Source organism: Ochotona princeps, chromosome 25 (genome assembly GCF_030435755.1).
Source record: "Ochotona princeps isolate mOchPri1 chromosome 25, mOchPri1.hap1, whole genome shotgun sequence".
NCBI lineage: Eukaryota > Metazoa > Chordata > Mammalia > Lagomorpha > Ochotonidae > Ochotona > Ochotona princeps.
In genome coordinates, this window is record NC_080856.1 from 16429020 (window position 1) to 16486739 (window position 57720).

At 45.6% G+C, this 57720-nt stretch overlaps 1 protein-coding gene across 1 annotated transcript; it reads right to left on the reverse strand.

Moving 5' to 3' along the window:
* Positions 1 to 13185: 13185 nt before the first annotated feature.
* On the reverse strand, positions 13186 to 54836 carry SLC26A4 (solute carrier family 26 member 4). The gene is made up of 20 exons (XM_004598590.3): positions 54673 to 54836; positions 52965 to 53104; positions 45270 to 45380; positions 43575 to 43756; positions 42616 to 42780; positions 37612 to 37764; positions 37403 to 37485; positions 36068 to 36215; positions 34158 to 34271; positions 30487 to 30564; positions 30258 to 30353; positions 28223 to 28329; positions 25777 to 25846; positions 24428 to 24520; positions 23443 to 23538; positions 22614 to 22841; positions 20861 to 20915; positions 19343 to 19488; positions 16267 to 16350; positions 13186 to 13338 (listed from the first exon to the last, which is right to left on the reverse strand). The coding sequence occupies exons 1-20, from the start codon at positions 54834 to 54836 to the stop codon at positions 13315 to 13317; spliced, it is 2337 nt and encodes a 778-aa protein (XP_004598647.2). The 3' UTR covers positions 13186 to 13314.
* Between the last annotated feature and the right edge of the window lie 2884 nt (positions 54837 to 57720).

The following is a 57720-nucleotide window of genomic DNA, read 5'->3' on the forward strand; positions in this document are numbered from 1 at the left end:
ATCGCTTTTCCCAGATTAAAAAAAAAAAAAAAAAGGAAAAAAGTCTTAGCCACTAGGTGGCACCAGCCACAGGGAAATAAAATCTCCCACAGAAGTCAGATTTTACAAAAGTCAGGAAGTCACAAAGCAACAGAAACAAAACCTCAAGAGTTTTATTTGATCGATCGTGGCCCTAAAACAAAGGATTTGGTCCCTAAGCATTGCCTATAGCACGCATTCCAAGTCAGAGATGTGATACCAAGACACATTCCCACTCTGTGTCCAGATGGGGTGGTGTGACGTTGAACCCAAGATCTCCAGGAGCAGAACCGAGGTGGTCAGGCTTGGCCAACAAGTGAGGCTTTGCTTTTGCACGGCTCTGCTCCTGCCGCTGGGGGGCAGTGCTGTGCGGTGTGCGGCAGGGCCTTGCTGACGCCTAGCATACTTGGGAGGAAACATGGGACAGCTGAGAAGGGTGGAGACAGTGACATTGGAACATCCCCTGGGTTCAATAAACAGAATACCTCAAGGCATTTGGAAAGCTTTCCCTTTTTTAAAGATTTGTTTATTTTTATTGGAAAGGCAAATTTACAGAGAGGAGAGAAAGATCCTCCATCCGCTGGTTCACTCCTCACATAGCCTCAGCAGCCTGAGCTGAGCCAATCCAAAGCCAGGAGCCACGATCTTCTTCCCGGTGCCCCACGTGGGTGCAGGGGCATAAGAACTTGGGCATCTTCCCCTGCCTTCTCAGACACGTTAACAGGGAGATGGGTCCAAGTGGAACAGCCAGGATATGAGCCAGTGCCCATATGGGATGCTGGCATCACAGGCAATGGGTTTACTCACTATGCCACAACTGCAGCCCCTGGCAAGTTTTTCTGTGTGATAAATATCAGCAATACTTTTGCAGTGAAGTATTTTCTGATATCTGAGACACGCAGAACAACAACAAAATGGGTTGGACCTTCAAGTGAGATCTTGCTAGATGTAACTTAGTTATGGTTCAGCAAGTTAAGCAAGAGGTCGGTACCCATCTTTGAGATGACTTATTGTACCAGTTGGAAATGAAATACGGAATTCAGGTGACAAAGTGTTTGTGAGGGCTGAGCACTGTAGCACAGCTGTCAAACTGCCACCTGTAACACTGGCATACCATAGGAGTGCCAGGTCAAGGCAGGCTGCTCTGCTTCCCAACCAGCTCCCTGCTGATGTGCCTGGGAAAGCAGTAGAAGGTGGCCCAAGTGCTTGGGCCCCTGCACCTGCCTGGGAGACCTGGATGGAGTTCTGACTCCTAGTTTCCTCCTGGACCAGCTGTGGCTGTTGAGGAGTGAACACAGAGTGGATAAAAGGCACCTCTCTCTCCTTCCCTTCCTCCCTCCCACTCCCTGTGTCTCTGTAACTCTGCCACTCAAATAAACCTTTTTTTTTCCTCTGGAATTTTTAAAGATTTATTTCTTTTTATTGGAAAGTCATTAGATTTACAGGGAGAAGGCGAGACAGAAAAATCTTCTATCCACTTGTTTGCTCCCCAAATAGCTGCAACAGCCGGTACTGAGCTAATCTGAAGCCAGGAGCCAGGAGCTTCTTCTAGGTCTCCCACGCAGGTGCAGGGTCCCAAGGCTTTGGGCTGTCCTCGACTGCTTTCCCAGGCCACAAGCAGGGAGCTGGATGGGAAGTGGAGATAAAATCTTCTTTCACGTTGCGCTGTGTGATTCTGCCTGTGCTGTTCTCTCTTTATGGCGAAGCTTCTAGAAAGAGCCATCTCTGTGATTCTACTTCCTTTCTTCTGTTTTTATTTCCTCCTCAACTCCTCCTGTGCAACCCGACCCATTGTCAGTACCCAACTGGGGAAGTTACCAGTAAACTCTTTCATGTCAGAATCAAGGGGCAGAGGTAACACATTTGGCATCTTGGTGAAGTTGGTGTGTCCCCATCTTGGAAGGGGGTTCCTGGGTTTGAGCCTTGGCCCCACCCACTGCAGATTCCTATTCCTGGTAACAGGTCCTAGGAGGCAGCAGGTAGTGACTCAGAGTTTAGGTCCCTGCCACTTGTGCCACCTGGGAAGAGTTCCTGGCTCCTGGTTTTGGCCTGGCCTAGCACAGCAGACATTTGGAGAGTAAACCAGCATATGGAAGAGCTCTAACACCACCCATCCCTTTCAAATTAATAGAAATGAGATTTTAAAAAATCTTTCTTAGCTGCTGCAGTGACGTAAAACAGCCTAATCCTCTGCCTAGAGTGCTGGCATCCCATATGGGCACCAGTTTGAGGTCCAACCACTCTACTTCTGATCTGGCTCCCTGCTTATGGCCTGAGAAAGAAGTAGAGGCTGGCTCAAGGCCTTGGGTGCCTGCATCTATGTGGGAGACCTGGAAAAAGCTCCTGGATCCTGGCTTCAAAGTGTTCCAGCTCTGACCATTTACACCATCTGGGAGTGATCCAGTAGATGGACGATCTAGTCGTGTTTTCTCTGTCATTCTCTCTCTGTCTCTCTTTCAAGTAAAATAAATAAATCTTAAAAAAACAGAAAATCAACATTTGTTTTTTTGGAAAGTCAGATTTTCAGAGAGAAGGAGATACAGAGAGAAAGACCTTCCATCCACTGGTTCACTCTCCTAGTGGCCGCAACAGCCAGAGCTGAGCTGATCTGGAGCAATGAGCTTCTTCCAGGTCTCCCACGCAGGTGCAGGGTCCCAAGGCTTTGGTCCGACCTCAACTGCTTCCTCAGGCCACAGGCAGGGAGCTGGAAGGGAAGTGAAACAGCCAGGATTCGAACTAGTGGCCATTTGGGATCCCGGCACATGCAAGGTGAGGACTTTTACTAATAGGCTACTGCGCTGGGCCCACCCACATCTTTTTAATCACTGGATAATCTTCATTCCAAATCTAAGCTGCCTGCAGCACTTATATCCATTCAGCCATTCACTTCATAGATTTTTATTCAATTATTCAGTAACCGAGAAGCACCCGCGTCCTTGTAGCTGCAGATAGCTGCAGTATTGTCCCAAGGCTGTAGCCAGGTCATAAGGGCAGAGTCCCCTGGCCTGAGGCCAGGGTGAGGGACATTGCTTGGTGCCACCCTTTGACTACTGAGTCACAGTCTGCATTTCAGACTGCCTATTCACGCTTCCTCGTGCCCTCAGCTCTGCCAGTCTACACAGAAAAGGTGAAACGTGGTGAGCAAATGACCAACCCTTTGGCTCCCCACCTGAGCTTTCCTTAGATTCTCTTAGAAGTTTGATTTCTAGTGTGGTGAAACCAACAGCACACCTGTAAAGTAACAGACCTCCTCCAGAGAACTGCCAAGGCTGTGAAGGAGACAGGGCAGGACAACGCGACCTGAGGCGCCCACGGTGGGATGGTCACCTGGCCCAGTGGTTCAGATGTCCATTGGGAAGTTCTGGGGCCCGACTCCAGCTTCCTGGTGATGATAGCTCAGGGAGTTGGGGTCCCTGTTACCCACATGGGAGAACCAGACCCAAGCTCCTGGCTTCTTGGCTCCACCATCCCTCCGTCCACACACACTTGCTGGGCATTTGAGGAGTGAGCCCACACATGTGAGCTCTATCTGTTCGCGCTCTCTCTCTCTCTCTCTCTCTCTCTCTCTCTTTCTCTTTCTCTTTCTCTCTTTCTCTCTCTCCTCCTCTCTCCTCCTCTCTCCTCTCTCCTCCTCTCTCCTCCTCTCTCCTCTCTCCTCCTCTCTCCTCTCTCCTCCTCTCTCCTCCTCTCTCCTCCTCTCTCCTCTCTCCTCCTCTCTCCTCTCTCCTCCTCTCTCCTCTCTCCTCCTCTCTCCTCTCTCCTCCTCTCTCCTCTCTCCTTTTCTCTCCTCCTCTCTCCTCTCTCCTCTCTCCTCCTCTCTCCTCTCTCCTCCTCTCTCCTCTCTCCTCCTCTCTCCTCTCTCCTCCTCTCTCCTCTCTCCTCCTCTCTCCTCTCTCCTCCTCTCTCCTCTCTCCTCCTCTCTCCTCTCTCCTCCTCTCTCCTCTCTCCTCCTCTCTCCTCTCTCCTCCTCTCTCCTCTCTCCTCCTCTCTCCTCTCTCCTCCTCTCTCCTCTCTCCTCCTCTCTCCTCTCTCCTCCTCTCTCCTCTCTCCTTTTCTCTCCTCCTCTCTCCTCTCTCCTCCTCTCTCCTCTCTCCTCTCTCCTCCTCTCTCCTCCTCTCTCCTCTCTCCTCCTCTCTCCTCCTCTCTCCTCTCTCCTCTCTCCTCCTCTCTCCTCTCTCCTCCTCTCTCCTCTCTCCTCCTCTCTCCTCTCTCCTCCTCTCTCCTCCTCTCTCCTCTCTCCTCTCTCCTCCTCTCTCCTCTCTCCTCCTCTCTCCTCTCTCCTCCTCTCTCCTCCTCTCTCCTCTCTCCTCCTCTCTCCTCTCTCCTCCTCTCTCCTCTCTCCTCCTCTCTCCTCTCTCCTCCTCTCTCCTCTCTCCTCCTCTCTCCTCTCTCCTCCTCTCTCCTCCTCTCTCCTCCTCTCTCCTCTCTCCTCCTCTCTCCTCCTCTCTCCTCTCTTTCTTTCTCTCTAAAATACACAAATCAACAACTGAATTTTAAAAATAATTAGAAAAGCACGCAGTGCTCAGGGGTGAGAATGGAGAACTGATTGATACGCTATGTTCAAAGTCTACCTCTTTGGGAAGATGCTTAACCTGAGGCCCGCAGGATGAGAAAATCTTTAGTCAGACCTGCAGGGCAGTGGGGTGGCAGGCGGCGGAAAGCAGTGACGAACAGACTGTTGGTAGAACTGAAAAGACAGCCAGATGTAGGTCTCTGTGATGGGAGGTGCATTGGCAGGAAAAGGGAGAAAGTAGATGGGTAGCCCCAGGGCACAATTTAGGAGGTGGGATTCTGTGGAGAAGGGCCTGGAGCTGCTGGAGGGGGAGGGGGTAGGAGGAGAAGGAGGGGGAGGGGCTGTCTCTGGCCGGGGCACAGCAGGTGTTCCTGTCCGGCCTCCTTCCCCTCTACTTAAGGGATGACATTTTTTGCCCTCCCCCTTTCACTTCTGTTTGTTTCTCCTCAGTTTCCTTCCCAGGCTGCCCTTGAACTTATGTGCAGGGCTGCATCTACAATCCATTTCTAGCCTTGGGCGGTCCTATCCCTGTCCACACCAGCTAAACCACTCCTAGATTGAACTGCGGGCATTGCTCAAGGGGACAGGGATGGGGACAGGAGATAACAACAGAGATAACAACCTTTGCTGTTGATGGTTTCTTCTCCTCTGCACCATGGGAAGGCATTATCTATGTGCTCAGACTGAGAACTCGAAAACCCCTCTGCCCGTGATAATCCCCACCAAGTAATCATGATCTCCCCATGGAGGACACCTAGGATTCTTGCCCTGTCACTGGCAAAATCTCTGCCAACCCTCACTGTGTATGCTCTGGAAATTGATTGATTGACGTGAGAGTCAGAGCTACAGAGAGAGGAAGAGAGGAAGAGGGGAGCAGAGGGAGAGGGAGGATAGAGAGATCTTGTATCCTCTGGCTCATTCCCCAGGTGGCTGTAAAAACCAAGCTGAAGCCAGGAGCCAAGAGCTTCATCTGGGTCACCAACGTGGGTGCAGGGGCCCAAGCACTTGGCCACCTTCTGCTGCTTTTCCCAGGCCATTTGCGGAGAGCTGGATCACAAGTGGAGCAGCTGGGGAATGAACCAGCACCCATATAGGATGCCAGTGTTGCTGGTGGCAGCTTCACCCATCATGCCATGGTGCCAGCCCCATCTCGTTATGTATTTATTGGTCTGTTCCCTTCTGCTCCAATTCTCCTCCCAAATGAAGCTCCAAGTCCCACGAGAACCAAGATGGTGTTTGTTTTGTCTACTGCACAACAGGTCCCCAGCTGCTGATTCCATGCCTGGTACAAAGCAGGTACACTAACGTGGACTTTGTCAGCCAACAGACCCTTGGACAGATTTTCTCAACCCTGAAGCAGAGAAGCTGACCATGTCTCAAAACTATCAAAACCACTCAAGTATTACACCCTTGAAACGTTCCCCACATCAGGGTCTCCAGAGCGTCGTCAAATGACCATCCGCCATCCCCTCGTGCTGACGTGGTTTGACAGCAAGGACACTGCTCCCGGTTCCCTCTCTGGACACAAGGGAAGAAAAGAAGAGAGAAAAAGAACTGAAGTATTTGTCCTACCCACCTTCTTCCATACCTGACCTTCCCCACATTAGTCAGAGGCCCACACAGCATGCTTTCTCTCAACTATGTAAATAGCATTAAAAATAAAATCTAAAAATTAAAAAAAAAGCAGGTGCACAGTAAACATTTGACAGATGAGAGAATGAGCAAGGACCTGATGGAAAGGTTAGTGCAGAAGCCGAGGAAGCCAAAGGAGCAAAGCAGCCTTCACTCAGAGCAGGCCAGTGTCATGGCCAGGCTGTGTGTGCTGGTGGGGGTGGGCTTGCACCCCAAGCCTCCTCTCCCTGGGTGACTGCCTGTCACTCTCTCTGGCTTGGCCAACTACCTAACATGAGAAAGAGGGACCAAGGAGAACAAAAGGAAAAGCACCCCTTGCCAAGGCCCTTGCCTGCTTCCGGAGGAGGCAGCAGCAAGCACGGAGCTCCAGAGGCTGGATTTTGTCACAGATCCTTAAAACCTGGGTTACTGGAAAATGTGAAGCAAGTAAAACCAGAAGAGGACAGCAGTTCCCACATGGAAGCAGATGTTTGAGAGGAGACACCAACTTTGCAGTCTCAGTTCAGCATCTTTCAGAGCCCTAGGTCTCTTCCTGCTTGTGAAAGTCATGATCATACCATCAACAATCATAGACTACTAAAACCACATCAAAACGGCCAACTGTGAGAGTAAAAATTGCATCCGTGAAGCAAGGCTTTTATTTTCAAAATCACAAAAGTGAATACGTCTGCTTTCATCTCTTCCTCTCCTTGGAAACGGAAAAACAAAAGCCTCATTCACGTGTACTTTAATTTCACCTGAGTGTATTTCTAGGCATCCAGATCAGCTGATTGGATTAGCCAGGTAATGTAACCCGGCCATTTTGCCTTTATCTCCTACCAGACCAGAGGATAAAATCCAAGCTCCTTAGAAGAGCAGACAAGGTTCCCTTTATCTGGCCCCTGTCCACCTTCCAGTCTCACTTCTCATCACTTCCTTTCTGGGCCACTGTGGTGGAGAGCTTACTGGGAAAAGTTCACAGGTTCACAAGTAGATTGTAATGGTCTCAAACTCACTCCAGATTTTTCTTGACCACAGTGTAGAAGGATGTCCAGTTCCCCTCCTCTGGTACTTGTTAAGGGAAGGCAGAATGAAGGATTCTGTTATGCTGTCACCACAAACTGAAGAGTTAATTCAGCTTAAGAGGGTGGACTTAGGGGCCCAGCGCAGTAGCTTAGTGGCTAAAGTCCTTGCCCTGCATATGCTGGGATCCCATATGGGCGCTGGTTCACATTCTGGATGCTCCACTTCCCATCCAGCTCCCTGCTTGAGACCTGGGAAAGCAGCCGAGGACAGCCCAAAGCCTTTGGACTCCGCACCTGCATGGGAGACCTGGCTTCGGATCAGTTCAGCTCCAGCTGTTGTGGCCACTTGGGGAAGGAACCAGCAGATGGAAGATTTTCCTCTCTGTTTCTCCTCTCTGTAAATCTGACTTTCCAAATTAAAAAAAAAAAAAAAGGTGGACTGGACCACTCTGATCATTTACTGGGATAAGGGGAAGGGGGAGAACATTTGGCACAGCAGTTAAGTCAGTGCTCGGGCTGCTCACATCCTGTGTAGGAGAGCTGCTTCAAGTCCCTGGTACTGTTTCCTGTCTAGCTGCGTGCTCATGTACCCTTTGGAAGTCAGAAGATGATGACTCCTGGCCTCAGCTTGGCCTGGCCATGTCTGTTACAGGTATTTGGGGAGTCAACCAGTAAATGGGAAATCTCTCTCTCTCTCTCTCTCTAATAGAATGAAAATAAATAAAAGTTTAAAAAAACAGTGCAGAGACGAGAGTCATCGTCAAGTGTGTCAAGCCATGTCATCTAGTTCACAGGGGTCGTTGGAAAATTGCAATCAGTCTCCAACTTGCAATACCCACTGTTCAGCCAGAGACTTGTAACATACTTTCCCATCTCAAGAGAGACTTTTAGAGGCGTCTCCTGTTTGGCTCACAGCTTCTGCTTATCTGGTACAGTGATAGGAAATTGTGACATTACCAAGGACGAGTGTGTTTTCGTTGGAAACAAATGCCATGGAAGAGTACTTAGTGACTCCCTTACCCTGGCCATCGGAAGTGTGGCATCGCAGGTGTCCTCCAGGTCAGAATGCTCTTTCTCATCCCTAAGTCTGGGGCTGGCGTGATAGGTACAAGTGGATCCACATATGGAGATCTGTAATTTTTTTTTATAAGTGTTATTTATTTATTTGAAAGGCACGGTTACATAGGCAGAGGGAGAGATTTTCCAACTGCTGACTCACTACCCCAGATAGTTGGAACAGCCAGGGCTGGGACAGACCAAATCTAGGAGCCAGATTTCCTTTGTGGGTGCCTGGGTACTTGGGACATCTTCCACTGCTTTCTCCGATGCATCAGCAGGGGGCCAGATGGGAAGTGAAGCAGTTGGAACTTGAACCAGTGCTCGTATAGGATGCCTAAATTACAGGAGGTATTTAACCAGCTGCGTCACTAAGCCAGCCCCCAGGAGTGCTTTTGTTTTGTTTTATTTTTAAGGGCCCGCTGAAAGAATGTTGTGTTGGTGGCATAGTTAAGCTTCCGGATTGTAATGTGTATATACAATTATTTGTGAGTTAAATTGCATAGAGCTACATGCACTCTGTGTGTGTGTGTGTGACTGCTGAAATATAAATGAGCCTTACAGTTTGTAACCATGCCGACCTTCTGGCTGTAATGTTGTGCTGTGGCTCTGCAAAATGTTAACACTGGGGAAATCTGAGTGACGGGCACATAGACTTGCCACACATTGCTCTGGAAGTCCCTGAACATCGGTAATTGTTTCAAAACAAAACGTTTTAAACAAGCGAGGAGGTGGCTTAGAGCCCTGGAGCACTTGCTCTAAAAGAGTGCACCGGGAATGGGGCTTAAAGCTAGGAGGTCTTCCCCCAAAATTAGTCCCTCTATGTCCAGGCCCAAAGATGTTCCTAAAGGAAAGATGAAGCGGGTGTGCAGATTCCAACTGGGTTTAGAGGCTTTGAGAGCCTTCCATGGCCTAGCGGTCTGAGCATCCAGGAGAACCCTGGCTTCCTTTGTGGAGACTTCTCGCTCTGCCCCATGCTTGGGATGTGTCCAGGAAGACAAACAAAGAACCCTGGCCAGGGGAAACTGATTCTACAGCATAGGAGACGAGGCAGGAGGAGAAAATTCATAGCGTAAGTGAATTATAGAGGACACTGGATGATGGCTGTTACGGGCAGGAAGCAGAGCCAGTTAAGGAGGACCAAGAATTCAGGAGAGTATGGTGTCTGGGAAAGGGGTGTCGCTCACCTTTCTGAGCCCTGAAAAGAGCCAACAGTGTTGAAATCAGTGCTCTATTTGAACTCCTGTTTTTTCCTGTTTATCCTTCTGGTGTCTCCCTGATCTCTCTTTTCCCCTCCACCCTGTATTTTAGTCTTTCCTTATCTCACTTGTCATTGTTTCTCTCCCTTTTGTAAGGCTGATGTCTGCCTTCCTTCTCCACTCATCACTGTAGTTCTTTGCAATTCTTTCTAGCTGCTTGCCATTATCTAGCTTTCTTACAAAACTCAAGTTCCTGGGGTTACCATCAAGTTCACATAGCTTGTGCTACACTATCACATGTGTTTGTATGGCAGATGCTTCCTATTCTAACTGAATATAAATTTTCATCAGGTGGCCAGCCTGGTGGCAAATAGAGAATGATAGTCATAATTTCATTGACTCTTAAAAGACTAAAGCCCCAAGCCTCAGGATTTCTAGAACACAGAAGGAGCGCCTCATACACACGCTCTCAAGAAGCGTGACTCGTAAAGGTCCAAGGCTGGAAAGAACACAGACATCCACAGGTTAGGATGAGTAGATGAACGCTGGTAAATTCAGGGAGGATCGGTGAATTCGTTGTATGTGTAGTAATATGACTGAATCTCCTGGCAATAAACTTGAATGAAAATAGACACAAGACAGGAAAACAGCAATCTTCTGATTCCATGTAAATGTACCTGCAAAAAGTAGGTTTTACAAGTCAGGACTTCTTGGGGACAGTTACTAAAGAGGCTGCTGAGGTGCTGGGTGGAGTTTTGTGTTGGTCTGGGATGAGGATACATTGATGTTTTTGTCTTGTGAAAGGTCTTCAAGCAGTACATTATGACTTGTATTCTTTTTATAGGTAGGCTGCACCCAAATGAAAAGTTTGCTTAAAATCATAACTCTTGCACAAAAATAAACTGGAAATATTCTATTACAATATTACATTTATTTGAGAGGCATTGATGAGTAATGTTTATTGCATGGATAAGCCTACAAAAATAAATTACAAATGAAAGTGGAACTGAAAACAATGTATCATGACTGAGTAACTGCAAACTTGGAATATAGCATTTTTGTTAAATTTAATAGTTTTGTTCAGAAAGGATACACTTGAGTAGTTTAAAGAGCATCACATTTATCTTTAAAATGTGCAAATATTTCTAGATGTACATGATTTGATCTTTTTGTTGAAACGCTTACACTAACCAGAATCATGTTACATACATATACGTTAAACATAGAACAAAAGATAGCTTTAATGTCAAGTAAAACTTCAATGGAAAATGCAGACTTAGAAGCATGCTTAGTAGTCACAAAATGCTTAGAAAAGACTCCTGGACTGTCCTGGAGAGACAAGTCAGACAGTGGTCTTAGACGATAGGAAATGGACTCAAAGTATGAACAAAACTCTAGCCTTACTGTAAAATGTAACTTTGGTATTTCCTTTTAAAAAGTGAGCAGTGCTATTTCCTCTATTGAACAAAGGCGTTCGTCCACTTTTTCCAACACTATTACAGTCACTCCTTAAAGAAAGGACTCATTGCCATGATGAATAGTCACAACTATGAAAATGAGACAGCATTATAATGCAGGTGAAGCTGTGGCCAGATGTAGAATCTCAATTCAGGCTCCGCCTGTTTGATATGCTCATGTTCCTGCAGAAGTAGACACAGCACATCTGACTGTATGTTAAGAAGGAAAACAGAAGAGATATGCTGCCCTGGCCTTGCGAAACGCGCTGCACACCTGTGCCAGGAGGTCTTCAAACAGTGCATGGAAAAAATGCACGTCATCTTTTCATTTCATTCCAAGTGTGTTGGTTTAATTCTCGATCAAAGACCTTGTTTCCATTGAAGACTTAAGGGTTTTTAAAATTTTTTTCTCTAGAAATAAAGTACAACTTTATTATTTTTTCTCTAAAACAGAAGTACAACTTCATTCACAGCAGCATGAAATATATAGTTACGGTGCCCGAGACCAAACATATATACTCTCTTCTGAGTGCCAACAATTTTGGTGTTACATAATACAAATATAAAATCTTCTGTTACAATAAGGGTTTATTTATTTATAAAGATTTATTTTATTTTTATTTGAAATCTGTACATCTCAGATATACAGAGAGAAGGAGAGACAGAGGAAGATCTTCCATCTGTTCTTTCATTCCCCAAGTGTCCCCAATGGCCGGAGCTGAGCCGATCCAAAGCCAAGAGCCAAGAGCCTCCTCTAGGTCTCTTGTGCAGGTGCAGGGTCCCAAGGCTTTGGGCCGTCCTCAACTGCTTTCCCAGGCCACAAGCAGGGAGCTGGATGGGAAGCGTGGCCACCAGGATTAGAACTGGTGCCCATATGGGATCCTAGTGCATATAAGGCAAGGTCTTTAGCCACTAGGCTACTGCACTGAGTCCAGAATATAGGCTTAAAAAATACATTTCCCAATGTATATTTTTCAAGCCATTCTGCTTCCTCTTTATTTTTTAAGATTTTTTTTTTAATTACAAAGTCAGATATACAGAGAAGAGGAGAGACAGAGGAAGGAAGATCTTTTGTCCGATGATTCACTCCCCAAGTGAGTGCAACAGCCAGTGCTGTGCCGATCCAAAGCCAGGAACCAGGAAACTCTTCTGTGTCTCCCACGCGGGTTCAGGGTCCCAAAGCTTTGGGCTGTCCTCAACTGCTTTCCCAGGCCACAAGCAGGGAGCTGGATGGGAAGTGGAGCTGCAGGGATTAGAACCGGCGCCCACATGGAATCCCGGGGCTTTCAAGGCGAGGACTTTAGCCACTAGGCCACGCTGCCAGGCCCCTGCTTCCTCTTTAAAAACTCATTTTAAATAAAGCTTATTATAGGCACTTTACTTTTTAGATTGATTTCGAAACCATCAGATTTCAGTTAAGGAGCACTTTCTTTATATATTGCTAAAATGTTACATAAAATATGAACTCATGTTAAATACCATGGTCTTATAAACATAATTTTTGTCTTGCTAAAAGTACCATAGTTCCCATGTTGGTTTTTTACATTGACTAAATCTTTATATACCTCAGTACATGGGTCATTTCTGTAGATGAGGATAAATAAAACTGCATTTTTGAGCTAGAACAATCTGCTACAAATTGTCTTGGATCTTCATTGTGATCCATGATTATCATACTCATAAGTGATTTACATGAAAATATCTTTCTCACTTTCTTTCTCTGCCTCCATGTTCTTAACATGTATCAGCTTGGTTCCTTAACTCAGGTGAACCATTTCTAGGCTCAACAAGACCCTGAATCCTAGATATTTATCTGGTTATATAGAGTAGCACCTCATTACTAAACACTGGATAAATGAACATTGAAGAAACTTCAACCTAACTCCCAAAGGTGATTTTTGAAGACTTTTATCAATAAATAAATGCATTAATAATTGTATTTCACAATTTCCGGAGTGTGATATTGCTCTGGGATCAACGCAACTCATGGACGTCAAGGTCAGTAGCTACTTCATGGGTCATCACTCCTGACTCACCTGGCCACAGAGGCCGTTGGCTCAGCCCTTACTCCAACTCCACAGAAAATCACCAGTACCCATGTGAACATTGTTAGTAAATCTGTCCGGGGCCATCAGCAACCTTATTATGACTATCAATGGGTCCTGGACATCATTTCGTGGCTGGATAATTTGTCCTCAATCATTTTACGTAATTTAGAGATACATTGTTCGTTTTATAATGAAGCCTAGAAATAAGCATAGATGCCTCTTTTTCAATAGCGGAGCTCCAAAAAAAAAACATTAATAAAAAAAATGTAATAGAAAAAGGATGAGTGTTTCTGGTCCAAAGAAATAGTCAAGGCAGAAATGCTGGCATAGCCTGGCATTGGCAGGTGAGCCCCGTCTTGCATGCTGGTGGTCCTCCTGGTCCTGCCCTCAGGAAGCAAGTCTACGAATAGCCTGTAGAAGTCAAAGAGAAACCAAATAGTGATGAAACTGAATTTTCCCAAGTCCACATTCCCTGTTTTACAAAGAAATTTTTCTAGTATCCCTGGCTTGCTTTTACCCATCTTAGGTGGACCTCATCACAAAAGAGGCAGGGTAAAAACCTAATTGTATACCTCTTCATGCTTCACTTTGGTTTATTTTAAAAGCAATGGACTACTAATTATTGAACACTTATCATGTAAGGGCATTGTGTTCCCACTCTACTTGCATCCCTTCATTGCACCAACACTGTGGTATCACTATGCCTATTTGACATGAGGAGACTTAAGCAGAAACAGAGAAATTTTCCCTGGGCTCCAGGGCAGGTGGACAGCGCCACCAGGATCAGCACACCCAGGCCATCCCGGTTCCAAAGCACACACATGCCCTTGAGGCTAGCAAGCCATGCTGCTTCAGCATCCATACAGAACCTTCCTGGATGATCCTTCCAGTGTCAATCACGATCCTGTAACATTTCAGCTCCTGAAGTGCCAATTTGGATAGCTAAGTTTTTTAATTCAAGTGTGGCTGTCCTACACACAGAGAATCAGGAACCACTCAAGCTGCGCAGACTTCTCAGCTCAGTGATGCCTTTCCTGGGCTCACTAGGCTGGTAGGCGAACTTGTAGGGCTGTGACTTTCAGCGCCCGCTGTATCATTCCCTCACCATCCGCTGCACTCCCGCCTCAGACCTCTGCTGTCATTCTCTCTACCTGACGTCAGCACAGGGCATTGAATGTTACTGTTCTCAACATTTTTATCAAGACCAAGAGAAAAAAAAGCAGAGATTTGCTTATGATACCACTGTGGGAGGGGGAGATTAATATGCTGAATGATAAATTCAGGATCCAAACTTATGTCAATAATCAGGAACCAGTAAGACACAATCTAGTAGAAATATGGGAAGTCTTGCATTGGGCTCAAAATGTAAAAGGCGTAAATATAAATGGGGAGTCCATCTAAAACCTCAGTTTGTGGAAAATGCTCAAGCCTTAGTTGACCCCCTGTTTATTTGGAAGTCACATTGTGATGTAGCTACAATGAAAACAAATGCAGGGCTATGCTTGGAACATGGTTTGAACAAGTGTTGTTCCCTGTGAAATTCATGTTGATGCTTGTTTACCAGTGTGACTTATGAAGAAGGTCAAACCTGACTTTGTAAACACAACTGAAGTCTAAAGACATCCATGCGACAGACTCCCTCAGGCAGTCACTAGTTAGTGCCTAGTGTCATGGTACAGTGGACTAAACCATCACCGTCATCATTGGTATCCCATATTGGCATCGGTTCAAGTCCTGGCTACTCCACCTCTGATCTGTGGGAAAGCAAGGCAAGATGGGTCAAAGCCTTGAGCGTCTGCACCCATGCAGGAGACCTGGTTGGAACTGCAGACTGCTGGCTCAGCCCTATCTGTTTGCAGCCATTTGGGGAGTGCACCAGCAAGTAGAGAAACTGTTTGCCACTCCCCCTCTAATTCTGCCTTTCAAATAAGTAAGTCTTTAAAAAAGAGCAGGAGACAAGGAGAAGTCACTAGTTAACCAGTGTCCAGAACTGTTAACATAAAAGCGAGCAGGGGGATAGCACAGGTGGGATTCCTGCCCGGGCTGGGGTGCTGGACTCCTTGACTTCCAAGGAATCTTTCAACTTTGAAAGTTCTGTGATCTTCCTTTACTATTTCCAGTGTACTCAGCAGTGGAACCACAAAATCCACTCAGATAATACAAATTGAGTCAAGTTTTCTAAGACTCACCCTGTGCCTATGAAACTGTATCAGGAAAAAAAAAAATTTTTAAAAGAGCATGTGTCATGCATTAAATTGTTCTCAATGCAGGCAGCATATTTTTAAAACCACCATCCATCAGGTGGAGAAAGATTATAGGGTCTTGATCTTCATATACCATTTCCTTTTTTTTTTTTTTTTAAGATTTATTTTTTTATTTTTATTACAAAGTCAGATATACTGAGAGGAGGAGAGATAGAGAGGAGGTGGAGCTGCCGGGATTAGAACCAGCAGCCATATGGGATCAAGGCGAGGACCTTAGCCACTAGGCCACGCTGCCGAGCCCCTTCATATACCATTTCTAACACTTACATAATTCCTGTGCCATAATTCCCTCTATCCACCCTTGACCTATCCCATGGCCTCAGGTTTCTGGATAAAAAAGATACAGAAACCTAGGCACAGAACCAGGCCCAGGATGTTAGCTGCTGCTCTCACTGGTCATCCCATTATCTGAGATAATATGTCCCCCAAGTACATAATGTTTCTGAGGGAGAATTCTCAGTTTTCCCTCCTATGAAATCTTTATTTTATTTTTACTGGAAAGTCAGATATACAGAGAGGAGGAGAGACGGAGAGGAAGCAGCCACAATGGCCAGAGCTGAGCTGATCCAAAGCTAGGATCCAGGAGTCTCCTCTGGGTCTCCCACGCAGGTGTAGGGTCCAAAGGCTTTGGGCCATTCTTGACTACTTTCCCAGGCCACAAGCAGGGAGCTGGATGGGAAGTGGAGCAGCCAGGATGCGATCTAGAACCCAAATGGGATCCCAGTGCATGCAAGGCAAGAACTTTAACTGCTAAGCTACTGCTCCGGGCCCAAGATTTATTTAAAAGACAGAGGAGGGAGAAGATATCTTCCATCTGCTGGTTCGCTGCCCACATGGCATGACAGCTCAAGCTCTTGGGCCATCGTCCATTGCTCCCGCAGGCACAGTAACAGGGAACTGGATCGAAAGCAGAGCAGCTGGGTCTCAAACTGGGGCCCACATGGGATGTCAATGTCAGTGGGAAAGGCTCACCGCTCTATGCCACCATACTAGCCTCCTGAAAGGTTCGTAATCACTGCTACTTGTCCAAGATTCAATTCAGAGTATTCTCTAGAGAGGAAAATAATGACCCTACCTCATCTTGGACGTCAAGTTCTTCTTCAACCAGCTCTGCTTCCATTAGTTCGAGAGGGTCTTTACAATCCTGAATGAGGGTGATCTAGAAAAAGAGAACACAAAGTACTGATTGGAAACTGCCCTGCGACCCATGACTTCCCTTGAAGCGACTGTTGCTGTCTCTCATTACAATCTGCATCCTTCAGAGAATCATCTCCAAACCTTGCCCTCTTTTCTATCACCCACCTTGGAATTTCCCCTCTGCCATTTGCCACACTGAACTGGGAACCACCAGAGTCCTCCATGGTGCAAACTCCTTTCCTGCTCTTTTCCCCAGCCTTTTACCGAGTCACCTCCCCGAGCCTAAGCGACTCTGCTCTCAGACACAGCGCCTGTCTTTCAGCAAGGAAGCTAAGAGCCCTTAGTCTTCTAGCCCTGAGCATTGACTGAATGCCCAGCCGAGGGGTTGTGACGGATGACAATAACAAGTCATCAGTCGAGTTGGGTGAAAGGAAATTAATTGCATTGGAAACAGAAGCCAACATCTAAGGATCAAATTGTCTGTTCAGGAAACTTGTGCTTTTCAGGACTCATGGGTAATTGAATCTCCCACACAGAGGAAACTGGTCACAGTCTGAGCTTTGGCTTATGCCAGAAGAAGCACATTTCCAAATTAATCCATGTATTAGGTTCTGAAGTACTGTAAGTTGGGGCTGTTGTGATGTCCTAGCGATGATGGGAACATAGAGATAGGAACAAGGTCAAATTACTGCTTCCACCATATCCGTCATGCACCAGGGGTTCTTCCCTGACTGCAAACAAGGCTGGGTTAACACAGTGAATGCACCCTTGGTTTTCCGGGGTAGGGACGGATGCCCTGTGATCTTAGCCCAGTTTGGGTGCATGCAGACAGACCCAGCGCGGGTCCTCAGCTCCTGGCTGCAGCCCAGCTCTGCTCCAGCCATTGCAGGCATTTGGAGAAAGAACCATTTGCAGGGAACACTGCGTTTCTCTGCCTGTCTGTCCTTCTGCCTCGCAAACACACTGAGTCTGTTTTAACACACAGTCTTTTTTTTTTTTTTTTAAGATAATCTATGTTTTATCTATGGTTCATAGAGTTTTAAGTTGGATAGAAAACATGAGTTTTCAAACATGAACAGCCTGTGTATCACCAATTTAAATCTTTGTGGTTATGCTACTTTACTCCTTTTTCTGGATATGTGATCTATACCTTGTTATTTAGGATAAGTATTTGCCCCTTGCCTCCCCCAGCCCCCAGGAATGCTAAGCAGAACAACCTCTCCAACAATAATGTATGGTTTTCGAATTTAGTTTTACTCTACATACCAACTCCAAAGTATAAGAAGGATATACTTATTCTGTTTTTTTTCATAAATGAAAGCAATGTAAAATATAGTAAGACAACACAAAATGTGTTATATAACTAGAATAATTGCCATTATTACATTTTATAGGTATTTCCTTCAGCTTCCCAAATTCATGGTGAGAAAGTCCATGAGTTAAGGCTTCTTATCTCCATCCCTACCCCAGTGCTCATGTCTCCTGAGTATTTTACAGGAGAAATGGCAAAATAAGAAGTATGGGAAGGGCTTGGCACGGTAGCCTAGCAGCTAGAGTCTTTGCCTTGCACGCACCGGGATCCCTTACGGGTGCCAGTTCTAATCCTGGCGGCCACACTTCCCATCCAGCTCCCTGCCTGTGGCCTGGGAAAGCAGTTGAGGATGGCCCAAGGCCTTGGGACCCTGCTAGCCATGTGGGAGACCCGGAAGAGGCTCTGGGCTCCTGGCTTTGGATGGGCACAGCTCCATCCATTGAGGCCACTTGGGGGCAAATCAACAGACGGATGATTTTCCTCTCTGTCTTTTCTCCTCTGTATATCTGACTTTCCAAATAAAAATAATAAAAATAAATCCTTTTTAAAAAAAGAAGTATAGGAAAACAGGGTCAAATATATTCTGAAGGGCAGAAAATCACCCTGGCATTGCTTGTGGCTATTAATTTTGTTTTTCAAAAAATCACAAACAGCCTGGTGAGTCTTATTTATTGTTTATTAACTATTCATTTTATTTCTTTGAAACACAGAGTTACAGAGAGAGAACGGGAGAGAGAATGGCAGGGGAGGTTTTCCATCTGCTGGTTTACTCCCCACATGACTGCCATACCTGGGGCTGGGCCAGGCAGAAGCCAGGAACCGGGTCTCCCGTGTGGGGACAGGGTTCCAAGTACTTGAGGCATCCTCCACTATTTTCCCAGGCACATTAAACAGGGAGCTAGATTGGGAGTGGAGCAGTTGATGCTGTATCTTGATGAATCCTATTTAAACACTCTTATAGGTGTTAATGTTGTTTTATAGCTAGCTAAGCTGCTAAAAGGCCAGCATGTCATATTGGAGCATGGTTCAAATCCCAACTGCTCTATTTCCAATTCTTCTATCTTTTCCTGGAAAAAGAGTGGAAGCTGGCCCAAGTGCTAGGGCCCCTGCCACTTCCATGGGAGACCCTGATACAGTTCCAGGCTCCTAGCCTTTGGTCGTCGTAGTTGCTGGGGAATGAACCAGTAGATGAATGTTCTCTGTCTCTCTGCCCCCCTCCACTCCCATCTGTCACTCAGCCTTTCAAATAAATGAACAAATAAATCTTTTTTAGAAAAGGATGATCTAGACAATTGTATTACTAGGAAATTTGATTAGCCAGATGGAAAAATAATAATAATAAAAAAGAAGACACTTTAATTCAAAAGTTTCCATAGTCCTGAAAAATCAAGTACTATTTATGTACACAAGCAGATACAAGATTCAGTGCTATATCCTGAAAAGACATCGTCTAGCTAATGCCTATTTTGTCAGTAAACCTTGACATTGCAGAACTACTATGCAGTGGCTACAATCAAGTGCTTCTTATCAACTTTCTTATTTAGTCCTTACATCACCCAGCAAGGTAAATAGTGAAGGCTTCAAGATTCTGTGCCCAAAAGCCACGAGCTAACCTGAAATTGAAAACCAAGGTTTGTACAACTTTTACAATGTACAGAAATGGTAGCTGCTGCAGAAAGATACCTAAGGGACACATACTTACCTTTTCTAAAATGGAATCTTGACCCTCCTGGGATTTCCCCTGGTTCTGTAGATAGAGTATAGCATCGTGGACAGTCAAGAAGAAGGTGTCCTTTCTCATGTGGTCATCAAAGAAGCCACATTGTTCCAGCTTTTCTAGCACATGATCTTCAAAAGAAAGAGAATGTTTAGTTCTTCCTCTATAAGATACTTTCAACACAGCAACCCATGATACTGTTTATGTTGTTCCTCCTTTAAATGTCTTCCCTTACGCATTTCCAAAGGGTGATCCCGCTCTAAACTTCCTGCCGTGCACCTCCAGTAGCACGCAGGGCAGTTGAACCTTGGCTGGTCATAGCAGGCGCCCTTTTATCTAGTCCACCGGTGATACCCACCCTCCAGCTGCTGTGACACTGGATGCCAGTGGCTCCCCGCTGTGGCTCTTTGCAGAATTCCCTCACTTAATGGGAACTATCTCATTTAGAGGCCCGGGAGGCTATACGCCGCATAAGGGCAGCCTGAATCATTGCCCAAGTGGTGTGGGGATAAGAAGCCAGCCTCCATGGGGGGCATCATGGATGTTTCTGCTGTGATGTGCCCTGTGAAATGTTCAAAACGCTCTCTTTGACCAGCCTCATCCCCTCGCACTGTGGCCTTCACAGATGTCGCTGGATGTTTTCTTGTAGTAAATCACTTCCATGACAGTTCCATCTGAGACTCTGCTTCTACTGAACTAGCACTTTCTTACACTCAGTGGAGTCAGTGCATGGACAGACTCAGAGGTTCACACCCCTGAGCGTCCCCTTCATCTCTCCCTGCCTTGAGCCTGCTCCCCTGTCGGGGCATATGTTTCTGTAAATGACAAACTCAGTGGCACACCTTGGAAGTACTCCATTTGTGGGCTCAAAAATGTCCTCAGAGTTACGCTTAATTGGTATAGAATTTGTATGGTAACATAAAATTTTGGAAATACACAGTGGCTGATGATTGCACAGCACTGTGAATCAGAGTAAATCTGCCAGACACTTAAAAGTGATTAACATGGCACATGGCAATTTGTATGCTATATATTTTCACCGTAATTTTTTTTTTTAAAGATTTATTCATTTTATTACAGCCAGATATACACAGAGGAGGAGAGACAGAGAAGAAGATCTTCCGTCCGATGATTCACTCCCCAAGTGAGCCGCAACGGGCCGATGCTGCGCCGATCCGATGCCGGGAACCTGGAACCTCTTCCGGGTCTCCCACGCGGGTGCAGTGTCCCAAAGCATTGGGCCATCCTCAACTGCTTCCCCAGGCCACAAGCAGGGAGCTGGATGGGAAGTGGAGCTGCCGGGATTAGAACCAGCGCCCATATGGGATCCCGGGGCTTTCAAGGCGAGGACTCTAGCCGCTAGACCACGCCGCCGGGCCCTTCACCGTAATTTTTTTAATTGCTTTAAAAAAAGATCAGACAATATATGCCTACAAGACAGGAGAAAGAGGTAAGGGGAAAATCTCACAGGTAGAGGTGAATTTTCTTCATATACACATTTACCTTGAAGTGATGCAAAGTATACGTTCACATCGATTCTTTGGAATTCTTTGACAATCTAAAAATGAAAAGGGTGAAATGCATTACAATGAATAATTTCATCTGCACACAATGTGGTAGCATTTGATTACCTAAGTGGTTTATCAACACTTTCATGGTTAATTGTTGGAAAACCATTGACATTGTCAACCTACAGGAATGAAAGGATTGCCTCTCCAAAGATCCAACCAACGCTCAACAGTTCAGCACTCTAGCATAGCAGTGCCCAAGAAACACTGTGGGCAGCAGTGTTGTAAGCTGGCATTGTGGCATAGCAGGTTGAAGGTACCATCTGTGATACCAACATTTCCTATTGGAGTGGGGATTCCCAGCTCTTCCGCTTCATATCCAGCTCTCTGCTCTTGGCCATGGAGAAGCAATACCCCATGCCTGGGTGCCCCTGCCACCCACATGAGAGAGGCAAAACAAAGAGTGAGTTTGCAGATGAGCTAATAACTAGATTTGCTAAGAGAACTGGAGCAGCTTCTGTCAACACACTCGTACACTTTGGACAAAACAAATCATTTCCCTACTTCACCTACCTGGTACTCACAACCTGGCATCATTTCCTGCTCCCTTTTAAAAAAGATTTATTTTATTTTTATTGAAAAGTCAGATATATGGAGAGGAAGATCTTCTGTCTATTGACTACTCCCTAAGTGGCCTCAACGGCCAATGTTCAGCTTATCCAAAGTCAGGAGCCCACAGCCTCTTCCGAGTCTCCCATGTGGGTAGCAGGGTCCCAAGGCTTTGGGCCATCCTTGACTGCTTTCCCAGGCCACAAACAGGGAGCTGGATGGGAAGTGGAGCCGCTGGGATTAGGACCTGTGCCCCTATGGGATGCAGGTGCATGCAAGGCAAGGGCTTTAGCTGCTAGGCCACTACACCAGGCCCTCATTTCCTGCTATTGCAGAGGTAGCCAAGTAGCCCCCAGCTAAGCTAAACCTCAGTGAGGAGTCAGTCATTGTGACTATCACATCTTCTCATTGTCAGTACCTTGAGCCTGCTGACTTTTCTGCCTTGCCCTCTTGATACCCACTGGAAACTTCACCTTGAACTTGACACTTCAGGTGACACCTATTTAAAGTCTACTTGGCAAAATGTAATACAGTTGGTATTTAGAATGTTAATGTCCACCTTCTGTAGGCCGCTTTCTAGTCCCATAGAGGTAGGGACTGTGACTTCATCACTGGTCTCTTGTGCCCTGGCACAGTACTTGGGACACATTAAACCTTTCACATCTACTTGGTAAAGGAATTAATAAACTGGAGCTTGTGCTGCTGGTTTCTGAGATCAAGAATGTTTCTGTCTGTGATGTTCTTCCTCTCCTACCTGCTCTGCTTCCCACTCCAGCGTAATAATGCCTCTTCTGCCACGTCCGTGGTATCCCTGATCCTGCTGCCATCCATGCAACCAACAAGCAGAGTACTGATTTTTATCATCATAACAACTCTACAGAGTAGTTATCATTACCAGTCTGTATTACAGATCAAGCAGCTGAGGCACAGACATGCTCTAGGTCATACTGCTAGTGAATATCAAGGCCAGGATTTGCCCCACAAAGCCTGACTCCATATAGCACCTGTGCTTTAAACTGTTACCCTCGAGTACCAAAACATTCCCACCACAATGCCCATGCGTTGGCTGCTTTGTAAGGCTGGACAACCCTGTCATTTTACTAATGCCAGAGCTCCACATGGAAAAACCAGAACCTTACCATTTTCAGTGACCTGACTCCAACAACATCCAGGAAGGAGATCGCTCCACAATCCAGCACGAGGCTGTGGATTGGCACTTTGGGGACATTCACTTTAATAGGAAGCTCAGAGTTCCAGTCCACTTGAACCTCAATTTCCTTGGTTGGGACATCAAGCTCTTCGAAATCTTCAGTATCTTCGTCAGGCTCAAAAGCATTGTTTGGCACACCATCACTTATGATGCCATTCTAAATCAAGACAACACGGACAGCTTAGTTCCTAATGACTCAGACTACCTTTTAGTCGCTCGTCTCAAATGATTTCAATCTCTACACACACCATTCCTTGGTAAGCAAAATACTAAGGCCATTAACTCTTCAGTACAAACTTTGATGTTTTCTAGTGAGAAAAAAAAAAAATGGAAGACCGAAGGAAGCCAGGAAAATTTTTATTTCTGGAAAATTGTGGAACTTTGCCAAGAGACACATTGGAAAGAGTCTGAGTAAAAGTTACTTGCTCTAAAAGCCTGTGAACTTACTGCCTTCCATTGTGAGTAATTTTCTGGCTGTGAATTAGCACTTATTTTGTTCCTTTCAGTAAAAATAAAAGAGAATACAGATGCCATTCAGGATGGAAAAACATCACATCCCATGTTTCCAGGGAGCTCTGTGGATTGCATTTCATTGCCTCCCATTCCCTCTTGCCTACAAAAATAGCTGAGCTCTGACATACGTATGTCATCTGTTTGTGCACATCTGGACACCAAAGGGGATAGATTTAATTTTAGACCCACTAACTGCTTTCACCAGAGAAAAGAAAGCATTAGGGAGGAGGGCGTTATTTCCTCACCTTTGTTGCCCTTAATTGTCCTTTTTTGATGAGTTTTTGTATTATTCTCAATGCCTTCAGCCTCTTATTATATACTCGAATGGCGTCAAACCCAACCTTTGGAAATAAAATATCAAGTTATTTAGCATGTCTGGTGCCTAATGCTCATTAGTGGCAGTTGTTATCCAGAAAGGTTATTTCTCCAAGGATGATATCTCTTTTGGACAGTCTGCCAAACACAAGCCTGGGACACCTGAAGGAGTAGATCTTGTCTATCTGACTATGCCTCTCCCCACCCAGGAACCCATGGAACACAGGAACATATGGAGGGCGCCAAGAGAGTAAGGACAAAATTGCAAGTAATAATCTCTTGAACTTTTGCTCTCATGTTTCTCAACTTTTATGTCACAGAGCCCATTTATTATAGAAAAATCCTTCAGCACTCCTCTGAATCAGTCTGCCTGAGAACTCATTTAGGAAACCACCAATCCAGATCCAGGAGCCAGCTCCAGGTCTGCAGCAGAGTGTAGCATTCAGGAGGAGAACATCCCACTTCTGCATTCTTCTGGTTCTTCATACTCTGTGCCAACTGAAAAGCCCCCCACCTATACATCTTTCCCACCTTTACTTCCAGCTCACACAGTCCCCAAATACCTGATATAATAAGCTCCTTCCCACCAGCTTGCACACACAGCCTGATGAATCAAACTAACACAGATCTTTTTCTTCTATAAAACAGTGACACTTACCGCCTGTAATACTCATCTGATCCTTAATTTACTTATTTACTCAAACTCTGACATAGCTATTGCTACCTGGATTAAAACATGTTATTTCTGTACCCAGAGTATCAAGTTTTTGAAGGCAAGGATGCTACACTCATAAATTTTAATGCCCTACAGAAAGAGAATCTAACTCCAAGTTGGAGCATCAACATGATGTCCTTGTGGAATGAATGCAGTCATGAAGGAGATCAAAGCCAAACTTCCAGAGGTGAAATACTTACGGTGGACTTGATGCATTTTTTAAAACCATCAACATTGCCATAGAAAATCGGACTAGAAAATCTAAGAATTTTCACTCCTTCAGGTTCTTCAATCTGGTAATTAAGAAAAAAAAATGAAGTTAAGCCATTTCAGGTATCAAATATTCAATTACATTTCTGGCTCTTGGACAAGGAGTTGGGCCACCAGTGGTCAGAGCAGCTAGGCAGCCATGCTCGGCTTTCCTCCCATGAGGACTCCACACAGGCAGGGAGGGAAGTGCCTACCAGAAGTCTTGGACCTGCATGGGTGGAAGTTAGAAGGACTCGGAAAGCAAGTAGTCAGCCCTCTGACTTGGAGAGCTAGAAACTAAAGCTTAGAACCATGACATGATTTGCCTCAAGTTCACATCTCTTGATTCTGTTCAGATGTTTTCCAAGCAGCAAGGAAAAAAAATAAAAGCAGTAGCAAAATCCAGAGGATGTGTGAGAGCTGAGCTCTGTATTATCCGCTGTTTGTTCTCCCCCAAACAGAAGGATGGCTGCACCCAAAGCAGAACCACTGGAGTGAGAGTCAGACTTCCCTCATTTCTGGGACTCTTCCCATTGAGTCCAACTCCTCAGAAGAGAGCTGGAGCTCTAGGACACTAAGGACTCAGACGAGGGCAACAGAGCAGCAAGATGGTGGGCAGAAACCTACTAGCAGCTACTGGAATGCCAGGTTCAGGGAATCATTTTTTTTTTCATATGAAGATAAAATTTGACTATAGCTTCCTGGTGGGGGGGAGGGGTTCATCTCATTTTTGTTTCACTTTTCTTTCTAAATAATTGTTTTCTTTATTTTCTTTCTCTGCCTTTTCATCTTTGTGTGTTCCCTTAGTTTTCATGAAGCAATTTTAGTTGCAGACAACATATGCCCATCAGTGGGTTGTTTAATTTCTTCTATTTTTTTTCATTTTCTGTATTACATATGACTTTTTCCAAAGCCAAGGATAAAGCAAAATGTCACAGAAGGTTTTGGTGACAGAGAACTTGAAAATCTCTCCTTAGAGCGGAATGAAAAAACCTTACAGGGATTTCAAGCAATTTCATGCAGAGATATAAAATTTTGATTGAAAATCTAGAGGCAGTCTAATTGCCTATTCTTTCAAAAATCCCCCTTTTACAATGGTTTTATAGCAAAATTATATTTTAGTAGCATGAACAAAGTTCATATCCACCACGGATATCAAAAGGTATATTGGGTTTTGAGTTGTCCTTCTCTTCCCATTGGATGAACCACCTTCCCCAACGTAAGTCTACTCCCCGTGGCAACTCCTGAAATTCGAGGGCAGTAAAGCCAAGCTCAGCCATCATTTCAGACAGGCACTCACATTTTTGTAATCCTTGGTGCTTTTGTATATGTCTGTGCTAGGGATGCTTCCAAGGCCATTCCATGAAGGACTGAAAAAAGAAACATGAAGGTCAGGAATCTTTTGGAATCCAAAAGTTAAAAAGCAGTCTCAGCTATTCATGAGCTCCTTGTTCTGGTGTTTGGGCCTCTTTTCTTGATTGCAGATGACATTTTCCCACCGGCAACTCTAATATGAACAGCTGGTGTTTGCATGACACTGAGGGAGAGGGAGAAGGGTGGGGGTGGCGGTGGGGGACAGTAGCTATCTTCTAGGGTCCAGGAGAAAGCATGAGCCCCGCACTCAACAGGGTAAGAAAAGAGCTGGCCCACATGTCACACCAGGGCCCTGAAAAGCCAGCTGCATTAACCTTACTTCTACTGGTAGACATGACCAAGAGGTAAAGACCAACACAGCTCCTGTCCTTAACTCAGGAGTCCCTAGGGCCTTGCTCTTACTTGCATCTCAGCAAAACTTCCTAAACCTGGAGTGTAAGAAGTCTTTAGAGAATCAAAAAGTATCTTTTTATATAGAAATAGGAGCCTGGAAGGACCACAAATAAATCTCCTCCTGCCAATTAGTTTGTTGATTTCCCCTCCCTGCTGCAATCAGACAAATTCCGTGCTTCTTCGAGTGTGACTGGGAACATATGCTCCATACAATTCCTGAAGAAAAACTATCTGTATGAGGCCCTTTCAGCATTGTGTGCTCTCTGATACGGCATTATAATTACTGGAAATTAAATACTGTGTGCAGGACACTGTTTTCTGTTGTCTAAAAGCCCAGTTACCAAACCAGTAGATAGATCATGTCACCAATTTTCTCTTGGCTTGCTGCATTGTGCTGACTTTGAACTTCAAGCTTGTGCCCTGGCCACACAGGTGGCAGACCCAGATGGAGTTCTTGACTCCTGGCTTCCTCCCGGCCCAGACACAGCTGTTGCATTCATTTGGAGAAATGAACCAGCAGACGGAAGATTCTGTCTGTCTCTGTCTCTCCTTCTGCCTCTGTTACTCTGACTTCCAAAGGAAATTAAAAAAAAACAAACAAAACATTTTTTTTAACTTTGAAATTTCAGAAAAAGGGCCAGAAATCTGCAAAGACAGCAAAGGAAAAGGACAAGGAGACAAGGAGCGAGGCCAAGCAGGGCACATAACTGAACCAAGACAAAACCAACATACAGGTTCACCTTTGGAGTTTGTCTCCTTCCTCTTCTTCCTTCCTGTTTTCCAATGCTTGAATGGTTTCCTTACAGCTCTCAATTTGACCACAACCAAATGGTGCTTCTATCACCTAACTGCAGTGTTTTGGGTATACACCTTAATTGACAGATCTAAGTAAATACTGCCTGTAATCAAAAGGTTTAAAGTTCCCATGTTCTGGTGATGTAGCTTTTGGGTAACCAGCTTCTAAAGAAGGAAACAAACAGGGCTAATGTGGCAGAATGGATCCTGCAGCATTGGCATCCCATTTCTACTCCACTGATGACCCACTCAATGCAAATGGCTTGGGAAAGCAGTGGAGGATGGTCCAAGGGCTCAAACTTCTATACCCAAGTGGAAGACACTGAAGAAACTCCTGGCTCCTGACTTTGGACTGGCTGAGCTCTAGCCACTGTGGCCATTTTGGAAGTAAACCAGAGAATGGAAGATCTTTGTCTCTCCCTCTCTCTTTCTCTGAAATTCTGACTTCCAAATGGATAAACAAAAATCTTTTAAAACTATCCTAAAATGGTTCACTGCAGATGGAATTCCTGATCCAAATGGTTGAGACTGAAAGTGTTGTATATTCACAATATTTGCCCAGACTCTACCAATTGAGCATCCCTAGTTGGAAAATCCAAAATCTGAAATTTTAAAAACATCAGAGAATGCTTGAGCACATTGTCAGTACTTAAAAACTTTCCAACTTTGGGTTTTTTGGATTTAGGGATCTCAACCTATATAGCATGTGTTCTGCAGCTGCCTTGTCTCAGCCAGATCTTGGGCTTAGAGCCTCACATACTTCATTTGATTAAAAAAAAAAAAAAGACAGAAAAAGAAATTATAAAAAGATTATCAGTCTTCAGCTGAGCCACATGTCTTCCTGTTTTAGAAAATGTAACTGCATAGTACATATGGGGCAAAAGGCCCCTCTGCAAATCTTGGCTCCGTCACTTTCCAGCTCTGTGACCTTAGGAAATTGTCTTCGCCTTTCTGAGCCTCAGCTTTATCACCTGTAGAATGGGAACGAACATACATACTTATGGGGATTTTTTTGAAGATTACTCATCATAGTGTCTGTGAGGTACCACCTGTTTAATTCACAGATGCCTTCATACCCAGCAAATGGTATGCAAGGAAATAGTTCCACTCTGTATGAAGGTGGCATCAGAGAGCTCAGGGTGTGCCGTTCTGTTTATACCAAGTCTGGGTTTGAGACTACTCACAACTGAACTCTCAAGACCACAGTCAGTAGTGCAAATACAAGGCCAGCCAGTAAACCGAGATCCAGCCCCAGAATGATGGATATCACGCAAGTAAACACCCAGATAACCTAGGAACAGAAGAGATGCAAAAAGAAACACATTAACTCATCAGGAGCCATCAGAAAAATAAACTACCTACATAGAAGATCAATTAATATCAAAAAAGTTAGTCACAATAAATAAGTCACAGGTTTAACATTTTTTTCTGAATTCATACATTTCATATTTAAGTAAAAGTAGCTTTCTCAATTAAGACTCTATTGTCTTCCCAAATAAGACTAACTGTCCCACTTTATTTTTCAAAAATTTTAAATAAGTAATATATTCACAGGGTTCGATGAGGGAATTAATATTTAAAAGATATATGGTAAAAAAAAAAAAACTTGCTCACAACCCTCTCATTTTTTCACTAATTTCAAATCTCTATTTTCTTACTTGTACTCTCTTTCCTCCCTCCTTTCTTCCTTCCTTTCCTTCCTTGTCTATTTCTTTCATTTTTTTTCAACCGAGAATAAGAGAAACTTCCATCTGTTGGTTCACTTCCCAAATGCCCAAAACAGCTAGGGCTGGCCTGAGGTCAAAAGCAGGAGTTGGGAACTCAATCCAGGTGCCCGCCATGGGTGGCAGGGACCCAAGCACTTGAGCCATCATCTGAGTCCCAGCACCTGCATTAGCAGGCTTAAGATTGAAAGCCAGGAATCAAATCCAGGTCAACTGAGGTGGGACACAGATACCTTAATGGCTAGACCAAATCCCTATCTCCTGATTTCCATCTCTCACACACTCTCTCACTTTCCCCCAGCATTTCTATTCAAGTTTCTTTTTCACATAATACTTTCTCTTCAGGATCTTTCCACATCTTTTCATTCCCCCTGCCGCCCCATTCTTGGTTGAAGTTAGAATAAGTCTCCAAAGGATTTATCTTCTGACTTTTATATTGCTTCAGATTCGTTGTGAAGGTTACTTTAGTAACAGTTAAAATCGGCATAGGCTTTTTTTAGCTTCGCTTTATGTGTGTGTGTGTGTGGCTTTGTATGTTTATCCTTTTAAACCAGGATTTTATGAAAACATGTTTGTGTTTTGTCTTTGGAAGGCCAAAGGTGAGGACACTGTGACGGCTCAACTGGCTAATTCTCTGACTCCGTCTTGCAGTGCCAATATCCCATATACGTGCTGAGTCATGTCCCAACTCCTCTACCTCCCATCCAGCTCCCTGCTTGTGGCTTGGGAAAGCAGTGGGGGATGGTCCAAAGCTTTAAAACCCAGACCCTGCACCCACGTGGGAGACCCAGAAGAAGCTCCTGGCTTCAGACCAACTCAGCTCTGGCCGTTGCAATCATTTGGGGAGTGCAGCAGCAGATGGAAAATCTCTTTCTCCCTCCCCCTCCCTTTTCTGTAAATCTGCCTTTCCAATAAAAATAAATAATTTTTTTTAAAAAGGCAAAAGAGGTGTGAAAGAGCCCTGTGTGGGACTCCTGGTAGAAATGAGTCTTCCAAAAAATACCCAGGATCTTGGAGCCAGCATTGTGGCATAAGTGGATTAAGCCACTGCCTACAACATCAGCATCCCACAGGGGCACATGTTCAAGTCCTGATTATTACACTTAGGACCCAGTTCCCTGCTAGTACACCAGGAATACGATGAGTCAGCTGAATGGGCCCCTGTCACACCTGGAGGACCTGGATGGAGCTTCAGCCTTCTGGCTTCGGACTGGACCAACCTTGACCATGTGGCCATTTAAGGAATGAACCAGCAGATGGAAGGTTCTCTCTCTCTAATTCTGCCTTTCTAAGATATAAATAAAAATGTTAAGATAAAATCAGGATCTTCCCAAATTCAGTTCATATGGAGAGATCATATCTTTGGTTTATCCACACACATTCTAATTTCTACTCTAATGTTCCTGAAGGTGAGAGGGGAGGACAATGACAACATCAGGAAGCAAATGAGAAACATGCTATTTCCGAGACCAGCGGATGGTGGGTGACTACTTACAGCGTCAGTCTTGTTTTGCCTCCACAGGCGAGGAACGTCACACACCTGCATAAACATCCCTTTCAAGTTGGCAATGACAACAGCTGCCAGGACCGACTGCCAGGGGAGAGGGGAGGGCTGTGTTATTCAAGAGAGTGCTTTATCCAAGTGATGATTTTTAAATCTCCTGTCACTCCTCTGGTGGCAGGGGAACTGCTGGAGATTATGCAACCAAGAATTGGGATTGTACCTTCTGCAAAGGTTCCAGAAGCTTCCCCAGGGCAACAATGGCGATCATCACGACCACAGCCGATATGATGCCAGCTACCTGAAAGACACAAACTGGTACTGATGGGTGTCTGTCCTGCTCTGCGCCCTTCCAGCTTGCCATGTGGAAGCATGCATGAAAATGTTGATGGATCCATCCATGCTTCCCACACCCCTATCCCTCCCTCTGCTCAACAACCACTGCAAGAAATGAGAGTGGTTTGTGAAAACTCTCCTAAAGTGAACCAAAATGGAGTGGGTCTGAGAAGAGAAATCAGAAATGGCAGAACAGAGCCCCCAGATCTAGCCAGGTGTACACAGAGTTCGTGTGACGATGTTACACACCTAGAGCTTTGCTGCCAGTTCAAGGTGTGGCCAGTCTTCAGAGCCATTGCCCTTCCCCCAAACAGCAGGTCACGCTCTCAGGAAATCAGTTCTCAAGGCTCACCACAGTCTTCTACAAGGTGGCAGCTGTGACACACACTTGCCTTCACAGCACAGGGTTCCCAGGGACAGCTCAAGAGAAAAATCAATGTTCCCAGCCCACGGCAGTGGGTCTCACTGACACGGAATGCCGGGACTGTGCCTCCTTACTTCGCTGACAGTCCCACAGATCCCAGCTCAGAGCTTGGCCGTGGTGGCCACAGTGGGGTTGGGAGGCTGAGGAACTAGCCTCGGGTGACTGGATGACATGGATTCTCTGTGGAGAGCACTGGGGCCTGGCCGAGGTGAAGACTAGAAGCTCTGAAACACAGGAGAAAAAGAGACAGGCAGAGAAATCCAAGAGGAAGCACCAGGGAAGAGAGCTGCTTGGTGGGAGATCCCAAGTTAAAGGAGACAGACACAGCAAGAGGAAGCAGAAAACAAGAAGCAGGGATAACACAGCGGGTACCCAGAGCTGACCAGTGGGTCCCTGGGGTGCACATGGCAACTGCCTCAGCTTGTGTCCAGGTTATAGAGAATGGACTGGAAAGCTTGCTCTTTGAACATCTGACTCTGGCAGTGCCCCCCTCACACTGCCCCATGTTCCATGTTCCCTGTCCCTGGTGATTGCTTCCCCACCTCCTGTATAAACTGAGAAATACGCTCGCTCTGTGCAGTTATTTAATCTCTACAGCTATGTGCAATCATCTAACCAACGATTACTGATCAATTTGTACCTCCCTGTGAATGTGGGATGCTGTGAATTGGTGCCGGATACGGAGATCTGGGCATGGGAATCACAACCAATTCCCTGGCTGAGGCCAGGAGAGGGGCCACCTGCTCATCAAGCAAATGAAACAGTAAGTTGAAACTTTTAGAAAAGACTGAGAGCAGTCCCTATACAATATGTAAGGGACTGGTCTGTGGGAAACCCAGTAGCCTTTAAATCCCTGTGTAGACCCGATTACTACAAAATGAATTACTGTTCTGTTAAGAGGGAACATCATCAGATTTGACAGCAGCTTGGAACCAGAATGACTTTCTCCTGAGTCAGCAGGAGTCCGATGTAGATGCAAGAAAGGAAAGAGTGCAAGACTGAGCTCTCGTCCTGTCCTTTCACTCATCCCTGCTGGGCTCACCCTGGGTGCTGGGCACAGTGCACGCATCACACAGACACAAGGGCTACTTCCACCTGCAGGAGTGGAACAAGCTTGGGCAGCTAGACACCAGGACCCCATGCACATTTTCTTACTTAATCCTTACAACATGCCCCCCATGAGATGCATGATAATTCCCATTTCACAGATGCCAATGCAGAAGCTCTGAACAATGGGAAAACATGTGAAGCCATCAGACAGGAGGAGACTTGCCCATTTCTTGGGTTGTGAGTCCAGCCACTTAGATTTTTAGCCCCACAAATTAGTGTGCATTTCACTGATTAAATATCAAGCCATTTCTGCACTGGTTTCATTCTCTGATGCTAAAAATCCTGGCATGGTTCATTCCTAAATATAATGCAGGCCAGTGTGTAGTGGAGGATATTAACTTTCCGAAACGTCATCATCCCATACACTGTCTGCCAGGGAGGTCACTTTACACAGGCATTCTTCCCTTCCCATCCCCTGCCCCCACAGCTGGGCAGCTGGCCCACGCCTCACTTGAGCCTGCAGATTAACAGCAAAAGAATGGAACTCAGCAGCAGGGGTGTGCCTGCACCCAGAGACTTGGACAGTGTGCTGGTTTGGATGAATGCAGCAGCCACCCCTGCTCGTGGATGACGGGGGGCAGCATTCTGGACATGGGGCTCTGCCTTCCCCCATCTTGACAGCAGTGTTCAGGGCATGCGTGTTGGGCTGGGCTATAGGATTGTAGCTGCAGCCGCTTGCAGAAGACAGCAAGGTCTGCAAACAGAAGGTGGGAGACATTTTGAAAATGAAGTTATCAGTTCAGCAGTAGCTAAGGAAGTGGAGAAGGCCAAATCTTCCATGTCCGTCAGGACAGTCATTATGAATCGGGAAGACACATCGTGTGCACTGGGGGGACACTTCAAGCTGTCCCCACAGGTAGGCATTTGGCTGTCACTTGGTACAGGTGGTTCTCGTGCTGGAGTTCCCTGGGCTCACATCCTGGCTTCTCCACTCCTGAATCCAGTTTCCTGCTCAAACAGATTCTGCGAGGCAGCAGGTGAAACTTGAAGTAATTGGGCTCCTGCCTCTTCAGATTGAATTCTGGACTCCCAGCTTAGAACTAGTTCAATCCTGGCATTTGAAGAGTGAACAAATAGAAGAGAGATCTTTCTTTCTCCTTCCCTCCTTCCCTCTGCTTTGCAAATAAATACATCACAGCAAAAGAGAATGAAAAAAAAAAAAACTTGCCCCGAATATCCTCCATTGAAATAATTCTTTTTCTTCAGTTATTTTCTTTTTGACCCTCGGGTCTTTTACCTTAATGAAATCTTACTGGAAGACTGCATCTTGCACCATTTCAATGGGGTTCCTAAGTCTGGCTGGTCTCCATGCACTTGTCACTTGTAAATAATGGTTCTTTCAGTGCTGGGAGGATGAAGCCCTTGAAGCATAACAGACACTTGGCTGCTATTACCCTGACATTATCAGGTGGGCCGCCCTGGCCTGACCCATCTGACCTAGCCTGTGTCTAGAGCAAAAGGACAGCCCTTAAGAGCAGCAGCCGAGCTTTCCAAGTGTGCAAAATTAATTATGTATTGCAACAGCCAAGGTTAAGCCTGTTTCTGAACTCGAGGAACACAGATCCCACTCAGGAAGAAGTGGCAGAACGTCACAGCAGGGATGTTCTTGGCTCGCAAACTACCGTCACGCAGGGGAACGGCGAGGTCTTGCATGCTTGGACGGAGCAGGTGAGCAGAGCGCTTCACCTTCCTGACAACAGAAACTCCCCAGGCCCCAGGTTGATAACAATCAGCATTCTTCAGGGCTGACTCCCTCATCCCTTTTTGTTTTTTTTCCAGGAAAAGCAGGTAAGCATACAGCTATTGACCAGGTGAGCACCAAATGAGCACAACAGAGATTCAACCAACCCAGACTCAGAAAGTCATAAATGTTGCCTGTTTTTTGATGAGGGCGTGGATCAACGAGAAATTGAGCCAAGAAAAGCTGGAACTCCTCCTGCCCCATACCCAGGCTGACCATCCAGATCTCTCTCTCTCTCTGTCTCTCTCCGTGTGTGTGTGTGTGCGTGCGCGTGTGTCCATACCTGTGTCTTTCCCCCGGTACTCTCCTGCACAGCCGTGCGAGACAGGGCCGTGGTGGCCACAAAACACGAGAAGCAGCCCGAGAAGATGTTGCTGATTCCAAAAGCAACAAATTCCTAAGGGAGAGAATGGATTGCAGGGATGGTACAAACAAACCCTGGCAAGACCCTCAGCAAGGGTCCAAGGAGAAAACAGGCCCCCCCACCTACACAGCCTGCTGGCCCAGCTCTCACTCTTGCTCCTCAGGGGACTTGGGGGCCCTCACCTCTCCTGTGAAGCATCAATTTGGACTCCTTGGGACCTGCGGGAAGACTCACTATCTCTGTGGACTGTCACCAGCAGAGCCGTTACTCTGTGGGCTAATTCTTTCACTGCTGTAATTGCCAGGCTGTGTTCTCAGACATAGATCCGCTTGTCCAATGGCAAGCAGGGTGAGAACTCAGCATGCCTGGCCGTGCCTGACAGTCCTCTACCACAGTGAGCTGGTTCGATTTAGATAGTCACAACTTTGCGCTCCTGACTCCCAGCTTTGGCCTGACTCCATCCCAGCTACTCTAAGCATTTGGAGAATGAACCAGGAAAGGGAGGAAATCTCTGTGCTTCCAAACAACAACCTTTTAAAATTTAAGTGATCACAACTGTTATTACCACTATTTGTTGTCTCATTTTGTCAGGTGTAGCTGCCGTTAAAAATAGATCAGCACTGGGCCTGGAGCAGTAGCCTAAATGCTAAAGACCTCAGCTTGCACATGCCGGGATCCCATACGGGTGCTGGTTCGTGTCCCAGCGGCCCCACTTCCCATCCAGCTCCCTGCCTTGTGGCCTGGGAAGGCAGTCGAGGATGGCCCAAAGCCTTGGGACCCTGCACTCACGTGGGAGACCCAAAAGAAGCTCCTGGATCTTGGCTCAGCTTTGGCCATTGCAGCCACTTGGGGAGTGAATCATCCGATGGAAGATCTCCCTTTCTGTCTCCCCTCCTCTCTGTATATTTGACTTTCCAATAACAATAAATGAGTGTTTCTAATATATATCAGTACCAGCGCTGTAGCCCAGGAAGGTAGCTACCACTTGCAATGCCGGCATCCCATATTGGAGCAGTGGTTCAAGTCCTGGCTGCTCTGCTTTCCATCCAGCTCCTTGCTAATACACCTGAAAAGGTGGGCAAAACTTGCCCCAAGCACTTGCTCCTCTGCTACTCACATGAGAGTCCTGGATGGAACTCCTAGCTCTTCACTTCAGCCTGGCCCAGTCCCAGCCACTGCAGCCATTTGGGAAATGAACCAGCAATCAGAAGATTGATGTTTCTATTTTTCTCCCCCTTTCTCCCTATCACTCTATCTTTCAAGTAAATAAATGAATCCAAACAAAAAAAGTTGGTGTGAGGGGACTGGAGCAATGGCTAATCTGCCACCATTGGGACCAGTTCATGTCCCAGCTGCTCCACTTCCCATCCAGCTCCCTGTTTATGGCCTGGGAAAGCAGTGAAAGACGGCTCAAGTCCTTAGGATCCCGCATCCATGTGGAAGACCCAAGGGGGCTCCTGGCTCCTGGTTTTGGCCTCAGTGACTATAGCTGTCTGGGGAATAAGCCAGTAGATGGAAGGTCCTTTTCTCTGCAAATCTGCCTTTCCAATTAAAATAATATTTTTTAAAATGGAAGGTGTTGGGTCACATGAAAAATTCTTGTTCTACCCTAATCCATTAACTTTGCAAGTTGCTTATGATCTGATTGAATTATGGTTATTTCAGCTTACTTTTGAAAATACTTGGCATCTATATTTCAAAATAATTTCTCATCAGCAAGCCCAAAAGGGGAACTTACCTAAAAAGAACTATTGTAAGAAGCCAACCTCTTCTCTGTTTTCTTTTTGCGTTCAGCCCCCTGAAACCAGTTCTGTCGAGGCCCAGCATACCTGGTTCCCATCGATGGTATAGTCATGTTTGGTGGCGTAGACTTTTCCTACAGACACTGCAATCGCATAAGCCACCACAGCGACAGAAAACGACTCTGCCAGCATCCCAGAAAACAGGCTTACTGGTGGAAGGGCAGGAGGCAAGAACCTAGGGAGGTTTTGAAGAAGAACAGTTGGAAAGATTTGATCACCAAGTCTCTTTTCAACATTGTATCCACTCAGTGATGGGTTAGACAGGATGCTGCTTGACCCAAGAGAATGAAAAGCGCAGGTGTGTAAGCAGCAGCATCCATTTCGGCAACATTTTTCAGCAACTCACACTTCCTCACTGACTGATGGGAGTGGACCAGTGCTGCCCTTTCCGTATCACTGACATTTGTGGATCCTTGAATATCACACAGTGTCCACCCCACCCCCAAGCCATTCCACGCATTCAGATTTCTTCTTACACAATTTCATGTTAAAAGTCTTGTATTCAGAAGATATTTTAGCCACTATATGAAATTTACTCCGCAGAAATGAACAGATGTCAAACCTTTTATGGAGATAAAGAAGAGGTGAGGCTGAAAGAACTCAGAACTCATCTTGAGAGCTCTGACATTTAAAATCCATTTGAGGCGAAGAAAGTAAATTTGTGTAATTATCACTATGCTCTTCAGTGGTAAAAACATCCCAAAGGTTTCAGGGTTAAATGACTTACTTTTTCAGAAGACCAGAGTTATTCTACAAACTAAATCTTTAAATAATGTGTTGCTCCACAAGTTCCAATTGAGGTTTTTGCCATCAGCCTTTGTCTCACAGGAGAACCTCCCACATCGCAGAGCTCAAAGCTGACTCAGGCAGACATTGGTCTTTTTCAATTCCCCTACCCACCAACGTGAAGAACTGCCCTTGGAGATAAGGCACTTTATTGATAGGAACTAATGACATAATTATTATCTAACATGGCTTGAATGACCTGGGGGAGATTTTAGGACAGATTTCCCCAATTCTTCAAGCAGATGGTTCACAGTGCCCTGTGTTAATAATCAGGATTCTATTTATATTATAGCATGATCTATGAATTTGAATCAAGATTTAGTGTTACTTGTATACATCCTGGCACATCTTTTAAAAATGAAAGAGAGAGAGCATATTAGAGCTGGGTTCTAAAAAGTGCCATGAACTTCATCTGTACACACTGAAGGTTTGTGGAAATGGGCATTTCCCCAAGTTTAAGGGCAAAAGGCCCCCTGAGGAGCAGCAGTGAAATGAAGCCTGTCATTGAGGGTTTCATTGAACCAGCCAGCACTGCCAGCGCATGTTCCTATCAGCTCAGAGGAGCACGGTACTCACCCCCTGGGGATGGATTTAACAATGCCAGCATTGTAGTTTTTTTCTAAGTTGGCACCATAGGAAATGGCAGTGGCAATTATTGTCTGAAATTAAAAAAAATAAAATAAAAACAAGACGTAAAAAGGAACTCAAACCTCCACTGGGCTGATATAATTTCTTGCTTGTCAATCTAATTAATGTTAGACGCCCCCAATAGAGAGCCCACTTACCACAATTACTTCTATAGGAATTGGGATGGGGATCTTGTGCTTATAGCGATCATTTAGTTCCTTCACTGCCATGCAGATGACAATGGTAAGCAGCCCAGCAATGAAATCTGCAATATTGGTATCACCAATGTTTTCAAAAATTTCAATCAGAGTCTGTAACAAAGAAAAAAATTAGAATACTTCCAGCGACACATACTCACACAATTCTCACACAAATGAAAAACCTTGACACATCAGGAAACCATGCTTAAAAGTGTCATATAAACTTACAAAAAAGCATTAAGATCATTAAGTACATGCCATCTCTACAACACACATCTACACAAGAGGACTTCAAAAGTTTTATAAGAAAATACTATTAAGGGCCCAGCGCGATAGCCTAGTGGCCAAAATTATTGCCTTGAATGTGCCAGGATCCCATATGGGCATCAGTTCTAATGCTGGCTTCCTATCCAGCTCCCTGCTTGTGGCCTGGGAAAGCAGTTGAGGATGGCACAAAGCCTTGAGACCCTGCACCCACAAGGGAGACCCAGAAGAGGCTTCTGGCTCCTGACTTTGGATCGGCTCAGTTCTGGCCATGGTGGCCACTTGGGGAGTGAACCATCAGATGGAAGATCTCCCTCTATATATATATCTGCCTTTCCAATAGAAAATAAATAAATCTTAAAAAGAAAATATTAAAAAGATACTTATTTTCATGTCCAAAAAAAAGACCTTATTTTTTTCAAAATATGCATTTTCTAAGGACTTATTGAAGACTCCTGCTATGTATGTGATGGGGTATATAATATCAAGTTATTGAAAAGATAAATCCAGAATTGTCATTATATGTTATCTTTTACTTGCAAAAATGTTGTAACAAATTCTACCTTTGGGACAATACTATGGAATAGCATGTCAAGCTTTTGCCTGCAGTGTTGGCATCTGATATGAACAACCATCTCTCTGTAACTCTGCCTTCAAACAAATAAACATTTTTCTGAAGAAGAAAAAAAAGTAAAGCTTCTGCTTTAGAGTGTTTTTGCTTTGTTTTCAAAGATTTATTTTATTTCTTTGAAAGATAAAGTTAGAGATCACTCATCTGCTCATTCGTGCCCCAACACCCATGACTGGGCCAGGTTGAAGTGTGGAGCCAGGAGCTTCATCAGAGTCTTTCGCATGGAAACAGAGGCCCAAGGCCCTGGGCCATCCTCCCGCTGCTGTCTCAGGCGCACTAGCAGGGAGCTGGATCAGAAGTGGGGCAGCCAGTTCAAGTACCGGTGCTCATGTGGGATGCTGGCACGGTAGGTGGGAACTTAGCCTTCTATGTCACAATTGAGGCTCTTCAGGGTTTTTATAGGTAGTATTCAGGGGCCTATTTTCAGCGTGTTAATAGGAGAGTATTCAGACTAAGAGCCAACAAACAAAAAATCCCCCCTTAATTAAGTACTCTTAATTACAGTGACAACCAGGTAACAGCTCTATAAAACAAATATTAAGTTATCGAATTCAAGAGTCATTTTGCCAGCAACCTCAACCCTAAGGGAAATACTCAAGGCCAAGGAAAAGTACGACTTTTGACTGAAGACCAGCACTTACATCATAGCTGTTGGTTTTGATCGGAAGCCCATAGGTCTTTCTGTGGTCTGTTAATTGTTCTAGAACTCAGCACAGAGAGTAACTATTCTGACAGCAATCATACTGTCCTTCCTGGCGAAATCTACCACTAATCTGGATTTTTCTGATGGATTCTTTCTTGAATGAGTGCAATAGTGACGTCATAACCAAAATTCTCTGTTCAGGGACTAAGTGCTTCAGTCAACTTTTCTGTAGCCACTTTTTTTTTTAAAGATTTATTTATTTTTATTACAAAATCATATATACAGAGAGGAGAGACAGAGAGGAAGATCTTCCATCCGATGATTCACTCCCCAAGTGAGCCACAATGGCTGGTGCTGCACCGGTCTGAAGCCGGGAACCAGGAAATTCTTCCGGGTCTCCCACGCGGGTGCAGGGTCCCAAGGCTTTGGGCCGTCCTCGACTTCTCCACAAGCAGGGAGCTGGATGGGAAGTGGAGCTGCCGGGATTAGAACTGGTGCCCATATGGGATCCCGGGGCGTTCAAGGCGAGGACTTAAGCCACTAGGCCACGCCGCCGGGCCCTGTAGCCACTTCTAGACCAGGTCATTCTTGCTTTCAGAAGACCAAGCATGCATTGACTACTTCACAGGAATGAGTAAAATGTCTTCCTCCTACTACACTAGCCTGTGAGGCAGTTCCTGCACAATTCAGGACAGGAGGTTCACCAGCTGTGACTGATGGCCCACACTAGTGCAATCAAGGATACAGGGAATGTGGGAGACTGTGGCACTGGGAGTCAGGCAAGGGCTAGATAAGAATACTTGGGTTCCCTGCTCAATGTTTCTACTACCCTAAAGCTTCTCTAAGAAATAAAATCTATTAAAAAATTTCTAGGACACATGTTAAATTGGCACTTCAAGGGTAATAGCCAAAGGAAAGTCTCACATCAATGCACTTTTTCCTGAAACCTTTCTTGATGAGACAGGGATTTGGTGCAAAAGTGGAGACACTGCCTGGGATACCTGCATCCCAGACAGGAATGCCTGCAGACCCATGCACGCTCTGCTCACCCTACTACCTTGCACCCTGGAAGGCGGGAGATAACAGCCCAGGTGGTTGGAGCCTCACCTCCATTTTGGAACACTTGTTTTGAATTTTGGGTACCTACCTTGCTTTGACCTGGCCCACGCCTGACTTCTGCCTCTGTTTGGAAAGTGAATCAGTAGATGGATGATCTTACTCTGACTTTTAACTAAAACAAAAGTTAAACAATCATCCTTCTGATCTTGCTTCAGTGTTAGTCATGTCTGGCCCTGTCAAAATTGGATCATTTGTGATGAATTTCTTCTTAATCATGTTCTAGGAGACCAAAAACAAACAATAAAAAGATTTCACCTGTTCTTCAGTATCCATTAATGGTCAGAGACCATTGGCCTAGGCCTTCTGTGATTTAGGGTAGATGCAGGCCTAACAATGTTTGCATAAGACAAGTGAATCCACTCAGTAGGAAAAGCACTTGGTAGTGTTTGTTGAATGGATGAAATAATGTGGGATTCTGGTCCTGTTAGGAAACTCCTGACAATTCTGTGTGTACATGGCCTCACATTGTTTTAGAAACTAGCATGTTGGTCAATAAAAGACTCCAAATCCACTGCTAATGTTGTCACATTATTTTTGTGTAGTATCATTCCTTCCAAGCTGGGGTGACATCATGCTACTATTATCACCATTTTTCCAGAACATTTATTTAGATCCAAGAACTTTTTCAAGTCTAATTAGTATGATCTCCATCCTTCTTTTGCATCTCTTTTGCATGATGACTCATCCCTGAATCTGATGTTCCTTCCTTCTATAATTGCTGAGACATTTACATCATGCATTTTATTATGGACTCTTAGGGTATTAGAGCTACATCATCATCAATGATTTCATCTTAAACTGGAAAGGGCCTAGTGGCTAAAGTCCTTGCCTTGCACGTGCCGGGATCCCATGTGGGCACCAGTTTTGATACCAGCAGCCCCGCTTCCCATCCAGCTCCTGGAAAAGCAGTTGAGGATGACCCAAAGCCTTGGGACCCTGCACCCACGTGGGAGACCTGGAAGAGGCTCCTGGCTTTGGATCAGTGCAGCTCCAGCCATTGTGGCCACTTAGTGAGTGAATCAACAGATGAAAGATCTTTCTCTCTGTCTCTCCTCCTCTCTGTATATCTGACTTTCCAATAAAAATTAATAAATAGGGCCCAGCGGCGTGGCCTAGCGGCTTAAGTCCTCGCCTTGAACGCCCCGGGATCCCATATGGGCTCCGGTTCTAATCCCGGCAGCTCCACTTCCCATCCAGCTCCCTGCTTGTGGCCTGGGAAAGCAGTTGAGGACGGCCCAATGCATTGGGACCCTGCACCCGCGTGGGAGTCCTGGAAGAGGTTCCTGGTTCCCGGCATCGGATTGGCGCGCACCGGCCCGTTTCGGCTCACTTGGGGAGTGAATCATCGGATGGAAGATCTTCCTCTCTGTCTCTCCTCCTCTCTGTATATCTGACTTTGTAATAAAAATAAAATATTTTTAAAAATTAATAAATAAAAATTAAAACAAACAAGTAAACAACCAGTGTTGTGGCACAATCGGTTCAACTGCCACTTACAATCCCGGCGTCCCATATCAAAGTGCTGAGTCTAGTCCTAGATGCTCTGCTTTTGATTTAGCTCCCTGTCAACGTACCTGGGAAGGCAGAAGAAGATGGTCCAAGGGCTCAGGCCCCTGCACCCACATTGGAGACCTGGAAGAGTCCTAACTCTAGGCTTCAGTCCAGCCCAGTCTAGCTGTTGTGGCCATTTGCAGAATGAATCAGATCTCCCTCCCTGCTTCTACCTTTCAAATAAATGAAATGCACTTTTAAAAAAGAAAAGCAATGATTCAAAAATACCTACTTTTTTGAACACTTACGATGAGGCAGTCTCTGGGCTGTGAGCTCCTTATCTATTGTAACAGTATTCTGCAGAGGAAGAGACTGAGGCCTGGTGCTTTGCTCACATGCTAGTGAGTTGGAGAGTCAGATTTTGAATATGACTACCTCCAGTTAGGAACCTAACATTTCAGCCACCACTCTATGAAGAACCTAAGGTCAACTCCGATTGTCAGGGGCAAAGCTGAGATTAGAACTCAAGTCTATTGCATGCCAGGCTGGTCTTTATTTCATTGTACCACTCTTTTTTCATTAGTAATTTTAAGTGCAGTAACATTTGCAAAGCCATTCTGGCCAATGAGGGGCAATGAATGATTTGCAAAGTCAGCCTTCTTCAGCTTGCTCCTAACACTTTGACTTAAATGTTTTCAACAGTTTCCAAAGGACACTTGGGTAAATATAGCTTCTCCAAATTGACACTAAAAAAGAAAAAAAAAATTTCCAGGATAAACAGTGACCTAACTCTGGAGCAAGAAGCAACACTTACATAGATAATGGAGAGGATCCCATTGTAGTTTTTGGTTGAAACATTGAGGACGATCTTCAGCTGCGAGACCAGCACCTGGAAAGCAGCAGCTGTTGTGAATCCGCCAACCAAAGGATCCGCCAAGTACCTCACGATGAATCCAATTTGCAGACATCCAAATATCAACTAGCATTAACAAGAAGAAAGACGAAAGGTTTGCCTAAGAAAAAAGCAACTTTCTGGAAACATGAACAGACTCAGCTTAACACCAGTTAAGACAATGGTAGCCTATTGTTCAAAAATCCTGAGAGATAATAAAGCTTATAAATATACACTCACACTACAATACTCGGCTCTCTACCTTTCCTATATTTAGCATGCCATCATACATTTAAGTATCAGAAAGTTAGGCTTCTGCCTTATAGTAAGGTACTATACTTTTATAATAACATGGGGACAAATAGTGGGAGGGGAAGAGGAGAGGGATGAACCCATGTGCCTATAAAACTGTATCATGGAAAATAATACTTCCAAGAAAATACTGGGAGAAAACAAATTTGAATTTCTTAATGCCCCCTCTCCCATCTCCCCTTGACCATTCTAACATTGGAAAATCATGAGTAGTACGATTTGCCTTGATGTGTTGGTGTGTGTAAAGAAAAGCAAAAACCATGTAGCTCATTTCTGTGTCATTCAAGTCCTGAAGTCAGCTTGGCCGAACACGCTCTCCGCTTCGGCTTCCTCTCTCTCCTCCCTTTACCTCACGCCCTTCTGTGCTGCTTTTCTGCAACTTTGGTGACAGATGAGACTTACTACATGGAGTCTTGCCAACTATTTTAGCACCTAACCTAAAACAATGTAATTTAAACAATAAATATAGGCTCCAGGAAATTGCTTTGTTTGCTTTTAAGAGATAAATGAGTCCACTTGCTGTAGCTTCATTATGGCAAATAAAAAGCTCACCAAGGTCTCCCTGTTACCTGGATGATCCCAACCAACAGAGTGAGTGCACTGGCAACCAACACGCGTGCTGCGTCTCGAGCAGCCGAGTCCACCACGGTGATGTTCGAGGCGGTCCCGTTCATGGGTATGAGGAAGTCTTCATCGGGGGCCATGCTCAGAACAACGGATCCCACCATTAAACTCACCACGGGGAAAGGTCCTGGTGAGGAACAGGGGGCGTCAAGGAATCAATGATCGCTTTAGGCTATACAGGTTTAGAAAGCTATGTAATCATTAGCTCCGGTGAGGGAAATACAGTTTGTTCACAAAGGGAACTCAAGAAGAGTATGCTCAAAGCATTCACTACCCAAAAATGGGCAACTGATGCCAACATTGAGGGAACAGAGGGAGCTCTGCTCTGTGAGCGGCATCCACGTGGAGGATGGGGTGGGGTCCAGAGCTGGTGAGGGAGCTCTGCTCTGTGAGCGGCATCCACGCGGAGGATGGGGTGGGATCCAGAGCTGGTGAGGGAGCTTGCCCAGCCACGGTAGCCTGGGAATTGATTCTTTCCTTTTTACATCTACTTTTCCTTCCAAATGCGAGCATTCATGTCCTAGAATTTCCAGCATCTTATTCTGAGTGTCTTGATCAACATCACAGGACCCACGTTAGCAAAAGGTTCATTTTCTCTTTGCAAGACAAATTATTTTCAAATGTCACTTGCCAGTTTGCAAGATACTGTGCTTTTATTATAAAAGTACTCTCTTCTGACAGCAATTGCTTTGATCACTATTGATATTTATATCCATCATGATGATGATGACGGTGATGATTCTAACTCTTTTGTTATGGATGACCTAACTAGCCAAACCCAGATTCTGGAACCTCCAAAGCACTCAATATCAAAGAGAAAATTCAGCTTCTTTGCTCTTTACTTATGCCCTTGACATGAATTAATTAGCCAAAACAAAGGAGTTATTTAAATCACTAACCAAGTTCTCGCCTCTTGTAGATAAGCCAATAAGCTAGCTACTGGAGGACATACAGCTAAGGACAAGGATATGAGCTGGAACGGAGTGGATGGTTTATGTGTTTTACTAAAGTCATTCAGGTAGACTTTGTCTAGCCAACAGATGGGTGGAGGAGTAAAATTATCTCTAGTATAAATGTCACCATCACAGAATAGCATTAAAACATTCATTAGCTAGAACATTATCGCAAGAGACTTCACATTTTTAGGAATGGCAGGAAAATCTATTATGAGACATACCAAGAAGGAAAGCCAAGCTTGGTTTCTAAACTCTCCTGGCAACATTTTGCCTGTCTTCCAATATTAGTGACTTAAAATAAGTATGCACTTTAATGAAATAATGAATATGTATTTGGCAAACGTAACTTACAAAACTAAATTCATCTCATAAAAAAATATTACAAAGACCTTAGAAAGATTTTTTTTCACCTATGGCTTTAGATTTTTGAAGATAACACTTTCTAAATATGAAATCAAACTTACATTTAAAAAAATTAAAGCATGCTAAAAATGATCGGTTTTCAGTCGTCAAATCAATTTTCTCTTCACTAAAAAGTTTATAAGACTAACATCATCCAATAGGAAAAGTAGGCAAAGCTCTAAAGTCCTAAGTCCCTGCGAAATATTACAAATGTGGAAATGAGATGTGCACAGTACCCTTCAAACATGAACAAATGCAATTATAAAACAGGCTTGACATTACCAGCTGAGAGGTGTCTTGATGTTCCAAAAATAAAGTATGTCAGGATAGGGAAGAAAGCAGAGTAGAGACCATATCCAACAGGAACCGCAGCAAGGAGAGCATACGCCATCCCTGAAAGCACATCCAAAACGTGAAGGTCATAAAATCTTTTTCATCACAGATACCCTCTATTTACAGCCCCAACACCTCACCCTATCCTGACTTTGCATACCACCTGTGGCGGTGCCGCCATGCAGACCTTAACCCAAATTAGCTGGGATAAGGATCCTAATTACATTCCTCACCTGCTCACCTGGATCCAGTTGATCAGTAATCCAGTCATCCACTGCTATGAGCAGGAGGCCGGGAGTCGGTGGAGGGAAGTCAGTTGTTTTATTAAGACACTTGGTTAATTCAGGGACTTGTGTTGTGGACCAGCAGTTTAAGCCACCTCCATCTTATACCAGAGTGCAGATTAGCGTCCCAGCCACTCTGCCTTCAATCCAACTCCCTGCCCGTGTATCTGGAAAAGCCACAGAGGCTCGCCCAAGTACACAGCCCCCTATCATTCCTGTGGGAGATTCAGATAGAGATGTAAGGTTCCTGGCTTCAGCCTGGCCCCGTCTTGGTAATTGTGGTATTTGGGAGAGTGAACCAGTGAATGAAAGTTGTATCACTCTGTTTTTCATAAATTAATGAATTAACCTTTAAATAAGTAAACTTAGTTAAGTCAGTCCAAGGGTCAGACCAGTATTATACACCTACTTCGGTTCTTTGTTCTGATGGGCACAGTCATTGCGCTACTTTTGACCTTCCTGCCTAGGGCAAAGAAGTTGGGGCCTAAGAAAGAAAAATCTGGCTTGGTGGATGATGCCAGCTCCTTCAAGAGGCTTTGCCAGCAGTCTTCAGGCCAACACACAGCAAGCTGGTGAGAAGCCGGCACTGCAGGGCACATGAGGGTTAGGGGAATATAACGAAGCTCGATGCACACGCGTAGGAAGTCAGCACATCCTAATCCATCTCTCCACAGTTCACTCACCACGAGAGAAACCCAAAACTTTCAAATCTTCCATCACCGCAAAAGGACTGTTTGTGATCGCTTCAATTCTCTATTGCATGAATACCCACTCCTACACTGGAACAGGGAAGCGGTTCACTAGCCCACCCTTCATGTGTTACAATTCTACAAAACCCAATGGATGTATATAAGTTCATCTACTAACGTGAAAAGATGGGAAGTAAAAGGGGAAAAAAGTGAGAAAAACAATCAGAGCCCAAAGCTGCAAAGGCTGTATGCCCCCACTTCTGACAGAGGGATCATATACATTGTATGCGTTAACGCATCTGGGAAGGTTTTTAATATAATAAGTGATTCAGACATAGAAAATAAAATAAACCCATACAGCCATTATGCAAAGTAAGAGATAAACTGGTCACCAGCATAGGTTCCTCAATAACATCCTTTTTCTTCCCTCCAGCCTCAGGAGACTACTATCCTGAATTCAGTACTTATTGTTTCCATATGTTTCAATATATTTGTATCTTGATGGGTATTTATGTAGGTAAAAATAGATTGGTTGCCAAAATATTACTGAGTTACCTAGATGGTAGGATGAGAAGAGACTCCTAGTTTGTTTCCAGCCTGAGCCGGTTCACCCCTCCTTAGGCAACCTGGTGGTCCCCCGCTCCCGGGAGGTCACCATATTGATGCCGAACTTAGTGCAGACACCCGATAGGCATAGCGCACTACAGCCCAGAACTCCTGGACTCAACTGATCCTCTGGCCTCAGCCGCCTCAGTAGCTGGGACTACAGGCGCGCCACCGTGCCCAGCGAGACTTCTAGTTTGTGAAGGAGGCACTTTCTCTTGCTTCCTATAGATATCTTTTTTAAAAAAATATTTACTTGTCTTTATTGGAAAGGAAGATTTAAAGGGATAAGGAGAGACAGCGAAAGATCTTCCATTTGCTGGTTCACTCCTCAAATGGTCACAATGGCCAGAACTGAGCTGATGATCCAAAGCCAGGAGCCAGAAGCCAGGAGCTTCTTCCAGATCTCCCCCTGGGTGAAGGATACAAGGGCTTGGGCCATCCTCTGCTGCTTTCTTAGATGATAAGCAAGGAGCTGGATGGGAAGTCGAGCAGCCAGGACATGAACTGGTGTCCAACTGGGATGCCAGCACTTGCACGTGGAGGATTAGTCCGTTGAACTAATTTTCTAATTTTCTACAACGAGCTTTCATTCATTTGACTAGTGCTTGTAGTTCCAAGAACATAAAATAAAATGATCGGGGCTGGCACTGGTGTGCAGTGAGTTAAGCGGCCACCTGAAACTTTAACATCCCACATCAGAGTGCCACCTTGAGTTTAGACTGGTCACTTGCCATCCATCTCCCTGCTAATGTGCCTGGGAAAACAAAAGAAGATGGCCCAAGCACCTGGGCACCTGCCACCGGCATGGGAGAGACCTGGATGAAGTCCCAGGCTCCAGGCTTTGGCCTGGGCCAGTCCCTGCTGTGGAGACCATTTGGGAAGTGCAGTAGCAGAGAGAATATCTCTATCACTCTGTGTCTCTCCCTCTCTGTGTGTCACTCTTTCAAACAAATAAGTTTTTTTTTTTTTTGAAGTAATGTAACAGAAATATGACACCACAAAAGTAAGATTTTAAAAAATAAGCAGAAAATGGAAATATAACTTATGGACATTTTTCAAATTTTCCTTAACTTCCATATGCCTAAACCATACCCTGTAATGCTTAATATGTCAAGGAAATGGAAACCTTCATGATCTTCAGACAGTTTCCTACTTCAGAGACAAACTACCTCTCCAAGATTTGGCAATCGTTTTAATGAAAAAGAAACGATACTACACTAGGTCTGAAATGACAACATCTGTAGAGAAACCTAACCCATCGGTTTAGGTACGAACTTCCAGCTGCCACTCCACACTGAGAGAAGGCAAAGTTTCTATCATGTGAGGTGAAGCTAGAGGAGCCGTGGCCGGTTGTGCACTCTATAGGCACCTCTATGTTGGACTGGGGAATACATGAGGAATACGTCTCTGTTGTTCATTTTAAAAATTAAATAAATGTCAAAGCTAGGGGCCGGTGCTTTGGCTCTAAGTATGTGGGTGCTGATTCTAATCCCAGTGGCCCTGCTTCCCATCCAGCTCCCTGCTTATAACCTAGGAAAGCAGCAGAGAATGGCCCAAAGCCCTCGGACCCTGCACCCGTGTGGGAGACCTGGAGAAAGCTCCTAGCTCCTGTCTTTACATCAGCTCAGCTCCAGCCGTTGCAGCAATTTGGAAGTGAACCAAATGACAGAAGCTCTTTCTCTCTCTCTCCTTCTCTCTGTAAAATGTGACTTTGTAATGAAAATAAACAAATCTTTTTGAAAAAATAGATGTCAAAGGTAGAAAGTGGGCAGCCAGGATTCCACAACTGTGCAGAGTACTGTAAGAGCTGCCTAGATCTTTTGCTGCCAGCTAGGAGGTTTTTGGATTTGGTTGTTTTGTTTTGCTTTGGTTTTTTTGTTTGTTTGTTTGTTTTGTTTTATAATAGCAATCAAGATGATTTTGTTATCCTTAGCAACTCCTCAGCTCCTCGGGACCCCTGTGCCACCTCTGATGCATCTCCCACATCCCTTGCCAACCCAGATTCCTTGGAATTTTGCAAAGCCTCAATTCTCTTGCATCACATTTCCCCCTCTGTTCACCAACCTGACAAATCTCCAATATGCCCAACATCAGTCAACATTCACCTTTTTCCCAGATAGCCGCAGGAAATAATGGGAGCCAATACAATGGTACAATTTGCTAATCCTCTATGTGCAGGCACCAGCATCCCACATGGGCACCAGCTCTAGTCTCTGGCTCCTCTACTTCCCATTGAGCCCCCTACTTGTGGCCTGAGAAAGCAGTAGAAAATGGCCCAAGCCTTGGGACCCTCCACCCATGTGGGAGACCTGGAAGAGGCTCCTAGCTTTAGATCAGCTCAGCACTGACCATCGCAAGCATTTGGGGAGTGAACCAGTGGCTAGAAGATCTTTCATCTCCTTTGCTCTGTAAATCTCCCTTTCCAATAAATAAGTAAATATTAAAACTCAATAAAAGGCCTCTCTTGGTTTCTGCTTTTTGTCTGTGTAGTGCAGATCCTTCTTCGGATGGGCACCTTCACAGGATTCCCCACGTCTCTATCTCCTCTGTCTGTCTGTCTAGATGTCTCACAGGTAACTCCAACTCACTACAAGCAAACTCTCCCAAACCCACTCTTCAGCTCTCCCATTTTCATAAACAGTGTAAGCATCTACCCAGGGGCTCAAGGTCACACAACCCTAGAGCTATCTGTAATCTTCATCCACTGTGGGGCATATCTTTTAGGTCCTGGAGTTTGCTCCAAGTCCTGCCAAACCTGGCTCAAGCAGATGCACCTGTCCTGGGGCTGGGGTTTAGGGTGAGGCAAAGAAGGTGTGTTCAGGCCATAATGTGAACAGGCTCATTGAGAGCCTAGCTACTCCTTGCCCCACCCTGATCCCGCCCAAACTTATCTGACCTTATCTTTAAGCCCATCCTCATCCACTGTGCTCCACCCTAAGCCTGTGCCTCTCTTGAAAGTGCCTCTCTTGTTGTCAAGGCCTTTGCGCCTTAACTTAGGACACTCTTCAGTCTGGTGTGTGTATGTTCTGTTTTTTGTTTTTAAGATATATTTTGCAGCCTAGTAGCTAAAGTCCTCGCCTTGAAAGCACCAGGATCCCATATGGATGCCTGTTCTAATCCCAGTGGCCCCACTTCCCATCCAGCTCCTTGCTGGTGGCCTGGGAAAGCAGCCGAGTTTGGCCCAAAGCCTTGAAAAGGCAGATTTACAGAGAAGGAGTCACAGAGAGAAAGATCATCTGTCCACTGGCTTACTTTCCAAGTAGCCACAGTAGCCAGAGCTGCACCAATCCGAAGCCAGGAGCCAGGAGCTCCCCCGGGTCTCCCATGTGGGTGCAGGATCCCAAGGCTTTGGGCCATCCTCTGCTGCTTTCCAGGCCACAAGCAGGGAGCTGGATGGAAAGCAGGGCAGCTGGGACATGAATCAGTGAGGATTCAGCCACTGGGCCATTGTGCTTTCTCATCTGATTGAGTCCTTATCCCCTGGCCTCTGAGTTCCACCTTCCAGATCATTTTATCTAAACTAAACCTTTCCCAGTTAATCCCAACAGGTACAGATGCGAATCACCATTGTGAAAATCAGCACCTATTCATATAATCATTTTTCTGCTTAGCTGCCTAAGTAAATCCCAGCTCTATCACTCAAATTACTCTACGGGATCTGGCCCTCTGCCTGTTAGTTAAACCACTGAGTCTTAACAAGTAGCATGCAAAATTAATTCAGATATACATTTTAAGAGACTGAATGATAACACACATGTATGAATGCACAAGTTAAATCGCCCCCCCCCAGGCCTAAAATTCACCTTACAAAGCTAATTCTGAGAAAACATTTCTTTAAAAACCACCCGCAAAGGAAAACACTACACAATGTGTAACTGAAGAGAGTAAGGCCTTGGACTTCAGTCAAGATTCAGATTTTATCATTTAGCAGCTCTATGACCTTGGGTAAGATTTAATAGATTTCTCATCTATTGCAAAGAAGATTATAGTAACTACTTCACAGGGTTGTTGAGAGGATTCAATAACTGATCAAAGCCCTTGGCATAGTAGTGTCTGACAGTTATCAAATGACACTAATTTTCTGATACTTACGAAATGACACTTATTCTGACACGACACTTGGAGACCTAGAACTGAAAATACTATTTTTTAAATATATAAAACAGTAATTTGAATGCTAGGCAGTCCTCTTTATTAACTGTTCACAGTAGGGGCTGGCATCGTGACTCAGCAGGCTAAGCCACCCCCTGCAGTGTGGGCTTCTCAGCCCTGTACTGGTTGGAGACCTGGTTGCTCTGTTTCTCCTTTAGCTTTCTGCTCATTCATCTGGAAAGCAGTGGAAGATGCCCCAAGTGCATGGGCGCCTCACATTCATGTGAGATCAGAAGTTCCAGGCTCCTGGCTTTAGCCTGGCCCCACCCCGGCTGTAACTCCCTCTTAGTTACCCACCTCTGTGTTGGACACCTTTTAAACAAATATGGATGACTCATGGCTGCTGTCTCCCAGGGCTCACAGGTGATGGCCAAGGCCAAGAGAGCCCCTGACATTGTTTAACTGGGCAGCCCTTTGTTCCCCCTACTTCCTCCCGTTTGCCTGTGGGACTAAGGACCTCACTAGGGCCACAGGACATTCTTGTTCTCCACAGCAGTCCACCCGACCTGCTCTGAGTCATCCTGAGTGCTCCAGACCCAAATTTCAACTCACAATATTTCTCAACATTGACCGCCAGCTCCTGAGATAATTTATTTCTAAGCTGTCTTTCTACGCATATCCTTGCCCCCACCCTACTTCCCATCACTGGACAAACTCGAGCATCTCCAGGAAACTTAGATTGAACAACTCAGCTTCCAGGAAGTTATTCCTATCCCCCTTATTTGCAGCCCCTTAGCAGGCAGTGTTACCCTGGCCATGACCCTTCTCCATGGGACTGCTAGTTCCTTGGCAACAAGAGATGCCATTTGCTCCCCCACAGGATTCCCACTGCCAGGCACATGGCAGATGCTCCATCAAAGGACAGTAAATCAAGATTTCTGTTGTTGTGTCTGAAAGGCTTTGGAGAATCCAGCAGGACAGTGAGGAGGGAAAATACTATAGTATAAGTCCAGCTTGGAAAAAATAACTACCTATATTTCTCTAGCATACTGAAATAAGAGGATGGGTAATTGGTGGGAGTAGGAGGCCAGCATTGTGGCTCAGTGAGTTAAGCTGCTGCTTGCAACACTTACATCCCATATTGGAGCAGCAGCTCAGTGCCTAGCTACTACTCTACTTCCAGTCCCTCCTCCCATAATTGTGCCTGGAAAAGCAGCAAATTATGCCAGAACCTGGGCTGCTGTCACCTAGGAGGCAGAATAGAATGGAATTACTGGCTCCCGGCTTCAGTCTGAACCACTTGCAAGCCACTGAGGCCATTTGAGGAATAAACTAACAGATGGAAGATTTCGCTTCTCTGTCATTCTACCTGCCAAACACATATATCTTAAAAAAAATCATACACAGATCATGATGTAACACATATTTTCATATTTTCAAAAAATATATATTTGCTTGTTTGAAGGCAAAGTCACAAAGAAAGAGAGAGGCACACAGAGATCTTCCTGCTGCTAGTGTACTCACCAGATGACCATGATGGTCAGGAACAGGCCAGGCAGAAGCCAGGGTCAAGAGCTTCGGCCAGGTCTCCAATGTGACCCAGATATTTGGCCATCCTCTGCTACTCTCCCAGGCGCATAAGCAGGGGCCTGCATTGCAAGTACAGTAGCCTGGACTCAAACCGTTGCTCATACAGGGATCTGCAAGCAGCGGCTTAACCTACCATGCCATGACACTGGCCCCTACACTTAGTGTGAGTTGTGGCCAATAAGTAGAGAAGTACATTGGAGTGGTACAGCTAGAGAGGCAGTGGAGTAGAAGGACTTGAGGCTCTCCACTAAGGGGCTCTAGAGGAGAGATGAATGCCTTGAGGCTGCGCCAGCACGTGGAACAGACCAGCAGAAAATCAGGAGCTGCCCCTGCAGACCACAGCTCTCAGGCCCTTGGCAGCCAGTCTGTCAGCATTTTCTTACCTTGCAGCGTGGCCACCAGCCCAGTACTGATGCCGGAAATGATGTCACTCAGCAGCCAGTCCTTGACACGATATTTGGGAAGCCACTCAAAGACAGGCAGGAGAGTCTTCAGTATACCAAAGGCTTTCTTTCTGGAACAACTGTCCAAAAAGAGAAAACAACAGCAGGGTTCCAATCCAATCTTGATCATTATCAACCGTGGATCCCAAAGTTATGAACTGAAGTCTCTTTTGGAAAACAAGTGAGAATCTCATAGAAAAATAGTTACACTGATGTGCTTACCAGGCTTGTGCCAAGATCCACAGCCATCCTATTAAATGCACTCACTGTACTAGAAAACACAGGATTAAGTATCCCCTCCCCACTTCTGCCTTACTAATCCTCTGAGAAATTATCCTGACACAAGAACCTGTTTTCTGGTGCAGCCAGAGACCGATCAGTGTGGAGGCTCTAAGTGGAGATTAATTTTCAGACTTCTAACCCAGGCGCCTACTTCAAGAAAAATCAATATACACTCTGTATATCTTGGTAATGCAAGCTTGGAAGCCAGTTTTGTTTCTTTTTATTCTTACAGATATCTTATACAATGTATACCATGCTACTAGTACTTTAAATTCAACAACCTACAGATAAAAAAAAAAAAAATCAACACTAGCAGGATATCATTGGACTCCAGATTCAAAGAAATCGTCCTTACAAAATTACACTACCAGTGAGGTCATTAGAAATGTTAATGAGGATTCAATGTTTGATATTAAGGACTATTAACCACTTTGTGGATAAGAGAATACGGTCACATTTTTCCCCCAGGGAATCTTTACCTACAGATCATGGGACTTGCTTTTCCAGGGGTTCCACCTGCATGAATTCAATCAACTTCAGATTGAAAATATTCAGAACAAGTGTTGCACCCGTATCAAACAGGCACAGACCTCTTTGTTGGCCAGGCTCCGCAAAACAATATCCCAGAGCCTACAGAGGACCACTGCACGGAAGGGAGCCAGCATATGAAACTCCCTCCTAGGGAACACTGGAAGGGCATGCGTGGGATAGAGACAAACTGACGTCAGGCCGGTAGCTCATGTCACTATCATGTCTACTTTTGTATAGTTAGACCATGTTCTGGCATAAAAAGGATTTCAAAAGCAAACCATCGCTGGCAAGTGGGTGACTTCCTTAACACCTTGTGCCATCCAATCCTGGGTGTGGGGCCTGGTGGCTCTTAAGGGCTGCTACTGCCTCCTGGCAAGGTGCATGGTGCTCTCCTGGACCCTCTTGTATCCTAGCTTCCAGCCTGTTGACAACCCAAGAGCAAGGCCTCCTGCCTACAGCAGCTTGATGATGTCAAAGACTCCTGGCCAGGTCATGGAGTTTACCCATCATCTCTTCAAAACCGGCCTAGCTTCCTCCTCCAGCCCCAGCCTTCACAATTAGGCAGTGGGGACCATCTATATCCCACGGTGCCACCCCCCCCCCCCCAATTCTCTCCATGATAGTGGGGCTCCGGGAACCCATCCTTCCCATCATCATCCTGCACCGTAAAAGGTGTGTTTCCCAGGCAAGTAAAAGTTTGAATAACTCAGGCCCCGAGAGCGACGCAGCCACCTTAGGACCGGGAACGCCGGCCCAGCGATCTTGGAGACCCAGAATCTCGCCTCACAGAAAAGCTGCGTGTGCCCCCCTCTCCACGTGCACCGACGCCCGCTACCTGCAACTCTTGGCCAGACTCTCCCGCAGCGTCCTGCGCTCCTGCAGGCGCCGCTCATGCTTCTGCTGAAAGGCGAGTTCGCTGTAGACCGGGCGTGAAATCACGTAGCTGCAGTGGTACTCGGGGAGCTGAGGCGGCTCCGACTTGTCGCCTGGCGCGGCCATGACCTGCGAACCCAAGGACATTGAGAGAGCAGGAGACGCAGCGAGCGAGACCAATCCTAGGACAACCGACGAGCAGGAGGCGAACGGCCGTCCCCGCCGCCGACTCCTGTGGATCTGGGACGAGTGCCCTACAGGCTCAGGGCGCTCAGGGCGCTCAGGGCGCAGAGTCCCGAAGCGCGCACGTCCAGCCGACAGCTGGGCACCCGAGGTTTTTCGTGTCCGGTGGGCTGCACCTGCAGTCCGGGGCTCCACTTCGCAACCGGGGGGAGTAAGCCTTGGCTCTGAGGGGGGGTGCTTCAGGAGCACGACTCAGGACCCTCGGCCCTCAGCCAGGGCGCTGTCCGCGTCCTGAAATCTCCCCAAACCCAGGCCAGGAGGGAAAAAAGGGAAAGGGAACTTGGCTAGCGTCTCTACCTGCAGGTGCCCGGCCTAAGTGCAGCTCCAGGCACGCACGGGTTAGGAGATGGGGTGGAGGGGGAAGGCTCCGTACTTGGGATCCAGCATGGGAACCTCAGGGCTTGCCCTTGGGTCCCACGCTGCCTTCGCAGCGGGAAAATTCCGGTGGCGAGGCACGAATCCCACAAAGTCAGAACTCTAAGCAGGTGGAGTAGCTCTTCCTCGCGGTCCCTAGCTTCCTGCTAGGGCTCAGCTGCCCTAAGGCTGCACGATCCCTCCCAGCCCGTCGGCTGCAGCCCCTAGCTAGTCCCGTCCGCGAGCTTGCTGCCTGCCCTGGAGATCCGCCAGGGCGGGGTGGACCGAGCGGCATCCTGGCGGCGAACTCACCTGCGTGTACTCGCGCCCCGCCCGGAATGGCCCGGGACCGCCGCTTCACTGCCTTTATTTATAGAGCTTAGCAGGAAGGCAGCGAAGGTTTATTTGTGGAGCAACAGAGACACCTTGGTTCAGAGGAGGGACAACAGACGGCAGTCTTTTCCCCGCCGATCCTACCCGGAAAAGATCCGGCTCCTTCCCGCCCCGTCCCTTGCTCCAGTCGGGAAGAATAAGGATATTGCTGACCCCGTCGCAGGAGACACTCGGACACTTGACTCACTTGCCAAACACTACCTCAGGCTACGAGGCCAGGGGCAGACAAGCCCTCAGGGATTCCTTAGCAAGGTGCTGACCTTGACTTTTTAGGCTGCACCAAGCTAGAAGCAGCTGGAAATACCTACTACTACCCAAATATCCACCGGAAAGAACTTGTTTCTTCTTTCTTTGTTTGCAAAGCATTTTGCTTCCGACCAACGCACACACGTGTTGACAGTTACGTTGAGATAGTTCAATACCTGCAGTACTGTGGGCGCTTCTAACTGGTATTTCACAACCACGATCCACAGATCCAGTTGGCTTCTTTCTTACCTGACAGATTCTTTTGTTCTTTCTACTCGTGCAGCTGGGTAATCAAGGAGGGAATGCACTGGACTGGACAAGAACCCAGACTAGGAGGCTCATTTGTCTTCTGTTGGGACACGTCTTGCTGGTAAACCAGAATGCACCCTCCTCTCCCCTCCCCCCCATTATCAGTAAATGCAGAAGATGTTATGGATTTTTGGGACATCAATCTTGTGTTCTTTACCCAGTTGAAAAATACAGACAGTGCTAGCCCATGATACAAGCTCTCAAGGAAACATTCTCTGGAGAACCCTCCTGTCACTCCCCTGAAATTATATTCAAAATGGTGTGAGCTCACTTATGGGAGGCCAGCAACAACAACAACAAAGCCAATAGCGTTCTCAGTAGGTCTCCCTTACTTGGCCAAAAGAGCCACTAAAGAAGAAAACTAAAAGGAATTGCCAGCCTGGCACAATGGCTCAGTGGCTAAATCCTTGCCTTGCATGTGCCAGGATCCCATATGGGAACCAGTCCATATTCAAACTGCCCCGTTTCCCATCCAGCTCCCTGCCTCTTGCCTGGGAAAGCAGTAGAAGATGATCCAATGCCCTGGGAGCCTGACCTATATAGGAGACCCAGAAGAAGCTTCTAGTTCCTGGCTTCAGATCAGCTCAGTTCTCGCTGTTGTAGCCACTTGTGTCTCCCAGGGTGCACGCTGGCTGAAAGCTGGGTCAGAAGACCCGCAGAACTCAGGCACAAGTGCTCAGACAAGCATCTTCACCACTGTGCCAAATCCATCTCTCTTCTAAGGTTTTGGGTACAACTCAATTGTACATTTACTAATTGCCACATATGCTGAACATATGTATCTCTGTATATTGCAGAGTACTTCAAAAAGCCTACAGAAGTGGAATTCAAAAACAAATGTATCTAGCAGACACATTTTAAAATCTATGCACATGAGAAATTTTTAATAAGTGCATGAAAATGTGCTTCGTGAAAATACATGCAAGGAATCCAAGTGGCTCTGTACCAAAATAGTTATCTTTTAATTACATTTTCCATAAACTTTTTAATGTTCCCTCATACAAGAGGGATATTTAAAAAAATTTTGTGGAGAATGGGTGTGTTGAAAATCTGTTTTCCATGAATTACTGTGTGTGTGTGTGTGTGTGTGTGTGTGTGTGTGTGTGTGCATGTTTCTTACAATTGGGCTTCACTGATGCATGTATAAGTCAACTCCATTGAAATTCAGGTAAGTATTTGCTCCAAGTAGATTCTGTGTGTACCCACACCTTACACCCTCACACATACCTTCAACGGCCAGCTACAAAGCTAGCTCTTCCATGAACATTCCTTCATGCTCTCAGCCACAACTAACCCAGTCCATTTTGTTGATTCTCTCCTCACTTTTATCTGATCTGAGTTTAAGACACATCTCTCCATCAACCTTAGGGCTCTAATTTTATGACAAACAAGTTTTATCTCTCTAAGTCCTGTCTCCTCCCATCTATTACTTCATGTTTTCTAAACAAACCTAGCTATCATCCAA

Bases quoted from the DNA above. Each gene is read 5' to 3' on its own strand.
- SLC26A4 (XM_004598590.3), bottom strand. From the start codon at position 54,836: ATGGCCGCGCCAGGCGACAAGTCGGAGCCGCCTCAGCTCCCCGAGTAC. The intron at 42,781-43,574 runs GTAACAGGGAGA...TGTTAATGCTAG, and splicing joins TGTTGGTTGGGATCATCCAG to TTGATATTTGGATGTCTGCA. The intron at 22,842-23,442 runs GTGAGGAAATAA...GTCTTGATTTAG, and splicing joins GACAATTAAGGGCAACAAAG to AATGGCATCATAAGTGATGG.